This window comes from Pinus tabuliformis, chromosome 7 (assembly GCF_031772625.1).
Source record: "Pinus tabuliformis cultivar Carrire ecotype Pingquan chromosome 7, CPIR1, whole genome shotgun sequence".
NCBI classification, from domain to species: domain Eukaryota; kingdom Viridiplantae; phylum Streptophyta; class Pinopsida; order Pinales; family Pinaceae; genus Pinus; species Pinus tabuliformis.
In genome coordinates this window covers 1,934,393,077-1,934,465,165 of record NC_142293.1, presented here as the reverse complement: position 1 = coordinate 1,934,465,165, position 72,089 = coordinate 1,934,393,077, and positions in this window count along the sequence as shown.

Below are 72,089 nucleotides of genomic sequence, written 5' to 3'. Positions count from 1 at the left end.
TCTTAAAGACCCATTTACATCTAATGGCTTTTGCACCATTAGGCAACTCAATAAGATCCCAGACTTCGTTACTCTTTATGGAATTCATCTCTTCCTTCATGGCATTGTACCATACTTCTGATTCTTTGCAACTCATGGCTTGTGAAAATGACTCGGGATCATTTTCGGCTCCAATGTTGTAGTCAGATTCTTGTAGATACACAACATAATCATTAGGAATTGCTGATCTCTTTGGTCTAGTATATCTTCTTAATGTTGTACCATCATCTTCCTGAGAAGTATGTGGTTCAACTTGTTGTTCAAAAATTCTTGGCAACTCTTGAACTCCTTGATCTGCTGGAATATCGTCAGCAGCTTGTGGAACTTCAACAATTGGTTGTTCAACACCAGTTTGTACTTGAGGGGTGCTATGAACAATAACCAATCTATCACTTGAAGTGGAAGGTTGAGATTCTGAATGATCCTTCTCAGAAACTATGTTTCTGGTTTGATCGCTCCCACTGATCAAGTCATTTTCAATCTTCATTCCACAATCCTAGTGCTGTGAGATGGACAATAAAATATGTAACCTTTAGACCTTTCAACATATACAATGAAATACCCACTAATGGTCCTTGGTTCCAGCTTCTTCTCTTGTGGATTATATGTCGCAAACTCGGTTTCCAACCTTTCCATAATTCAAATGGCATTTTAGGAACCGCCTTGGTTGGAACTCGGTTTAATATATACACTGTCGTCTTAAGTGCTTTAGTCCACAAGGATTTAGGAAGATTGGAGCTGCTAAGCATACTCCGCACCATGTCCAATAATGTTCGATTTCTTCTTTCTGCTACACCATTCTGGTCGGGTGAACCAGGCATGCTGTATTTGGCAACAATCCCATGCTCTTGAAGAAATTTAGCAAATGGCCCAGGTGCTTGTCCATATTCTATGTATCTACCATAATATTCTCCACCTGTATCTGATCTCATGATCTTAATTTGCTTGCCGCATTGTTTCTCTACTTCAGCCTTAAAGATCTTAAAGGCATCTAATGCTTCGCTCTTTTTATGAAGCATGTAGAGATACATATATCGTGAGTAATCATCTATAAAGGAGATGAAGTATCTCTGACCATGTGAGTCCATGTCTGGACTACATATATTAGTATGTATGATCTCTAATATGTCCGAACTCCTATTGGCACCTTCCTTTGACTTGTTGGTCTGCTTTCCCTTTATGCAGTCCACACAAGTCTCAAAATTAGTAAAATCCAGAGTATTAAGTACCCCTTCATTTACCAATCTTTTAATTCTTTCTATGGAGATATGACCTAGTCTCCGGTGCCATAATTTAGAGGAATCTTCATTAATAACACATCTTTTAGTGCCAGTGTGAACATGCATTGAATCATAAGTGACATTGTTTTGTAAATTAATGTAGTAAAGACCATTAGACAAAATACCATTCCCAACATAATCAGATTTATAGAATAGACTGAAATATTTTTTCTGAAAAGTTTAAGGAATATATAAAAGGTACAAGCCTTGAAACTGAAATCAAGTTTCTAGAAAAACTTGGAACATAAAAGGTCTTTTCTAATTCTAAAGCAAAGCCACTACTTAAAGTTAAATAACATGTTCCTATAGCTTCCACATGCGAGCCCATCTTGTTTCCTGATAAGATGCTTTGCTCACTTCCCATTGGCTTCCTTAGGTTTTGCAAACCCTGCAAGGAATTCGAAATGTGAATTGTTGATCCAGAATCAATCCACCATGTGTTAATATTAACGTTAACCATATTAGATTCATAACAAACAAATGAGATTAAATTACCTTTGTCCGCAAGCCATTTCTGAAACTTGGCGCATTCCTTCTTCATGTGTCCCTTCTTTTTACAGAATAAACACTTGGAATCCTTCTTGATATCGGCTTGGGGAGGTACTTTACCTTTCCCTTTCCCATTGGCTTGAGATTTGCCCTTTCCACGCGTTGCCAGCATTGCACTCTCTCCCAGTTCCATCACCAGTCTCTCTTCCTCTTGAACACACATGGTCATGAGTTCATTAATTGACCATTTATCCTTATGTGTGTTGTATGAGATTTTGAAAGGTCCATATTGGTGCGAAAGGGTGTTCAGGATGTAGTGCACTAGGAAGGACTTCGATATATCAACCTCGAGTTTCTTCAATTGAGCCACAGTGTCCCTCATCTGCATGATGTGCTCGCGCACACCTTTCACACTGGTGAGCCTTAGGGATGAGAACTTCATGATTAGGGTGCTTGCTAGTGCCTTGTCTGAAGTGACGAATTGATCACCAATGGCCTTCAACAAGTCTCGGACCTTTTCATGCTGATCAACGGAACCACGAATACCAACTGATATTTTAGTCTTAATGAACATCATGCTTAGATGATTGGATCGCTCCCATCGTTCATAAAGCGTGATGTCCACTGCAGTGCTGGTATTAGTGAGTGTCGGTGGTTCATCTTTCCTAATAGCATAATCTATGTCCATCCACCCCAAATGAAGGAGAATCCTCTCCTTCCAAATCTTATAGTTATCTCCCTTAAGTTCGGGAATGTCACAACGAATTTCAAAGAAATTTGCAGGTTGTACAACTGCATCAAAATAAAAATCACATGCTTATGTTAAAATTGAGGCTTAGATAAAATTTCATGTTTTACCAATGTAAATCATGCTCAAAATTGAATCTAATGACATAAAAATTGCCTGTGGGCTAATTTTTCAATTCAAACAGATTCAATCAAACTTTATGATAAAACTTATTAATTCATAACTCCTGTGGGTAGGTTATGAAATTTTATCCTAATTAATTACATAAATATAATAAAATTCCTGTGGGATAAAATTTATTATATTTAGTCTAATTAATTACAATTTAATGTCTAAATAATCTTTATGTGATCTAACCAATCATAATATATAATTTTATTTAATTAAAGATGCTGTGGCTATTCTCTAATTAATTAAAATTATATGGATCACTAGACATTATCCATTATAAATTGGATAAACAAAAAATATATAAATATGGAAAACGGAAACAATTACCGCACCAATCAAACTCTTAAAAAGAAATTTCTTATAAAATTATAAACATTTCTTTAACCAGAGTAAAACTCATTAAAAATATATATTTAAAAAAAAAATACAATCTAACCATTCAAAATTATAATAGAAAAAAGAAAAAAAATTATCCCAACTTGGAAAGTGGGACGCAGCTTTAAACCTTTTTTATTAATACTGACCAGCCTGAACGTTAACATTGATTAGGAATTATAATTATAATTTCATTTTACAAAATTACACCTTTTATAAAATTAAACGGAGTTTTTGCAAACGCACACTAATTATGGCAGCTCTGAAAATCACAGTTGTAACATCAAATGCAGGTGAGAGGTGGTTTCATTACATACAATGCATTTCTCCAAGTGGACAAACAACGGAGCGAGTTGCATTTAATACAGTGTTTACCTTAAATAATAATAAACAGTGTCATTGTATGTGTCATTAGAACCTTTCAGAATCAGATATAACTGTAGGGTTACGGTTTGGCAGACTTTGATGCCTGGACGCAACAATACCGTGGTTTGTGTGTTTACTATTCTTCTTTAAATAGTGCTGGTGCAATGCTTGGGGATAAGAATCAATGAACCTCACAAATTCCAGCCCATTCACAGTACACATATTGTTCAAACTTCAACCCCAACACGAAAAACAGATGTAAGGAATGAAGCAATCTAAAAACGTAGCATGCGCAACATTTATATATATATATATATATATATATATATATATATATATATATATATATATATATATATATATATATATATATATATATATATATATATATATATATATATATATATATATTTTCGTTCAAAATACGCGTAGATCGGGGAGTTTCCGGAGCTTACCGAATGTAAGAACACGGTAAGACGCAAACTATGACAAATACGATATTTTCTAACAAGAAAAAGAAAGCCAGAATCATTCTCCATTCGGCTAAATGCAACTAAATTCAAATTTTCCACGGCTGAGAAAGCGAAACTATTCGGGCATGGAGAGCTTGCAATTTTGCAAGAGGGAAAAAAAATGATACAGGTCGAAAAATGCACGTTTCCAAGCGATTCCATTAATCCACAAAAATTGCTTTAAATATCATAAAAGACAGGAACTATGAGAAATACGACAGGTATTAACCAGGAAAAGAAAGTAAGATCATTCTCCTTTCGTTTAAAAGCGACTGAATTCGAATTTTCGAGGGGCGAGAAAACAAATTTCTCGGGGCATGGACTGTGATTTTCGTTATCATAACAACATAATTTTGGTAAGCAGAACACACCAAGGCAGAGATAAATGTTACGCTCTGATACCAATGTTAGTATTTAACAGCGATTCTATATGCGGAATAAAAACTTAAAGAATCGTAAAACTGGAATGAAGGTTTAATGCCCAGTAAAAATAAATTACCTCCAGCCATTGATAACGCTCTTGCTGCAAACCAAAACTTTTCTATTACGCTTCCACAGTCCACTTGCTTTCTTGACTGAAAACAACGCTCCAGCTTCAATCCAAGCAAAAAGAAAAGAATACAGAAAGTTTGAAGGCACTTCCAAGCTCTGTTCTCTCAGCTAGATGGTGTAAAAACTGAAGGGAATTGAGATACAAGCTTGGGGACCAAACAGATAAATTTATAGCCAAGCTTCCATCAAGCTTCTGATGGCTATGTGTCAGGTGTTCCATAGATCAAGGTAGAGAACTCCAGATGGAGTAATGGACCACTTTAGAAGCTCCCAACAAGAAAATTAATTAACTGCAGTTGATTTCCTTAATTTAAGGAAATTACTGCAGTTGGTTTCCAGAAATTAAGGAAAAACTGCAGTTGGCTTCCATAATTGTAGGCAGCAGTTGGTAAAAAAATTAATGGAGCTTAACAAATATAGCAGTTTTTATTACAAGTCTGATAAGGGGAAGGTTGGATCTAGAGATGGGTGCCAGGGATGCCTTGGACATTTTAGTAAGTGCCAAACTCAAGACCATAAATGGGATCAAAGATGGAAATGGACTGATTACATGTACAAAAGGTCGACAGACTGCTTCCACACAAGAAGTTCGTCTCCGGAAGATGGTCGAGTTATTCAGACGGCTTCGACATCGACTGGGCATCGAGAAGATGGTCGAGTTATTCAGACGGCTTCGACATCGACTGGGCATCGAGAAGATGGTCGAGTTCTTCAGACGGCTAGGACATCGACTGAGCATCAGCATACCTTGTTTTAGAGGAGAAGATGATCTTCACACTCCTATAGAAGAAGGTCGTCCACCCACCGCTTCTAATGAAATTGGAAGTGTATAGACTGATTCTGTCATATTGTTGTGTAACAGCAAACCCAATTCGTACATCAGAGAGTTCATGAAAACCAATGCCCCTATTGTGGACTCCATTTTAGTGTGATTCCTTCCATTACAAATTGCAATCAATGATGGTGGGGTAGTCACTGTTAACACCCAGGTTGTTCCCTTTGACTCCTGAGGGAATACGGCCGGGGTAACCACTAACCAAGCTTTGGATTACAGGTTCTAGCCAACCTGTAATCAGAGAGGGCTCTCTCTTTTAATTTTTAACTTTGTTCTTGAGGATCTTAGGCTAGTTATGAGGTGAGGGTTTGGTTTTAAATTTTGTTTTGAGTGATGTCTTTCAGTACCTAAGATGAGATCTTCAGACAGTTTTAGTCCATTGGGCAATGGAGTCTGTGGTTATAGGTTGTTTGAAATGTTTGAGTGGGATTGTTTAAACTGCAGGGCCATTTAGATATTTCATGAAACAAACTTGAAATTGTGATGATGAAATATGATTAACCAGTGGAAGGCAATTAAGAGTTTTCCACTAAGCTGGTGGTGTGAGAATGAGATGTATTGCCCTGGAGCAGGTCTGAATTCCTGAACAATGGTCACAGTGAAAATTTTAGTCTGAAGGTGCAGCAATTAAGAATTACACTCTCATAACTATAACTGAGGAAAACATTCATAACAACATAGATTGAGTTCAGGGTATTCGATGAATAAATCCTGAAACTATTCTTTTTCTGTGCTATTAAACTGTAAAACATAGAACATGAACGGATTATAAAGGGATGAAATACATAACAAAGAAGTTAAAGAAACTTATTGTGCCATGAAATATGCAAGAATCCTGTAGCTTTCAGCAAACACACCACAACGCCTCAAACAACACAGAACTTTGGAAATTCCATCAGCTCTCTGTATTAAAACTCTGAAAATTTACAGCATAGGTTCTCTTGAAGAGAAAATCAACAACCCCTGCAAGCTTATGCGAGGGGAAATATATACAATCGGTTTTACAAAAATATCTGAATCGCTGAGTCATTTGATTAATAAATAGGTTCACCAACTTTCAGAATAGCAGATAAGGAAGTTATTGCTACTCTAAATACATACTGAATACTCTTTAGTTCTGACAGAAAACTTTTTACTTTTGGAGGCCACTGAGTCGGTTGAGCGTTCTGCATTAATTATGAATGATGTGTCTTTATGGCTCTGTCGTGCGGTAGCTTTCTCGGCCCTGTCATATGTACCTATCAGCGTTGCTTTAGTGGCCGAATTGATTTTCTGAGTTGGCTCAGTCCACTCTTCCCCAATGATAGTAAATATGTCAACTATCTAGACCTGCTGCTCTGTATTTTTATGTGAAAATTTGATGAAGACCTGTGTGTTTATAGCAATAATTGTATCATGCTGGTCCACCATTCCTGTGTAGGAAACTGATGCCTCAAAATTGTGCCTAATGTTTCATCTGCCTATTTATATTTGAAGTAAGTAGGAGGCACTTCAAACAAATGTCTGATTTCATTCATAATAAAAAACAAATTTTCCACTTTCTCATAGAGGCCCTGCCCAGATGCAGGCCCTGCTTCCTCTGGGGTGCTTGATCCTGCAGTGATCTGATTGGTGGCAAATGTATTCACCCTTTTTGCATAGTTCTCATGTGATAGTAGCCTCCCTGCGCTGTTCAGTAAGCTAGGAAGGCCTCTGCTGTGTAGTGCTGTGAATTTATCAGTGAATTTGTTTACCTCTATTTGCATCTCCTGGCACCTTCTATCTAATGTCTGCACCAGATTTCTCAATGTGAGGACCCTCTTTATCAGCAAGATGGTGTTCGTTCTATTGGTGATTCCTATTGCTGCTAGCTGAGGACCTGTGCGGTTATTGAGAACATTGATCATTCTATTGGCTATCTCAGGCATAGTGCCTAGAGGTGCCCTTGCTCTTTGGCTTTCCTTGTGTGCCCTGCCTATGAGCTCCATGTGCTCATGAATAGTCTCTATGTACTGCCATTGATCTGTTATTGATTGGCCAATATTGGCCCATAAAACTTTCTTGATCTCAGCCACCACTTTGTCAAGGGTGAGCTCTTTCTCTAGCTCCTTTATCTTCTCCTTAAGAGCCTTCACTTCCCTGGTTTTCTCAGCCACAGTTTGTTTTTATTTGTCATATTTTTCATTAAGTGTGGCCAATTTTTCCTTGGCTTCATTCAGCTCTGCCATCTGGGCTTCTAGGACTTGAATCTCATTCATCAACTTCTGCATGTCAAGGCTTGGAGCGTGCCCTGATGTTGTTGCTGGTGCTGATGTTGATGGAGCTGTCTCAGCTGTCTGTACTGTGGGAGGAGTGAAAATTTGAGGGGGTTCCTCAAGGTTGATCACTTGCTGAGGGGGCTGAGATGTTTGGCCTCCTTCTTTCTGCTGTAGGGCTGCCTGTAATGCAGCCTCTGTCTCTACCAGTTCTCCCTCTGTCTGTACCAGCTGTTTATGCAATGTTAGCAGCATAGCTGCTACATCCTGGTCCTTCCTTTGCTGGGCAACCTCTTTTGTTTGAGGGTGAAGGGTTGCTGGGATCTTCACCATCTTTCTCAAAGCTGCAATATCTGCATCTCTTTCCTTTAGCAGCGCTTGTACAGCTTTGGGATCTTTTGGGTCATGCCCAAGCTCTATAATAATATCCTCCAAAGACCTGATCCTGTTGTCTTTGGCCTGAGAGGATGCCTTCTCCAACTCAAGTTGGGCAGTTGTATTGTGCAGGCTATTTTCCAACTTATGCGCTAGGTAGGTCTTGTCTGCAAGTGTTGAATAGACCATCTCACCCGTTTGCTTGTGAAGCTCTATCTGGTCCATAGGGTGGATGTCTTTTGCAAGAACCTCAAGGTTGGTCCTTATATAGTCTGCAGCTGACTGTGGCTGCAGCATGGTTGGCATGAAATGACTCATGGCCATTTTCCCCTCTGTTATGTCATATGCTGACACAAGCCTCTGTTGGTTTGTAGGGGCCATCTTAAGCAGGTGATTATAGAGTTGGAGCCTGACTGGCTCATTTCTCTTCTTGATATCAATGAATTGTTGCTTAATGCCTGATTCAGCTCTCCTTTGCTGACTTGAGGAGCTGACCTCTCCTCCAAGGGTTCTTTCTTGTTCCTGCTGAAAGGAACTGGCAGATGCCTCCATGCTTGGTGGGCCCATACCCAGTGATTGCCCAATAGGCATTTCTTCTTTGGAGAGGGGATTTAATCTCTACCTTTTCTCACCTTGATTTGTGGATGTGGTGAAGGGAGTTTCCTGCTCTCTATCCCTTTTCTTGTTTCTTTCTTCATTTTGTGGAGTTTGGAGCACCGAGGCCTCCACTATTGTTTCTTGCCTAGGAGGCATATTCTCTTGAGCCTGTTGCTCTATATTTATTGGGGGTTCAGTTGTTTCCTCTTGCTGTTTGGGCTGCTCTTTTTGCTGCTCTGCTGTAAGGGGTGGTTGCTCTTGTTCCATCTCCTTTTCTTTTCCCTTGCTGGATGCCTGATGAGTAGTTTTAGCTGCTTGCTGGTGGGCTGTAGAGGATGAGGCAGCTGCTCCAAGTTGCCTTTGATAAGAAGAGGAAACCTGCCCACAAGTTTCCAAGTCAGCTTCTTTCTCAAGATTCTTTGCTTCTCTTTGTAGTAATTCCTCTCTAGGACATGTCTCTTCTAGAGTGCCTTCTTTCCATCCTAATAGATTTTCATATTTCTCAATATGAGGCAACCTGATGTGATCATAGCTAGCCATTTTATATTTGACCCTTTTAAGACTAATGAAATGATTAGGGTCATAGGGTGACCAGAGGAAACTGGTTTGCAATCGGAGGCTCTCCAGGATCCTATCTGCTTCCTTCCATCCCTCCTCCCTTTTGTTGTAAAGAAATGGGCCTAGCTGGTTCCTGATTTTTAGTTGCACCTTCTTGTTTTTGCTGTGGAAATGGACCATGTCTGCATTTCCAAACTGTCTGAAATACTCTAAGGCAAAGAGTCTCATAGGGACATATCTTGGCAGCCTATAAGGGTTCAACTCACAGCCATATATTCTGATTACTGTATGGTGTTGGTAAAAATACCAATCACCAATGCTGTAGGCCTTTGAGAGCTGGAGTATCCTTTGCATCTCATCTGTCAATCTTGGAGGAGGGGCACCCAAAAACAAGGTCATAGCTGGATGGATAAATAGGTCTATGAATTCATAGTAGTTGTATGGTGAAAAGGAGATGTGATGAAAGACTGAAGTCCAAAATACCACAAACCTTGGGTTTCCCTGAGCATCAAACTTCTTGAGAGGAATAGGGAAGCCATCAGGTTGATAAAATAAGAACAAGTGATAGATGTATGAAGTGTATCTAAACACCTTTTCCCTTTCTAGATTCATCAATTGTTCATGAATCTTATTGGCAATGTATGCAGCATAATCATAGTGCACAGCAGGAGGCATTCCAGGGGAGAATATAGACAGCATGGCCAGAATGGTTTCATCAACATCCTCACATGACCTGTAACCCAGGACATAACTGATCAAATCCACAAGAATTTTGCCCAACTCATTGAGATATTGATTTCCTATAGGAGGGGTTCTCACAGCTTCAGAGCTTGGTTGAAAAAATAACTGATTAATCTTGATGATTTGGGCACTGGACAGCTTGCCCCCTTTCTTTAGCAAGTCCATCATGGAGAGAGGAGTTAGTGGCTTTGCAGTATGAAAGTGTAGCATCTCATTTATGGCCTCAGGGGTGATATGGAACAAAACTGAACCTGAGGGACTGAGAACAGCTCTTTGACATGGATCATAGTTGGCACAGCATCGATGGATCAAGTCTGGGAGGACATTGACTTGAGGAAGATCGAAAATGGGCAAATTGGAGTCCCAAATCCCTAGAATATCAGCTCTACTGAGGTGCTTGGCCTTCAACTCATTAAGTACATGAATGTTAAATTTGGTATTCATTGAGAATGACTCCGTCATCTGGTAGTCTCTATCACCCAGGGCTTTCCATTCTAGCTCTCTGTGTGGGGCATTCAAGGGTGGAATGTTTAGTGCTACTGGCGTTTCCATGGTTAATTAGTACTCTGAATTGTACTAGAACTTGTTTTACTGGGCAGAGCAACACAGAGCGGTATTTTTGCAGAAGTGAGGCAATTTGCAGGGGAAGCAGGGTAAATTGTGGTGAGAACAATTGAAATGCTCCCAAGAAAGTCGAATGAGCAAATGCTGGGACTAACAAAGTTGTTTTCCCGGTGAATTAGTGCAGCAAAGGTTTTAAGTTCACGAATGCGCAAACTGACTGTAAATTTATGGAAACTTGGCTCAATGCGGACTTCTGTAGGTGAATTTCGACCTTACAACTGAAGATAAATGCTGGTCACCGGGGATTTGCTGGAGGTTACAGTGTTTTTCACTCTTTTTAAGCTTGCTTTGGTAAATTATGCACAAAACCAGGTGCGGAGGGGAAATTTTGGAGAAATACCTGGTGAATTCTGGCAATAGTGACAAATGCAGGTGAATTGCAGGCACCCACGGTCTTTAAATCGAATTCTGCAGGTTGGCGGCGAAATGGTCGTAATTTGCATGCAGAGAGCAGAAACAGTTCTTTTGGCAAAAGTGTCAAAAAACGCGAATTTTGGTGAAAATATGGATATTTTGGGTTATTGGCGCTTTTTTTGGATGACGTCAGCTTGACGTCATCAGGTGGGGTCAGGTACGAAAGGGTGACGTGGCGGCGTGTGAGTGGTCCACGGGGATTGGTGAGGTGGCGGACAGGTCGGAGCGATGGCGGGCCGGGCGCTGACGCGACGCTGAGTTGGCATGACGTAGGCATGACGTGGGCGGGCGGTAAACCAAAGTGGTAAGCGGTAATTTCATACTGCTATTTGTACGGGGGTGGTATTAGCAGGCGTCCTCCCGATATAACCTGGGAACGACGCGTGGCAGTGGCCTGACGTCACCCTCTAACACTTTTCGGGAGGTAACGTCCAGACATCGGGAGCCGCCCGATATGGATATGGGCCGTCGGATGGGAAAGCCCAGATCCGACGGTCGACGGGTTATAAATCTGAAAGGATGATACGGGAGCGGGGCAGGGAATAATTTATTGTATTTCTTGAAATGCACACCCGGGCGGTACTTTGGGAACCAAAGGAATATGGGTTTTTTCAATGTTTTTGCGTTGAAACGCGCATTACAACAAAACTTTGGATAAGGGGTAAAGGTGGGTTTTTTGGTGTATATTGCAAATAGCGCGGGTTAGCGAAAATGGTGGGTTTTTACAAGGTTTCTTTACAAATAATGCGGGTAAAACAGTTCAAAGGGGTTGTAAAGGAAAAAAGGGGTAGGGTTTAGGTTATTAAACCAACGTGGGGTTAGTTTAATCCCTGATTTTGAACAAAGCATCTTGAACCAGACTTGATTCTGCACGGTTGTCCAATATTTGGACATATGGCTATAATGCCAAAGGGGAGGGAATATATATATTTTTTGGGGTTTTATACACCATGGTGTTATAGTAATAGGGAGGGGGAAACATAGGGAATTAAGTGTAGATAGAGTTAGTAGTTAGTACTGGAGGGGAATAGGAAAGGGAAGTGATATATACTAAGTTTTTAGGAAACAAACTTAGTTAGGGAGTAGATCAAAATGAAAAGAATTTTACACAAGAAATGTGGCTCTCTATGCAATATGGATCAATCCATGAATTTGATTTATCTCATGAGTAAAGGTGGTATTGGGATGTTAGCAAGGAATGTGATGGGGGATAATTAGGAAGTTAGACATGCTTCATTGTACTACTGCAAAACTGCTGAATAAGAGATCTGCAATGGCACCATGTATTTCCTTTGCTTAGGCCAGTGAAATGTCCTAAATCATGTTTCTGCAACCCCATCTACCTACCCACTCTATTGCCTAGCATTTTTTGTTACTCCAAGGAGGGTGCACTTAGACTTGCAACCCTCATGTGCCTTTTTCTTTCCCTTTGGCTTTTTCATTTGATTTTCTATCTAAGGCTAGCCTTATCACTTCCAAGGCCCCAGATTAAACAGTTGGGAACCTTCATTCTCTACCTAGCTACTTATCTGCCAAGATTGAACAGTTTGGACAGATTTCTTTCTCTAGTCTACAACAATCAATTGAAATATGGCATGACCCAGCTTAGACTGTTGGATCACCCATTCAGAAGTAGGACATCATCAACCAACTGTAGATATGTGTCTTCCACAAGAATATGAGATCTTTGCATCACCAAAGCAGATCATATTGGCCCTTCCCCTGCCAATCATGAAAAATGAAACCTATTGGTATAGGTAGCTAACAGTGGCTCCACTTGGGGATGGTTTTTCTTCTTGAAAGACCAAGAACAGTAGGTCAGACTGCCTTGGCTTTTGATTTCTTCTCAAAACTTGAAAACTTCCTCTTTGGACTTCAAAACTGGAATCTGCCACCATTGTGGAATTTGCTTGGAATAAAAGCCTTTTCCTGCTTATGTACAGAACTTCTTAAACTGAACTATTTATATGCTGAAAGAAAATAGTATATACAACTGATTATGTACAAGGGAAAAGCCATGCTATATACATGGAAAGTAATCAAAGTAGTGCTTTAACATCCGGCCATTTACAGGGCCCTCTTCAGCTTCAGTGCCATCCAGATTTTCCAAGAAATAAGTGTTATTTCCTTGTACTGCTTGAATAACAAAAGGCCCCCTCCAAAGGGAGTCAAATTTGCCATGCTTACCCTTGTCTTCTCTTCTTGAATCCCATTTAAGCACTTTATCACCAATAAAGAAATCTTCAGCCTTGGTTCTTCTATCAAAGGCTTTCTTCAGCTTCTCTTGTAGGATTTGAACTCTGTTATACACTTGATCTCTGGTTTGCTGCAAACATATAATTTGGTTTACTCTTCTTTGCATGTCATTTGGTTCAGCTTGACTTTCTTGAAGTAGCTTCATGACAGGGACCCCCAATGATGAAGGAAATTTGGCTTCCATTCCATAAACCAATTCATATGGGCTGACCCCTATAGATCTCTTGGTTGTCAGCCTGTCTGCCCACAAGGCATTAACAAGCTTCTTGTGCCAATTTTTCTTATTCTCTTCTAGTACCTTCTTGATGATGTTGATAAGACTTTTGTTAGATGATTCAGCCAACCCATTGCCTTGAGGATAGTATGCAGTAGAATGGCCCAAAGTAATGTGGAATTTGTGGCAAAAGTTCACCATCTTCTTGGATCTAAAAGCAGCAGCATTGTCTGTTATAATCTTGTCAGGACAACCAAATCTAGAAAGGATATTAATCTCAAGGAACTGAATGATAGTAGAATCATTTGCTTGTCTACATGGAACAGCTTCAATCCATTTAGTAAAGTAATCGGTGGCTATTAGAATCCATCTATGTTGGCCTGAAGATGAAGGATGAATTTCCCCAATGAAGTCCAAGCCCCATTGCTGAAAGGGTCTTTCTGTTGCAATAGGCTTTAAGGGAAGTGGTAGTAACTTTCTTTTTCCCTCAAAAACTTGACATTTGTGACATGAAGTGGTAAATTTTTTGACATCAGAGAAAACAGTGGGCCAATAGTAACCTGCCCTTAATATCTTATCCACAGTGGAATTCCAATACAAATGTCCACCACAATCACCTGCATGGAATTCTTTCATAACGTTGTTAGTTTCATCCATATTCAAACAGTTCAGCAGTATACCTTCATGATTTATCCATAGTAAATTACCATCTATAACACAGAATTTTGAAGCTTTCTTTTTAGAAATCTAGATTTGGTTCTGGACAATCCTGGGGGAGCACACATGTTTTGCAATATATAACATATATCAGAATACCACAGGGATTGTTCAAAGGCTACATTGATCTTAGGAGTCGCCAGCTCCAATTCATTGTCCAGTTGCTTAATGTCCAAGGCTTGAAAGTTTGCTTCAGACATCAATTTAGCCAAACCTTGCCCTTTTATCAGTTTTGTAGGTCTTATCTCAATGTCAAATTCTAAAATGTTGGCAATCCATTTTCCTCTTCTGCCCTCTAAGTCTTCTTGAGTGAGTATGTCTTTCACAATGGGACTTGGTACATAAGCTATAACATGGGAGTATAGGATGTAGATCCTAAAGTCTTTGATAGCTTTGACCAAGGCATAGGCTTGCTTTTCCATGATCTGATATTTCAGAGGTGCATCTCTAAGAGCTCTACTAAAGAAAGCAATAGGTTTTTCATTTCCTTGATCATCTTTCTGTAATAAGACAACAACAATGGTATGCTGGGAGGCAAAAGAAAAAATGATAAATTCTCTGTCAAATTGAGGATTTGTTAAGACTGGAGTTTGGGTAAGGGCCAATTTAATACCTTCAAAAGCTTGATTTGCTTCTACTGTCCATTTTACTTTTGAATCCTTCTTTAGCGTGTTGTTTAGTAATCTGATCAATTATGCTAAGTTTGGGATAAACCTCCTTAAAAAGTTGATCTTTCCCAAGAAGGCTTGTAATTCTTTGATGTTTCTTGGATGGGGCATTTGCAAGATGGCCTGTATTCTGTCTGGGTCAATTCTAATGCCATCCTTTGAAATGATATGACCCAACAGCTTACCTTCTTCCAATCCAAATAGAGACTTCTTAGGATTTAAGGAAATTCCATACTTCCTACATGTTATGAATATCTGTCTCAAGTGTTTCAGATGTTCTTGGTCCGATTTTGAGAAAGGTGTGAGGTCATCTAAGTAAATAACAAGGAACTCATGAATCTCTTTAGCAAAAGCAATATCCATTTCTCTCTGAAATGTAGCTCCTGCATTTTTCAATCCAAAAGGCATTTTAACATATTTGAAAGTCCCCCATGGGGTTGTAAATGCTGTTTTATCTTGATCATCAAGGTGGACTAGGATCTGATTAAAGCCTGAGAATCCATCAAGTAATGAGATTCTTGAAGCCCCTACCACTCTTTGGAGAATGTGATCCATCTTAGGTAAGGGATAATTGTCTTTGAGGGATACTTGGTTCAAATTCCTTAGATCAACACAAAGCCTAATCTCACCGGTTTTCTTTCCTTTGGGGACTAAATTTGCAATCCAGTCTGAAAACCTGATTGGTGCTATTATACCAGCTTTAAACATTTTTTGTACCTCTTTCTCAATTGAAGGGAGAAGCATTGGATTGATTCTTCTCAATTTCTGCTTGAATGGCTTTTGATTAGGCTTAAGAGGGATAGTGTGTTGGATAACAGAGGTGTCATAGGATTTTAAATCCTCATAACTCCATGCAAACACATCTTGGAACTCTTTAAAGAGGTCAATGTATTTAGGCTTCTGGTCAGGAGGTAAAGATGCAGACAATTTTATTATTTTGGGTTTTTCAGTAGTTCCAATGTTGCATTCTTCAATGGCAGCATTTTTGGTTTTCTAGGAACATCATTTGATTCAAAAATGTCCTCCAATGGAGTTAGGCCTGTTGGTAGAAAGTTCTCTTTTAGCTCTATAATTTCAGCCTCTGTACCAGCTACTTGATCAAAATGCAATTGTTCAAGTTCTTGTACTTTTTCCTTGTCAAAGTTTGTTGGACAAAGTATTTGATTTGCTGTTTTGGGTGATATTGCTGTTTGGTCCCATTCACTCAATGGTTGTGTGTCTTTCACAGAATCAACATCAATGTTCAAACCTGAAAATTCATGCTGCAAGGTTAAGAAATTATTTATCTGTGTGTCATCCTCAAATACTTGCCAGTCTTTAACATTGTTTGGGACAGAAGGTCTGTGTTTTATCTCAGCTGTGAAACAATGGTTAGGTTCAAAAGGCAGTTTTCATGTACTAGCAAATGTAGCTAAACTGTGTGCATGAAGGTTGTGGGTTCTAGCTATTTTGGTTATTTGAAATTCAGTAAAAGTTTTGAGCATTTCAATAGCAGCAGACCTGTATGACCTTAGTCTTTTGTCATTGGTGACAAAATTGCCTTTCACTTGTTGGATAATAAGGTCTGAATCTCCCATGATTGAAACTTTTGTGGCCTGCAATGATTTTACCAGTTTGAGGCCTAGCAGAAGAGCCTCATACTCTGCCATATTGTTAGTGCATCTGAAATTAAGCCTAAAAGCTCGACCTTCTGCATGATTGCTTTGTTTGTTATGAATCCACACTCCAGCTCCTGCCCCTAATTTGTTGACTGATCCATCAAACTCAAGGAACCATAGGATCTCTTGATTTAAGGGATTTTCAACATTTTCTCTATGACTTGGGATTATAAGTTGTAGTTCTTGTCTTTCGCCTGGTTTGCTTTCTAGAGTAGTTTCATCACTTGATTGCACAACCTTGATTTCTTGGGGGCTTGATTGCTCACTCATGTGTAGATCTTGTTCAAGTATGACAGATTTGTTATCACTCATTGGACTTATATCATCATTGAACAGAATGAAGGAGTCCATGTCAGAATGGACGGCATAAATAGGGAAATTTTGAGGTTTTTCTTCACTGCTCACCATGTATTTCATGAGTGACTCTTTGTATAGCCTCTTGGGTTGCCCAAAGACAGAGATGGTGGCATATGACATGTCTAATTGCATGGAACCTTGGAGTTTAGCCCCCCATGATCTTGATAACAACATTCCATATTTGGGTGGGATATCAGCAACTACAACATCCATCAAGATTGTCTTATTTGGGTATTGGACAAGGGACACACATAGATCCTTTATCAGGCCTAAACACTTAACTTGGCTGGAGTAAAATGAAAATAGGTCCTTGTATGGTCTTGTAATATCTAGATTCAACCTCTCCATGACTGATTTGGGCATCAGGTTGTGAGAGGCGCCTGATTCAAACATTGCATTGTGTAATATCTTATCATGAACATGCAAGCTGACATAAAAAGGTAAGATTCCTGTAACTGCTGTCTTTCCATCAACCTCTGGACCGAAAAGTAGTTCTGGGGTGTCATCCAATACATTGACATCATCTTTGTGGTGGGTCAGTTGAAGGGACTTCTTGATTTGTTGTTTGTAAATGTCATGCTTGGCTAGCTCTGAAAGAGGAATGGCTATCTTCAATTTTCCAATTTCAGCTTCTAAGTCAAAAGGTATTTTAGATTGGGTCTTGGTATTCTGGTTAACAACCCTTTCCTTCTCAATTGAATTCTTAGAGCTTTCTTCTTGATTTTCATTTTGATCTTGAGGTTTGTCCTTTTTACTCATCTTTTGAGAAGTATTGCTTGGATTAGGTTGCAAAGATGATGTAGCCATTGGTTGTTGATTTGAGGGAGATGCTTCAGTTATTTCTTCAACTGTTACTTCATTTGTAATTGAATCAGTTTTGTCAATTGGCTCTGTGACAACAGCCTTCTTAGGCAGTGGAGTGTCCTTTGTTTTCTCAGGCTGTGTTACATTTATTGTTCTTCTTCTCAATTTGTATTGCCTATGGACTTCAAAGATAGCTGTGTCATATCCTTGCTTGAAATCAAATGACTCACCTGATTTAGTTTGGAACTGCTTAATGTCATCATCCTTATGATCTTCTTGACTCAGAAAAACTTGCTGATCATCATTCAGGCCCATCAAATTAATATGGGTGTCATCTATCTGCTCATTTGAAGTGGATGCTTCAGTATAGTTTTCTTGGAACGGAGGTCTTATCTCTGGTTCAGAACTGGCCTTGCCAACATTAGGGTTTTGATTTCTCCTAAAATTGGGATTCCTGATAGGGTTATTTAGTGGTGCTTCCCATGATGACTTCCTCTCAACTGATTCTATTCTGTCTCCTAATCTCTGCATACCAGTGATTATTGCATCCAGTTTCTAATCCCAGCCTAAAGGCTCTTCTTTGAAGGTAGTTTTTCTCTCAGTTCTTGTCCTATTTCTCTTAGGTATCAAGTTGGCTTCTACACTGACTGCTATATCCTACATCTCAGCTAAAGTTCGGGTAGCCCTTTCTCTTAATTGGTATGCCATATCTGAATCAAACCCATTAGGAAAGGTATATAGGGCCAGATCCGGTGGGGGTCTCAAGTTTTGGGGAATAGCGTTGTAGACATTGTTAAACCGAGCACAGTAATCCAAGATAGTTTCTTGTGGACCTCTTTTGATTGTATTGTGTTCAGATAAAATATGAAGTGGGTCCTTTTTCTTCTCCCATCCATTGATAAATGTTTGATACAGGGCTTCAGGGTCAGCTATAGAGTTTACTGGAAGTGACCTAAACCATGTTCTTACATCTCCTGTTAGGCTTTGCACAAAAATTTTCATTCTAACCCCATCATCATCTATCTCATAATTTTCAAAGTAGTCCTGCATTTTCTTAGTATGTTGAAGGGCTGGATAAGAGCCAGTACCATCAAAGTATGAAATCTTGCTTTGGTAATCTTGGGGCATAGGGGCTGGATTGGCCGGTAACTGTAGTGGAGCATATCTATTAGCCATGTTTGGAAGGACAACAGGGATAATAGGGATAAATGGCACAAGTGGAGGAAAGGGGATGACAGGGGTATGTGTAGTTGATGGAGGGGTTGGAAGAATACCTTGTGAAGTGGATGAAGAACTAGTAGATTGTGGACCAGTGGTATGAGGATGTAGAGAAGCCTTAGCAGGGGTTGGAATGTCAGTTTGGAGACCTGCTTCTGAACTAGAATCTGATAAAGTCCCTTCTGATTTGTGTCTCTTAAGGATTCTTGAAATCAAGTTTGGGTTTTGAAACTCAGGTGATGGGTCAGGATCTGGGTTAGATCTTGTATAGCGAGTTTTCTTCTTAGGAGCCAGTTTCTGTGACTTCTTTTTAGGAGGACTTTCTAGGAAAATAATGATATTTGACAAGGACTGATCCGGTATACCACAAATGTATGGAAATTAAGACCAGACAAAGATTGACTGAGGTAGCTTTTATATACTTCTGCAAATGCAAAGTAGAGGTTTTTCTAAGGCTGTGTAGCTGTCATTCAAGCTTTATGTATAGTATTAAGGATCAGACAGGGGGTTATAAAGTTTATTCAGGTCCCCAGCGGAGTCGCCATTTATGTTAACACCCAGGTTGTTCCCTTTGACTCCTGAGGGAATACGGCCGGGGTAACCACTAACCAAGCTTTGGATTACAGGTTCTAGCCAACCTATAATCAGAGAGGGCTCTCTCTTTTAATTTTTAACTTTGTTCTTGAGGATCTTAGGCTAGTTATGAGGTGAGGGTTTGGTTTTAAATTTTGTTTGAGTGATGTCTTTCAGTACCTAAGATGAGATCTTCAGACAGTTTTAGTCCATTGGGCAATGGAGTCTGTGGTTATAGGTTGTTTGAAATGTTTGAGTGGGATTTTAAACTGTAGGGCCATTTAGATATTTCATGAAACAAACTTGAAATTGTGATGATGAAATATGATTAACCAGTGGAAGGCAATTAAGAGTTTTCCACTAAGCTGGTGGTGTAAGAATGAGATGTATTGCCCAGGAGCAGGTCTGAATTCCTGAACAATAGTCACAGTGAAAATTTTAGTCTGAAGGTGCAGCAATTAAGAATTACACTTTCATAACTATAACTGAGGAAAACATTCATAACAGCATAGATTGATTTCAGGGTATTCAATGAATGAATCCTGAAACTATTCTTTTTCTGTGCTATTAAACTGTAAAACATAGAACATGAACGGATTATAAAGGGATGAAATGCATAACAAAGAAGTTAAAGAAACTTATTGTGCCATGAAATATGCAAGAATCTTGTAGCTTTCAGAAAACACACCACAACGCCTCAAACAACATAGAACTTTGGAAATTCCATCAGCTCTCTGTATTAAAACTCTGAAAATTTACAGCATAGGTTCTCTTGAAGAGAAAATCAACAACCCCTGCAAGCTTATGCAAGGGGAAATATATACAATCGGTTTTACAAAAATATCTGAATCGCTGAGTCATTTGATTAATAAATAGGTTCACCAACTTTCAGAATAGCAGATAAGGAAGTTATTGCTGCTCTAAATACATACTGAATACTCTTTAGTTCTGACAGAAAACTTTTTACTTTTGGAGGCCACTGAGTCGGTTGAGCATTCTGCATTAATTCTGAATGATGTGTCTTTATGGCTCTGTCGTGCTGTAGCTTTCTCGGCCCTGTCATCTGTACCTGTCAGCGTTGCTTTAGTGGCCGAATTGATTTGCTGAGTTGGCTCAGTCCACTCTTCTCCAGTGATAGTAAATATGTCAACTATCTAAACCTGCTGCTCTGTATTTTGATGTGAAAATTTGATGAAGACCTGTGTGTTTATAGCAATAACTGTATCATGCTGGTCCACCATTCCTGTGTAGGCAACTGATGCCTCAAAATTGTGCCTAATGTTTCATCTGCCTCAGTATATTTGAAGTAAGTAGGAGGCACTTCAAACAAATGTTTGATTTCATTCATAATAAAAAACAAATTTTCCACTTTCTCATAGAGGCCCTGCCCAGATGCAGGCCCTGCTTCCTCTGGGGTGCTTGATCCTGCAGTGATCTGATTGGTGGCAAATGTATTCACCCTTTTTGCATATTTCTCAAGTGATAGTAGCCTCCCTGCGCTGTTCAGTAAGCTGGGAAGGCCTCTGCTGTGTAGTGCTGTGAATTTATCAATGAATTTGTTTACCTCTGTTTGCATCTCCTGGCACCTTCTATCTAATGTCTGCACCAGATTTCTCAATGTGAGGACCCTCTTTATCAGCAAGATGGTGTCAGTTCTATTGGTGATTCCTATTGCTGCTAGCTGAGGACCTGTGCGGTTATTGAGAACATTGATCATTCTATTGGCTATCTCAGGCATAGTGCCTAGAGATGCCCTTGCTCTTTGGCTTTCCTTGTGTGCCCTGCCTATGAGCTCCATGTGCTCATGAATAGTCTCTATGTACTGCCATTGATCTGTTATTGATTGGCCAATATTGGCCCATAAAACTTTCTTGATCTCAGCCACCACTTTGTCAAGGGTGAGCTCTTTCTCCAGCTCCTTTATCTTCTCCTTAAGAGCCTTCACTTCCCTGGTTTTCTCAGCCACAGTTTGTTTTGATTTGTCATATTTTTCATTAAGTGTGGCCAATTTTTCCTTGGCTTCATTCAGCTCTGCCATCTGGGCTTCTAGGACTTGAATCTCATTCATCAACTTCTACATGTCAAGGCTTGGAGCCTGCCCTGATGTTGTTGCTGGTGCTGATGTTGATGGAGCTATCTCAGCTGTCTGTACTGTGGGAGGAGTGACAATTTGAGGGGGTTCCTCAAGGTTGATCACTTGCTGAGGGGGATGAGATGTTTGGCCTCCTTCTTTCTGCTGTAGGGCTGCCTGTAATGCAGCCTCTGTCTCTACCAGTTTTCCCTCTGTCTGTACCAGCTGTTTATGCAATGTTAGCAGCATAGCTGCTACATCCTGGTCCTTCCTTTGCTGGGCAACCTCTTCTGTTTGAGGGTGAAGGGTTGCTGGGATCTTCACCATCTTTCTCAAAGCTGCAATATCTGCATCTCTTTCCTTTAGCAGCGCTTGTACAGCTTTGGGATCCTTTGGGTCATGCCCAAGCTCTATAATAATATCCTCCAAAGACCTGATCCTGTTGTCTTTGGCCTGAGAGGATGCCTTCTCCAACTCAAGTTGGGCAGTTGTATTGTGCAGGCTATTTTCCAACTTATGCGCCAGGAAGGTCTTGTCTGCAAGTGTTGAATAGACCATCTCACCCGTTTGCTTGTGAAGCTCTATCTGGTCCATAGGGTGGATGTCTTTTGCAAGAACCTCAAGGTTGGTCCTTATATAGTCTGCAGCTGACTGTGGCTGCAGCATGGTAGGCATGAAATGACTCATGGTCATTTTCCCCTCTGTTATGTCATATGCTGACATAAGCCTCTGCTGGTTTGTAGGGGCCATCTTAAGCAGGTGATTATAGAGTTGGAGCCCGACTGGCTCATTTCTCTTCTTGATATCAATGAATTGTTTCTTAATGCCTGATTTAGCTCTCCTTTGCTGACTTGAGGAGCTGACCTCTCCTCCAAGGGTTCTTTCTTGTTCCTGCTGAAAGGAACTGGCAGATGCCTCCATGCTTGGTGGGCCCATACCCAGTGATTGCCCAATAGGCATTTCTTCTTCAGAGAGGGGATTTAATCTCTGCCTTTTCTCACCTTGATTTGTGGATGTGGTGAAGGGAGTTTCCTGATCTCTATCCCTTTTCTTGCTTCTTTCTTCATTTTGTGGAGTTTGGAGCACCGAGGCCTCCACTATCGTTTCTTGCCTAGGAGGCATATTCTCTTGAGCCTGTTGCTCTATATTTATTGGGGGTTCAGTTGTTTCCTCTTGCTGTTTGGGCTGCTCTTTTTGCTGCTTTGCTGTAAGGGGTGGTTGCTCTTGTTCCATCTCCTTTTCTTTTCCCTTGCTGGACGCCTGATGAGTAGTTTTAGCTACTTGCTGGTGGGCTGTAGAGGATGAGGCAGCTGCTCCAAGTTTCCTTTGATAGGAAGAGGAAACCTGCCCACAAGTTTCCAAGTCAGCTTCTTTCTCAAGATTCTTTGCTTCTCTTTGTAGTAATTCCTCTCTAGGACTTGCCTCTTCTAGAGTGCCTTCTTTCCATCCTAATAGATTTGCATATTTCTCAATATGAGGCAATCTGATGTGATCATAGCTAGCCATTTTATATTTGACCCTTCTAAGACTAATGAAATGATTAGGGTCATAGGGTGACCAGAGGAAACTGGTTTGCAATCGGAGGCTCTCCAGGATCCTATCTGCTTCCTTCCATCCCTCCTCCCTTTTGTTGTAAAGAAATGGGCCTAGCTGGTTCCTGATTTTTAGTTGCACCTTCTTGTTTTTGCTGTGGAAATGGACCATGTCTGCATTTCCAAACTGCCTGAAATACTCTAAGGCAAAGAGTCTCATAGGGACATATCTTGGCAGCCTATAAGGGTTCAACTCATAGCCATATATTTTGATTACTGTATGGTGTTGGTAAAAATACCAATCACCAATGTTGTAGGCCTTTGAGAGCTGGAGTATCCTTTGCATCTCATCTGTCAATCTTGGAGGAGGGGCACCCAACAACAAGGTCATAGCTGGATGGATAAATAGGTCCATGAATTCACAGTAGCTGTATGGTGAAAAGGAGATGTGATGAAAGACTGAAGTCCAAAATACCACAGACCTTGGGTTTCCCTGAGCATCAAAATTCCTGAGAGGAATAGGGAAGCCATCAGGTTGATAAAATAAGAACAAGTGATAGATGTATGAAGTGTATCTAAACACCTTTTCCCTTTCTAGATTCATCAATTGTTCATGAATCTTATTGGCAATGTATGCAACATAATCATAGTGCACAGCAGGAGGCATTCCAGGGGAGAATATAGATAGCATGGCCATAATGGTATCATCAACATCCTCACATGACCTGTAACCCAGGACATAACTGATCAAATCCACAAGCATTTTGCCCAACTCATTGAGATATTGATTTCCTATAGGAGGGGTTCTCACAGCTTCAGAGCTTGGTTGAACGAATAACTGATTAATCTTGATGATTTGGGCACTGGACAGCTTGCCCCCTTTCTTTAGCAAGTCCATCATGGAGAGAGGAGTTAGTGGCTTTGCAGTATGAAAGTGTAGCATCTCATTTATGGCCTCAGGGGTGATATGGAACAAAACTGAACCTGAGGGACTGAGAACAGCTCTTTGACATGGATCATAGTTGGCACAACATCGATGGATCAAGTCTGGGAGGACATTGACTTGAGGAAGATTGAAAATGGGCAAATTGGAGTCCCAAATCCCTAGAATATCAGCTCCACTGAGGTGCTTGGCCTTCAACTCATTGAGTACATGAATGTTAAATTTGGTATCCATTGAGAATGACTGTGTCATCTGGTAGTCTCTATCACCGAGGGCTTTCCATTCTAGCTCTCTGTGTGGGGCATTCAAGGGTGGAATGTTTAGTGCTACTGGCGTTTCCATGGTTGATTAGTACTCTGAATTATACTAGAACTTGTTTTACTGGGCAGAGCAACACAGAGAGGTATTTTTGCAGAAGTGAGGCAATTTGCAGGGGAAGCAGGGTAAATTGTGGTGAGAACAATTGAAATGCTCCCAAGAAAGTCGAATTAGCAAATGTCGGGACTAACAATGCTGTTTTCCCGGTGAATTAGTGCAGCAAAGGTTTTAAGTTCACGAATGCGCAAACTGACTGTAAATTTATTGAAACTTGGCTCAATGCGGACTGCTGTAGGTGAATTTCGACCTTACAACTGAAGATAAATGCTGGTCACCGGGGATTTGCTGGAGGTTATAGTGTTTTTCACTCTTTTTAAGCTTGCTTTGGTAAATTATGCACAAAACCAGGTGCGGAGGGGAAATTTTGCAGAAATACCTGGTGAATTCTGGCAATAGTGACAAATGCAGGTGAATTGCAGGCACCCACGGTCTTTAAATCGAATTCTGTAGGTTGGCGGCGAAATGGTTGTAATTTGCATGTAGAGAGAAGAAACAGTTCTTTTGGCAAAAGTGTCAAAAAACGCGAATTTTGGTGAAAATATGCATATTTTGGGCTATTGGCGCTTTTTTTGGATGACGTCAGCATGACGTCATCGGGTGGGGTCGGGTACGGAAGGGTGACGTGGGGGCTTGTGAGTGGTCCACGGGGACTGGTGAGGTGGCGGACAGGTCGGAGCGATGGTGGGCCGGGCGCTGACGCGACACTGAGTTGGCATGACGTAGGCATGATGTGGGCGGGCGGTAAACCAAAGTGGTAAGCGGTAATTTCAGACCGCTATTTGTACGGGGGTACTTTGGGAACCAAAGAAATATGGGGTTTTTCAATGTTTTTGCATTGAAACGCGCATTACAACAAAACTTTGGATAAGGGGTAAAGGTGGGTTTTTTGGTGTATATTGCAAATAGCGCGGGTTAGCGAAAATGGCGGGTTTTTACAAGGTTTCTTTACAAATAATGCGGGTAAAATAGTTCAAAGGGGTTGTAAAGGAAAAAAGGGGTAGGGTTTAGGTTATTAAACCAATGTGGGGTTAGTTTAATCCCTGATTTTGAACAAAGCATCTTGAACCAGACTTGGATTCTGCATGGTTGTCCAATATTTGGACATATGGCTATAATGCCAAAGGGGAGGGAATATACATATTTTTTGGGGTTTTATACACCGTGGTGTTATAGTAATAGGGAGGGGGAAACATAGGGAATTAAGTGTAGATAGAGTTAGTAGTTAGTACTGGAGGGGAATAGGAAAGGGAAGTGATATATACTAAGTTTTTAGGAAACAAACTTAGTTAAGGAGTAGATCAAAATGAAAAGAATTTTACACAAGAAATGTGGCTCTCTATGCAATATGGATCAATCCATGAATTTGATTTATCTCATGAGTAAAGGTGGTATTGGGATGTTAGCAAGGAATGTGATGGGGGATAATTAGGAAGTTAGACATGCTTCATTGTACTGCTGCAAAACTGCTGAATAAGAGATCTGCACTGGCACCATGTATTTCCTTTGCTTAGGCCAGTGAAATGTCCTAAATCATGTTTCTGCAACCCCATCTACCTACCCACTCTATTGCCTAGCATTTTTTGTTACTCCAAGGAGGGTGCACTTAGACTTGCAACCCTCATGTGCCTTTTTCTTTCCCTTTGGCTTTTTCTTTTGATTTTCTATCTAAGGCTAGCCTTATCACTTCCAAGGCCCCAGATTAAACAGTTGGGAACCTTCATTCTCTACCTAGATACTTATCTGCCAAGATTGAACAGTTTGGACAGATTTCTTTCTCTAGTCTACAACAATCAATTGAAATATGGCATGACCCAGCTTAGACTATTGGATCACCCATTCAGAAGTAGGACAGCATCAACCAACTGTAGATATGTGTCTTCCACAAGAATATGAGATCTTTGCATCACCAAAGCAGATCATATTGGCCCTTCCCTGCCAATCATGAAAAATGAAACCTATTGGTATAGGTAGCTAACAGTCACTCCAGAAGTCACTATAGAGACCTGTCCATGCAATTCCTGCCACTGCATTGTATTCTGGACACTGGAAGAGCTTACCATCATGCTTGCTCTTCGGATGCCTGGAACATTGAAACCACTCTCTAATTCCCTCTGTCTTCTCCCCTGTCTTACCTGCCTCAGAAATCACTGCCATGGCTGCAACTTGGACAGTCTGTTGTGTGTTGAGGGCCCGTTGCCCTTGGAGCAGGCTGATGAAGGGCATAGAGTGAGACTGAGTGAGTCCAAGGTGGTGTCTGAAATCCTTGATGATATCGGTGCCGGGTCTATCAACGGAAAAGGGCATATTTGCATATGCATTCCAATGCATGGTGCCAGCTCTGATGTGTGGACAGAGCTACTGGTAAGATCTCTGAGGTCTAAAGATGCGGAAGGCAGAGGAGTCAGAGTTATGGCTTCGGAAGCTCTTGAAGGCTACCTGGGTGGACGTAGAGGAGGCTCAAGCGAATGTGTAGAATACAACATTGTGTCATTTATAATGCCAAGGTTTACTGAAGTATTAATAAACCTTTTATTAACTTTATGGTTCGGAGTGGATGGTTTCTCCAGCGCTCTGGTAGCGAGAAGGACGATTAGGGATTACGTTGCAGACAGTAAAGGGAGTGGATTCGCTGCCAATGCCTTTCTAACCAAAGCTGTGGTCAAGTCTGATTTCAATAACACTCAGGTTTGCCAAGTGCTGAGCTTTAGGGGTGATCTTCTGGGCATCAAAACCTTATCATTTATAGCGTGTTGCGTTAACTTGATTTGCTCTATTGTTTGGGCTTTTGTTGTTTCTACCACTGTATTTCCTTCTACCATTGCCATTACCCTCTCACCAGGTGGACCACTAGTCATAACCCCAGCCATTACCCCCGACTCACAGCGTGGACATGTAGCAATAACGACAGACTCACAACGTGGACATTTAGCAATAATGGCAGCCATTGGTATTGCCTTGTTCATGGAGTCTGCCATCATTTTAACTCGGCTTACTTCTATTGGTCATCGTTTAATCTATATCTGTTCCATTATTTCGATACCCCTTACTATGGTCGTCAAGCATCCTACAAATATCTATCTTCGATTAGCCCTCTTCGGTTTGGCCATTGTGTGGGGATCTTCTAACCTGGAGGATAAAATATTCCTCCTCACGTTATTTTTATTTCCATGTTCCTGGATCCTGCTTAGAATATTACCGATTACCAGTACTCCAGCAATCTTTATCTTGATTGTTCTAGCCTTGTTGTGTTCGGATATTTCTTTTCGTTATAGCCTTGGAGATAGCATACCTTGAAGAACTCTTCCCTCTGATGCGGGTAATGGGAGATGCAGATTTCGCGTGGACATATATGAGATGGGTATACGGAGCTGTTCAAACACTGGCATGGGTGAAATGAGCAGCTGGCAGTTATATTCTGAGTAAGAAGAATTCGCTAGAATTTTTCGGGAAAAGCCCTCACGGCTGGGGACTTCTACTGTACTCTTCTGCATTCTTTCTCAACACTGTCATGGCTGGAGTTCGGGGCAAGTGGGGAGAGCCATGGATATTTTCAACATGATTAAAATATCACCGAAGGCTGCTTATCCGCCTTAGTGAATTTGAAGAGTAATACTGTAAGTCTGTACCTGATAAAATATACAATTCAACTGATGCTTATTGTTTTGTCATTTTATCATTTGTTTTGTTACATTTTATGATAATTAAGTTTATAAAATAATATTGAGTTATTTAGAGAAATTCATTTAACCTTTACCCTAATTTCTTATCGTTATATTTAACATATTTTACTTATAATGTGTAACGGGATTTTTATATTAAATAATTTTAAATAATATTTTATTTTTATTTATAAAATATTAATAAAAATATGTATTTTATTTTATTTTTATAAATAAAGATCAAAATTATATAATCATAAACGATTAAAAAAAACCTAATTTTAAAAAGTTCAATATAATTAATCTGTACATTGCTTTCATTTAGATATTTTATGTACATTGTTTTTACTGAGATATTTTATTTATGTATATTGAAATATTATAACATTTCAACTCTTTATATATATATTAATTATTTAATTTATTTTTATAATTATTTTTTATAAAAGAAATTTAAATTATATTTTATTTAAAATTGAATTTACAATATGTATTTTAATTAGGTATTATCAAAATCATACAATAAAACTATTTCAAAAGTCTATCACAAACATAACATTAAAGAAATAAGAGCGTTGTAAAAAGATCACTTCAATTTTATTTTTATTTCTATATTTACATTTTTTTAATTTCATATAATTTAAATGTTTTCAAATAACGTTCTTTATCTTTTTTTTTGTGTTTTATAATTTAGCTCAATTTCTAAAGAAAAAGAACAACAATATTTCAGAAAAAGATAAGCATTGTTATGAGGTTTGTTTGCCCCCTATATGAATTTAGCAAAAAAATTAATAATAACATACAATAAAAACATACCTATCCTCATTTAAGCCTAAATGATTTACAACAATTAATATCATTACATTCATGTAGAATGAAAATATAACCCAATGTTGAAACCTACGATGACTAAGGCCAATCGTTATAGTATGAGTCAACATTGATGAAGATTATAGATAGGTCCTCTTCAAGATTGCATTGCTAGTGTTGGACATTGGATAAACCAATGCTCCCCGTGTGTTTTGTGATATGGACTAACCGCCTCTTGTGGATCCTTATCTTTGGCGATGCGATCATTGAATAACACCTGCGGGTTTGGTCTAATGGAAATCGTGATTCCCAACAGCTAGCTTCTTCATATTGAATTGCTTCCTCACTAGCCTATCCTCCTCCCTCATACTTCAAGTTACTAATTCTCATCCAAACCTTTACTCTTTGCCTCTAACCCCCAAATTGCATTAAGTTGTCATATTTATGGTCTAGATGGTCCATTTTCTCATCTAATTGGCTCAATTTAATAAGAATTTTGTTCTAATATGAACAATTTACTTCTAGAGCCATGACAATGAATGCCTTCATATGCCAATACAAATCCACAAGTTTCAAGGATTTCATCCTTTTTGATAGAAAATCCAATGTGTGAAATCCACAAGAATATTTGCTCATCTACTTTAACATTTGAAGTCACACCCCTCTATCCCTTGACTTTGCTTTCAATTCTCTTAGTTTCTCTCTTTACCTCCTCAAGAATCCATTATTCTAAGTTGTTAATGCCTCAAGTGCCAAGTGTTTTTTCCTATTCTTTCAGTGAATTTGAGGAGCTACAAAGTTCTCCTACATTTCCTCAATGTTCCTTTGTGAATTCCATGACTATTGTCGCCTTACTCAAACTATCATTTGCTCACCATCCTCTTGAAATAGTGAGTCTTATTTGAATGCTAGTAAAACAAATGGTGTCTACTGATCCAAGAGGATACCTTAGGCTAGTAGGCTCAGTGCCAAATTCAAATGATGGAGGGTCAAATTCCCATGATGAAAAGCAGGGATATTGACCAACCTTTGAACATATAAACCCACATCCTTCAAAGCATGAAACCTCTCCTTGCATAGTTTGATATACTTGATTCATATCATCAATTCCAAATTTCCTATCATAAGACATCATAAATATAATCTACATTGATTCTCACTCTTACCATAATTCTATTCGTTAATGCTTATCATGGATAGAGGAAGACAATAGTAGGATTACACATGGAGGGTGAGTCATGATGACTCTACACCTATATCTACCTCACTCTTGTCTCCTTATATCCCACAGTCATACTAAACATCCTCTCCCCTTGTACCTCCTCTACATGCACATTAACATCATTTTCTTGCTTCCTTAACACCCCATCTAAGGGAAACTCTTGAAATAATATCAAACATTAATACATTGAATCATAATATAATATTCTTACATATGCAATGACCAATAAAGGTGTTCACCGCAATGGAATGGTTTGCATGCAAGATCAAATTCATTGTTTTTTATTTCATACTTGTCATTACTATGAAGGGCTTCATTTTGTGTAGTTAATATAGTTGTTTAGATTTGAAGTTATCTTTATAAGTTATTCTTGGGCTAGTTTAAAACATCATATTAAAAATAACATTTTGGAGTTAAGAGATTTATTTGCAACTTCTAATGCATTCCCATGTTACTGACATGGGCTATCATTATAATGTGATTTTTGACCGAGTAAGAAAAATATTACTTTTGCAAGAGATTTTCTCTTAGGCCATAAGGTTTTTCTCCATGACTTAGTGAAATTAATATATATATATATATATATATATATATATATATATATATATATATATATATATATATATATATATATATATATATATATATATATATATATATATATATCTATATATATATATAGATAGTAACTGATGCAATATTGAGGAACACCATCTACTAGGCATTAAGCATAAGGTTACAATTAAAGACCGTTGCATAAAATAGGATTCAATCATTTTTTAATATTATACACTCTCTAACTGTAAACTTCATATTTTTTCAAATTTTATTTTTATAAAAAAATCACAAAATTTAATTTCAACCTATCTTGTCGGCATGGTATCATATTAGCACAACCACATTAATAAATCTCACTATATTACAGTTCTAAATAATAGTTGAACCTTGATTATTTCAACTATTATTTAATGCATTTCATAAGATATATTACATAATTATTATATAATTATCTTATATAAAATAAATATATTACATAAACATAAACATAATAAAACCTAATATGTAATAACCTAATCAATATCACGTTGACTATGAATTAATTTAATTTTGACCAAAAAATAAACTAGCTATTTGCAAACTATATTTTATGAAACAAAAATAATTTATCTTTAAAAAAAATTTAATTCTATTTATTTAGAGCCTAGTTGGTTCACCAAACTTGAGTCTTATTGTGCCATCATAGCTGAAGTACAACCATCTTCAATTCATTTATGTTGTTGTCATCCATTATTGAATACGATGTTTTACAACACTAATTTCATCAATCACTTGCAAGTGGATTCGACTCATTCTACATGATGCCTCCCGTGCAGGTTTCGTCAAAAGCTATTGTACACCCTCCCCTGAACCTGTACGTTGAATTTTGGCTCCAAGACATCTACAGTAGAGTTTCCAAATGAAACTCTCTGAACTGCAAAAACTATTCCAGTCCCAATCGATCCATGATGTATGCTCGCCAAGCTGCCATTGAAAATCAGGGCACATGTATTTCAATGGTAAAGATTAGTAAAGTCCACCACCAATGCCACTAAGGGATTAAGGAAGATCTTTGTGCAGGAAGATCATCATTCTCCCATAACTTATAGTTCATAAAGCGAGACCAACCCATCAATTATCATATTTTTGAGTAAATTTTTGTCAATTAATTTTTGTTTATAAATACATTTGTCAATCAAATATTTTAACTTTTAACTCATCATGCATAATAACAATATTAAAGTTTCCTCTAGAAACTCCAAACCTAATTTTTCCAATTACCATCCAAAAATATGATCAAACCCGAAAGACTACCTATTCATAGCTAACACAAAATCATGATTTGGTGATAACAAGATGGATCTAGTGCATCACGTGACAAAAACCATATGGATCCAGTTCAATATAGTTGACATGTCACATACATGTGATGAATTTTGTACCAACGTCTAATCTATTTTACTCCTTAAATTTTGTGCAAACCTCTTATGTATTTGGTCCATATTGTTGTAAAATGTTACTAGGTTTAGTCTTCATAATGACATGTAATTGTGACTATTGTAAATGATGTAATGAAGAAAATAAAATTATTATTGTAAGCCTTGCTTCATGGGTTTCATGAGCAAGTGATTTTATTTCTTAGTGGCTCACATTGAGAGCCTTATGATTTATTAATGAGTCAAAGAGTCAATGTCATGTATGAAGAGCTATTCTTGAGCATATATAAAATGTATATGAGTCAACCTAGTGTCTAGAAAAGCCCTCCAAAAATACAAGCACAATCCTCTCTTGAAGTCGACCTGCAAATTGTATGAAACATTCATGTCAGCTCACCTCAAATAGACACAACTATTCGGTTGGAAATGTCAGCTCATTTATGGAGGAAAAACTACTATAAATACCTAGCTAAGATTTTTGCATAAAGATAACTTTAGGATTCGACATCTCTGAAATTTTGGATGGGTAATTATAGTGAATAAACTTCGTAGATCTGGGTCTTTCGGTGGAGAAGACAGATCTGGGTCTTTTGGTGGAGAAGACAGGTTCAAATTTTCTTCTGAAGTTTCAATGATGAGATATAGAGAACAATTCGGTCATATCTATATGCTTTTGTATGGGTATATCAGAGATAAAAGTCGGATCTATGACACAATAAGATAGCTCGGATTACTTAATGATTTTTGAAGGATGATCACTGTCAACTACTCAGATATCTTTTCAAATGAAGAACAGTGATGGGCTCACACCTTTAGCACAGTCATCAAGCAATTCGGATCTATAGCTTTTGTATCATTGTAGTAAGTAATTCAGAAGCCTCTCTGTGATTTCATAAGAACAATAGCTGTGGAGATTTTGTGGTTTGATATCTATTAGAGTCATCAAGGAAAATTTGTCTCGACACAGTAAAGTCTCATTGATTTGTTGTGACTACAATTTGTATTATAATTGTGGTGAAGATCTCAGTATCAAGGCAGTAGTGAAGATCTCAGTGTCAAGGTAGCAATGAAGATATCTGTATCAAGAATGAAGGATCTCAGTGTCAAGTCAGATCTCAATATCCAAACAATGATGAAGATCTCGAAGAGGATTGTCAAGAAAACGTGTGTCTTGATCTTGGAGTGTCTACTAGGTCAAGGGTCTTGGTTTTGGTAACTATTTGATGAAGCAAGAAAACACACTCTAATAATAATAACAGAAGATTGCATTAATAAGAAAAAGTGAAAAAGTACATAAAAAATAGGTATCATCGTGAGAAGAATCTTATTAACCTAATTGCGCTAGATTCTTCAAAATGGAATTAGAGCTAAGGTGCTGAATTCAAAGGAAGGGCAGCAAAGAAACATTCAATGATCAAGTTCCAAGAAGGGCACCAAAGCAAGTTGAAGGTTATCAAAGAAAAGGATCAAGATCTACATTGAAGAACCAAACCCTAGATTGAAGAAGCAATCTACAAAGCAAGGTAGCTCGAAGGACCTTAAAAACAAAGATCACATCATCTTGGAGAAAATTGAAACCCTAGAAGTAGTTCTGATCTACACTACAAAAGAAGGCGAGAAGGCATTATCATCAACTTCAAGGTTATAAAACAAGCAAGGATCATCTCCTTGCCCTAGAACAAGATCATCCGAGGAAGCAGAAAATCATCCTCATCAAAAGGAGCAACCTTTTCTATTGGAGAAAGGATTTTTCATTTGAAAGAATATCATCCAAGAGGAATCTCTAATACATCTTCTTCAACCATCATTAAAGTGATCAAGTAGAAGAGTTCATCTTCACTTGTCAAGTAAGTATCTTTCATTCATTAATTTATTTAGTAAAATTACTTTGTGGTTGCAAGGAGATCTATAAGTTGGATAGGTCATCAAAGGTCCTTGCATGAAATAAGGAGGATTGTCATAGTCCTCGTAGATGAGTGAAGTCATTAAACATATCAATGAAAAAGGTCTCCTTAGAATTCATGGGAAGGAACTCTTAAGGTCCTCTCACATAAACAATATTGGAGACATCAAAGAAGTTGGAAAAAGAATTATGAACATTATAAGAAAAGAAAGTTCATATCACTGGAAAGGATAGGAGGAGCTGGGGAAAGGAATTCCATGGTAAGAGAGAGTAAGAAATCATTAAAATAGTCTCTCTCAATATAGGTCTCTTTATGGCTCCTACATCCTGCATTGGTTATGTCTACAATAAGATGCGGTGTGACATCATGAAAACATTAGAAACATGAACTCATGACATCATCATGAGGATAACGAAATTCATGGGATAAGTAAGTTACTTCATTATACTTGTGATTTCTATGCAAGATAGAAGAAGACAAGTTGAAGGGAAAAAGTGTTGAGGACTCAAACATTTGATGGAAGTAATATATTATGTACTTTACAGGAAATATTGTTCTTATCTTCAGAAGGACAATAACAAGAAGAATATAGAAGAAGTCCATTTCAACGAAGAAATGGAGGAAGATGAAAGAAGGAAGTACAAGGAAGTAGAATCATTAAAAGTAAGAGCTCGTGAGACCACCATAGGGAAACATGAACGATCGCTGGAACACAACCTATGGTAGGCAATATAACTCTTGGTGACCTCATTGAAAGATCAAAGGAAAGAGTCATCCAGGACAAGTCTCATCATACATCAGTCAAAAGGGAAACATCTGTTGAATAAGAATATGCGAGATCCTCAAGATTCTCTAATGGAATCCTTTTCGGAGGATTCATAGATCTAGAGTGGAATCAAGTGTTTGATCAAGAACTCCAACTTATGGAATTCATGGAATGATGGTATGATGACATGAGGAATGAATCAGATCAAGGGGTTGAGGATATTTTCAATCAAGGAAGCTGTTGGAAGAAACCTAGATGACCTAAAGGTAAAATGAGGTATGTATGTTTCTATTTAATATTATAAATTCATGTCATATGGTTGCAGGTAACGTGGATCACTAATTTTATCTTGAGAAGAATGATCAAGGGAAAATGATCTCCTCTTATGAAAGGATGCAGGAAGGCATAAGTCACACTAGATGCAATCAACATAATATGTCCTCATATGAAGTATCAGGTGGTTGACTACAATTAAGGAACTCTGATTGGAAGATCCCAGGAATGGAATATTTAAGAGGAAGAGATTGTGAGATATACAACCATGATAAATGTGATCAAAATCGAAAAGACCAAGACGATTTGACTAGGAAATCTCCCAGAAAGATATGAAGACTCTGATGAGAGTCTGAAAAATATGGAGACCCTTAACAATGGATATCTTTGGGAGATGTGTCAACATGTATGAAGGATGTTGATACCTACAGGAAGATGTCATGATGAAGAGTCATCTTGTAAGGTACTATTTGATTTAATGTTATGTTTTGATTTCTTGAAAAATATCTGGATGAGTTCATACAAGGCTATTGGAACAAGAATTGTAAGTGCAAGTAAAACTAGCATTCATGTGGTGGATGGAAATTCCTGAAAGAAACATGATGAGGAAGACATGGCCATATGACTAAGGTTCTAGATATGTATCAAGAATGCCACATTCCATGAAGAAAGGAATGACATGAAAATCTAAGAAGGAAATTGATGGATGTTTAATGCCTTACAAAGAAGAAGCTTTACTGAATTCCATGACATCAAGAAAGGAAATTGATCAAGCAGCTGAAGGACCCTCAAAGAAGAAGTTGTTGATGAAAAGAGAGTCTGCAGTTGAGAGGGAGCTTTGACAAGTCCCTAATTAAGAGGGAGATTTGGCATGTCCCTTATCAAAGGGAGCTTAGGTACATTCCTTTACAGGAATGGGCATATCTTCTCTACTTGAGAGGGAGAGATAGAAACAACATTCTTGTCTTCGCTTGGGAAGAAAGAATGGAGGATTGGGTAATCATATGGAATCTGATGCTCTTTGAGGATGTGTAGGGCATCCAAGATAAGATTAGGGAAGAAGAAATATATTCTTTGAGGATTGGGAACCCAAGATAAGAATAGTCCTAGAAGGTCATACTTAGTGAACACCTAGGTGGGTATGTACCTTGAGAGAGAATGATGAAGGTGTCTATAGTCATTGGTCTCGCCAACATCATGCTCTGATCTAATGAGAGATAGAGCTGTTAGTCAAGGCCTTTATGTGGAAACAATGTTGGTTACTATGATGTTATACAGATGGGTTACCAATCCAATTCTTCTTATGAGAAATTATTCAGATTGAGAATGACCAAGTACCATTATGAATACCTCCCTAGCTAAGAGGGAGCGTTGTAAAGTGTAACTAGGTTCGGTCTTCATAATGACATGTAATTGTGACTATTGTAAATGATGTAATGAAGAAAATATAATTATTATTGTAAACCTTGCTTCATGGGTTTCATGAGCAAGATATTTTATTTGTTAGTGGCTCACATTGAGAGCCTTAATATTTATAATTGAGTTGTTGTAGCGGCTACAACCACCCTCCAAATTTGTTCCTTAGCTTCATTTTGGAGCCTCCCTGCCAACCATCCTTAGAAGAATGTCTTGCACTGTAAAGTACATAGGCTTCAGCTAAGTTTCAAAGGCTTTCCACCCTGTGCATGTCAACTTGTTTGTTTCCCATCACAAGCTTCCTTTCCAGACTTAGGTTATTTTGTGGCTGAGAGGTTCACTTAGAAAATTGTGCAATTCTGGAGGGGAACCAACCTTCCCTCTAGAAATTGCACAATCCTGTTGGGTTGCCTACTGAGCTCTAGAATTGCGCAATCCAACCAGGCAACCCTCCCTCAGAAAACTACGCAATCCAGCCAGTCACTGGGCTTCAACCCAGAAATTGCGCAATTCTGGGAGGCAGTGACCTACTAACCCCAGAAATTGCGCAATGCCTGAGGGATAACCAACCTTGCTCAACCCAGAAGCTGTGCAAATCCCTTTCCCAGACTTGCAGACTACTACATGTTCCTTTAGGTTGATCGGTTCCCTTCGGGACTGAGCAATCCTGATTTGCATGCATGGACTGCTTTTCCCGAAATAGAAAAAATCAACATGCAAAAAGCATCCCTAAATTTTAGGGATCTGTTTTTAGTGGCTGGAGGTTACATGCAAATATTGTTTTAGAAACTTCCCTCCAAGTGTCGCTTTTTCCCAGATTTTTGGCATGTGTGTCATAAGCCTCAAACTTATTTATTCGATGCTACAGAGATCATTCCTCACACCGATCTTGGAGCTCTGACATCTCACAACACATCTAGGAGTCTTCAGCATATTTAGCTTAGTTATTTCAGGGTAAGTTTGCTTTTCATGTCATTTGTTGCTTTTTTGTCGCTTTTCATATTTCGCTTTGTACGAATGTTGGTTTCTTGGTATTTTTGAACGCCTACTATATTTTTAATGTATATTAGCTTGTAGAAGCATCGTTTCAATTTTTATTTGCATCTCACTGATGTACCATGCATGACATTGTTTTGCACTGATAGTCGTCATTGCAGCGACTTGTTTCATACACATGCATGCATTCCTATTTTCAGAATCCTGCATTCATTATTTGCATGCATGATCATTCACTCTTTCTTACCCTCAGTCTTGCCATGCATTCAAACCTCTTCATGTTTTTAGTCGCCTGTCGGCGGGTCTGGGCTGCCTTGGCCCAGACCTTACCTTGCTCAGACAAAAATGTGCATTTCGGGAAGTGAAGGCTTTGCCCTCCCTCCAGAAATTGTGCAAATCTAGCTAGCACTGAACTCCAGGCTTACATTGTGCAATTCTGGGAGGTAGTGCCCTACTGACCCAGAAAATTGTGCAATGCAGTTTCTGGGCTTGCATGCCCTTGTCAACTGAAACTACACATTGTGCAGTTTAAACCCTTAATAGGCAAGATGGAATGCGAATTGGTAAGTCCAGTAGTCAGTCAGCCTCCTGACAGTGTGGACTGTGCCTTATGAACTTTTTGCAGTTAGTCTCCCAGCCTCCCAGTGAAAATTGTACAATGGCCTCCAAGAGAGCAGGGTCAAAGGACACCGTTGGAAGTGAAACTGGAGATGCTGTTGAACAAGTGTCTATGGGCCTGCCCGTTTACGAAGACACCAAGTTGGTCATAGGTAGAGACATCAAGATGAAATGGCAGGACATCAACGATACATTCTTAGGCATGTTTGAGGAAGATCTGGAAGACCGCAGGGTCTATGTCAACATCCACAAATCTGGCTTGTATCAGATTGCATGCAGGTATCCCACATTTCCATGCACGGACATGATACATTGGATTGTCTCGCACACTAATCCTGAGACAATGATGTTGAGAAGTGTCAGTGGGATAGAGCTTGCTACCTTCAGGTTGAAGGACTATCAGGAGATGTATCACTTGCCACAGCCAGTGATCGCAATGGAGAAACCCTTCAGCATACGCAGCAACACAAACTCCAGAGATATCTTGAAGAGTTGGGTGAAAGAGCCAGCCAAGTTCAGAACAACACCCAATATGGTTTACAAGAAAAATATACTATGGAAGGCATATCAGTGCTTGGTCATCTTTGCATGCCGCTTATATGGCCAAGAGAGCACAGAGACCTTCCTGCAGAGTTGGGTGATTGCATTGGACCAACTGGCCAATGAAAGAAGGCCATGCAATTGGTCCGACATGTTGGCTCTCAGGTTGAAGGAACAAGTGATAGAAGCCCGACATCTGCCCAAAGGTCAGCAAGCAGAGATATACATGTCCGCTTATATTCTAGATGTGATCTGTGCCTGTTAGCAGTTCCTAGGTTTGAAGTGGGCATGGACACCTTCGAAAACCTCTGCACACACTTATTGTAGATTGTTCTTTGAATGCATCTGCATGGTGTAATCACATAGTTGTCAGACCACTTTGTCACCCCGGTGTACAAAATGATATTTGAGTAGGATCCACCTTGCATTTCGCAAGAAGCAATGGAGGAATTGATCGACATAGCAGATTGGTATGCCTCACCGCTTGGCACCTTGATACGGATGTACAGTGCAGAGAATCCCCCGCATGTTTTACCGAAGTTTTCCATGGACAAGCTCGTCATGCAAGAAGTGTCATATCACATCTCGATAGGGTTTTCATCTAGACTGCATAGGAAGAAGAAGGCACCTTGGCCTGCTCTTACTTTGCGGATCGAGTTATACGAGATACAGAATCTCAAGCATGTTGATGCTGAGACGGAGGAATTCAAAAGAATCACTTTCAGCACAAGAAGTTTCAACCTGTATGACCCACATTGCTTTGTAAAAGACCACTATGCGAGAGTGCAATTTCCGTGGATCCACCAGGTGTGTCATTGGCCTGAGGAAGACCCATGGAGATATTGTCGCAAATTCTCCAGGCTCAATGAGCCGGTTGACATAGCTGTGGAATGGTTTGCAAAGCGACACAAAGCAACATCTCAGAGGGCACCATCATTAATAGTAGCAGAGGGTAACAAACCTGCGCATGATAAAGGCAAGAGAAAGGTTGATGACAGTGTGACAATCTGAACGTGCAAAGGCAAAGAGATAAACAGATAATGGAGGAAACAGAGAAGGAGTTGCAAGAGATGAAGCAGAAACTCTAGGAAGAACAGGAGCTGTATAGAAGAGAGAAGGAATCGCAGCAGGGATGGACACAATAGGAGGTGCAGCATGCATAGATTCCAGAAACTGTGCCCATATAGGTTATAGACTCATTTGAGCAGCTAGTAGAGAGTATACAGGGTGAACAGTCATAGGAGCAAGACTTAGCTGAAGAGATTAAATAGATGCTAGAGAAAATGGATACAGACATGGTGCAGCCAGAGCTAGATCATGATACAGACCTCATGCCTCATAACCAAGAGGTCACCCCACCAGCTTCACCAGATACAGAAGCAGAGCTAGTCCCAAGCAATCAAGGAGACACAAATATCCTTGAAGACAATCTGAAAGCAGAGTTGCACAACATATCTTTCGACGATTCGCAACACAGAGTTGTGCAATCGTGCATAGTGTCTACTTCGGATGTCCACACATTTCCTGTGTAGTTTGCAGAACGACTAATCATATATGATGTGCGCAAGCATCCAACAGCATTAGCCGATGCTGCCAGAGCATATGCTGAGGCGACTAGGTCGAGTGTTCGATTCTTGATAGCAGAGAATGAGCGCATGGCCAAGGATTTACAAGCGGCCAAGCAGGGAGGAGAGTAGGTTATGTCATATGCTAGAGGAAAGTTGAAGAGAGCGATACTGGATGAAGTATCGTCCCTCGAAACAGTCATGCAGATGTTGTATTCCAGATTCGGAACAATGCATAAGGCAGTTGTCCATCTCAACAGTTGGCATCTGCTTTGTACTAGGAGAGCACACATCTTGTCAAATCTGCACACTGCTGTTGACCGCATGCAAACATGGATAATGAGATACAAAGGATCCCCATTGAATTTTCCAAAGATGATGAAGCCGAGGGTGGTAGAGTTGAAGGCATGCATCCAGAGTCAGATCCGAAACTATGAGGAACTCCCACAGCTTATCACCAGTTTGCAGGCTTCGCATTCATGGGTATTCAGAAGCATGGATGTCATTGTGCACCCGCACGCGATCCCATCTATTGGCACAATCACCAAGGAAAATTCAAAGAACCAAGTTCGAATAGATCTGGACATGTACTTTGACGAGTTGATGCGTGTAGCCACCAGTGTAGACTTAGAGATTAGTGCACACACTATGCATCAGTATGTTGTTGGTCCAACTACACTTAAGACTATGATGCACATCTTAGCAGACGAGTTCGATAGAGGTGCCAGATCAGTGTACTCGGATGCAACGAAGGCGAGATTTTGCTTTCAGCAGGATGTCACCATTGAGCACACGAACACTATCACAGACTACCAAGCTTGGCATCAGTTCACCACCGTCGATCATTGCGAAGATGCCGAAGAGTTGGTCTTCCCATAGTTGTCAGAGTCTTAGTGATAGCTTGCATGGCTTGCTCAAGCCTATTTTTTCTCACATGGGTACATGTGCAGATTGTAATGTAACATCTTGTAAAAGTTAAAGACCAAGTGTTGATGGTCGAATGTAACAGTCATGTAGTAGTTGAAGAGTCATGAGGGTAGGTAATGAGTCACAAAGGGGAATGTTAAGGTTCAACCCACCCTTTGCTATTTATAGAACCTCATAACTCATTGTACATGCTTTTGGGGAGCCAAGCTTCCTATAGGTGTATCGTAGAGAGAGCTTGGACTGTATTGTAACGAGCCTTGGCTTCTCCACAGTGCAGAGCTAGTATATCTCTTTGGAGGAGCAGGCGGCAGTGATTGTAACGTTCCACTGTTGGAACTAGTGGTTGGTCATGGTTGCATGTATGATTGAAACATTAAATTTCTTAATATAACAGAGCCAACACATTTCATGCATATGTTGTTATTGTATTTCAGCTGTCTTGGTTACACTAATGATATATGTATCTGTTTTCTTACGCAAGTATGTGTTGACTTTTCTATATATGTATGTATGAATCTTATTGAGATGTTCTATTTGTTTAACTATCACTATGGATCGTTGGTTTCCCTGCCTTCCAGCTGGTGATGTATCTTTTCTCATGTGTTCCCTTCCAATCTGCATGTTTCCATAGGTTTCCAAGGGGTGCACTTATTCCACCTTCCACGTGTTAGAACCCTTCATGCACCTTCCTTGGCTTGCCACGCCGGTCACACCCTTGCTACCAACAAGGAAATCCTGCTTGCCTCTGCACACAACTGCGATCAAGGCGATACCGTACAACCCACTGCTAGGACTCCTACACCAAACGGTCCGATGTCTAGTTGGGACTTCTTACCAAGGAGATCCCCTGACATGTTGGCAGGGCTAGCACCATCAAAATTTTTGGCACTAGAATGAGGGCCAGATGACAAGCTGAGCCCTTAAATCATATTTTAAATCTTCACATATCTGTCATGGATACTGTTAGACTCATCCCTCTGCAATGTTTCTCTTATGCCAAACATCTCGACATCATGAGAGAGTGCAATATTCCTAACCCAGAATATTCCTCAAACCCTAGCAAAAACTCCAACCAAATATGTGCAAATGATATAATAACCCAGAAGTGATAAAATAACAGTGGAACAACATATAATAATGTAAACCGAGAATATAAGCAGATACACAAGAAATGCAGCGAGAAATGCTAAGCCATTTTATTATACTGAGTAATAAATGAGTACAAGAGGTGATTAGACAGATGACACCTCGACTTGCACAAGGCAAGTGAAGAAATACTCTCAGAATGACAAGAATAGCCTCTCTACGTGGATGCTGTTGTTGTGCTATTGTTGCTGCTAGAAAACAAATGGTGATTTGGGGCTACTCCCCTCCTCGGAAAAAACTAAAACTCTGGATTCGGGCTCTACTCAAGAAACCCTGAAAACCCAGAAAGCTTTCCTGGAATGGCCTCACACTGATCTGCATCCTAGCTGCTCGAAAACTGTCATGCTATTGCTGCTGCTGGAAATCGAATGAGGATTTGGGGCTGCTCCCCTCCTCAGAAAAGGCTAAAACTCTAGAATCAGACTCTACTAAAAAAACCCAAAAAAACTCAGAAAGATTTTCTGAAATGGCCGACCCCTGAGAATCACCCCCTTAGGGTTCTGCACAGTTCCTCAAAGACGCTAATGAAACGACTGCTGAAATGCTGATGAAACTACTACTGGAATGCCAATGGAAATACCTTGCTTGAGCAGGCACTCGAAGTCCCCCGGGGCTAAGGGTGAGATCTCCGAACGGAGACACTCAATTCACTAAATAGTGCTGTAGACTAGCTAAACAACCAGCGTGCTCTAAGTTGAAATGACTATCACAAATTCTCATAACCGGAATGATCCCAAATGAGGGGTTTCCTCTCTATTTTATAGCCTCTGCCTCTCACAATCCCTAGGCTCACTTTCTCCTGCGTGATCCCCTTCTTGCCATGTGTTCCTTCCCTCCTACGCAATGCCTCCATGTGTCTGCATGGGCCCCATTTATGCGTCCCCCTTTAGCCCCCTTGGTTCCCCTTAAGTCACAATGTTGTGCTACCTAGGAAGTGACTTTTTATTCTAAAGTGAGTTATGTTCCCCCTTCCTCACTTTTTATTTACAAATAACTATATAAGGCAAAAATCTAACAAAATCGAATATTCCAATTAGCCATAGCTAATTAGGAATATTACAGTCTCCCCCGGAAAAATGTTGCTTGTCCTCAAGCAACTGAAGTGATGGATGTTGTAAGATCTCCTCACTCTCCCAAGTGGCATCCTCATCCGGCAAATTCTTCCACCTCACCAAGAATTCCCAGACTGTCCTGCTCCGCAACCGTCTCTCCCTAGAGTCAATGATAGCCTCCGGCTGCAATACCAAATGCCCCTCATCATTCGTGGGTGGTAGCTCATCCGTCACGATCACCTGCTGCCCCAATGCCTTCTTCAGGAATGATAAATGAAAAATGTTATGAATCTTGCTACGTTGGGGTAGCTCCAACTCATGTCCAACCTGTCCAATCCTGCGTATCACCCTGCATGGCCCATAAAAGCAGGGCTTGAGCTTCTCAGCCCCCTTCTGCTTCAGCAATGACTGTCGTATGGCTGTAATCGTAGGTAGACCATGTCCCCTACCTCAAATTGCCTCTCCACCTGACCCCTGTTGGCATACAGCTTTTGTTGGTTCTACGTTGTAGCCATGTTATCCTTGAGAGCTCGGAGGATACCCTGACTCTCTTGGGTCCAAATCTTGGCTCTAGGAGCCCTGCTATCACCAAACATCACGTCGACAAAGGATAAATGATGATACCCATATAAGGCATAGAATGGTGACATACCAATGGACATGTGATGCGAAGTATTGTAGCAGTACTCCCCCAGATGCAGCCACTTCAGCCATGCTCGCTGCTGCCCACTAACATAGTTATGCAAGTAGCCCTCCAGCCATTTGTTAACTATCTCTGTCTATACATCCGTCTATGGGTGATAGCTGGTACTTGGTGTCAACTCCATCCCCACCAATCAGAAAAGCTCCTGCCAAAACCCGCCCATGAAACAGCTGTCCCCATCACTGATGATGGTCTTTGGAAGACCATGTAGGCTGAAGATCTCCCTGAAGAACAGCTCGGCCACTTGTGCTACTATATAATGTGCGGATATGGCAAAGAAATGTGTGTACTTCATCAGTCGATCAACGACGACAAAGATACAATCCTTGCCCTGTACCATGGGCAAACCTGTGATGAAATCCATCGAAATACTCTCCCATTTCCCCTTCGGAATGGGAAGAGGCTGCAATAATCCTGTGGGACGGATCATCTCTCCCTTGTTCCTCTGGAAAACGTCACACTCCCGAATGTGTTGGAGTACATCCTCCTTGAGGCCCTTCCATGAGAACCTCTCCCTAATGGCCCTGTAGGTTTTGGTAAAACCCTGATGTCTTGCCAATGGGGAATCATGTGATGCCTGGAGTATCTTCTTCTTGAGCTGAGACCCCTCAGTCAAGAAGATCCGGTCCCTGTAATAGATGATCTCATCAACCACCCTGTACCTATCATCTGCCACCTGCCCATCCAGGACCTCACATGCAAACCTGTCCTTGGAGTACTCTACTAAGAGTCGAGCCCTCCAATCCATATCCAAGCTCATAAGAGACAACGTGGCTGGTCTACGTGAAAGGGCATCTATTACCATGTTGTTCTTACCCTTGACATACTCAATGTCAAAGTCATATGCTTGGATCTTACTGATCCACTTCTGCTGCCTCTCCTGTAGCTGCTTCTGCTCCAAAAAGAACTTGAGGCTGTTGTGATCAGTCCTCACCCTGTAGTCGATGCACATCCTCAATGTACCGTCCTTCTTCTTCACCAACACCACAGAAGAAGCAAAAGGACTCGTGCTCAGTCGAATGTGCCCAAGAGCCAGCAACTCCTAGATAGGCCACTCAATCTCATCATAGGGGGTGCTGATCATTGCCTAGATGCCCTGCTCAAGCTCGATAGTGTGCTCAAACCCCCGGTCCGGTGGCTTTCCTGGTGGAATCTCCCCAAACACTATGGCATATCGGTCAAGGATGGATTGTATCTCCGGATGTACCGTCTGCCTTGTAATCCCTTCCTCTGATGCACACAGCTCTACTACCCACTCTATGTCTCCCTTTCGGAAGACTGCCTCCATCCGATGAGCCAAAACAGTCTGAGGCGGATATGTGTGCTATCCTCATATCTTTTCATGCCTCCCTGTCTTCTCATCATACCTCTCCATCTCTAGGGTCTTCCAATTTGTCGTGACCTTCCCTAGAGTGATAAGCCACTGAGCACCCAGTATCATGTTGGTTTCCGGAATATCGACCACGAAAAAGTGGTTAGTCAATGTGTAGGTGCCCATTGTCACTGATAACTCTGGAACATAACGAGCACACATCATAGTCTGATCTCCTGGGACCAAAACTGAAAAACCCATCGAAGCTCTCTGTCTGTATACCTCTCCGCTTAACCATCTATGCATCGATGAAGTTGTGGGTGGCCCCACTGTCAACCAAAACTGATACGTGCTGGCCACGTACTATCCCTCGTACGCGTAGCGTCAGATACTTGGGAACTCCTCGCAATGCTGCAAGGGCCCCTCCGGTGGGTGAAAAAGATGCACCACCTGCTACTGGTGGTGGAGGTGGCATAGTTCCCTGTATGGCATGGTTATCTCCTACCTCCAAATCCTCCTTGTCATCCTCTTCTCCACTACTCTCGGAGAAGACCTCAATAAAATGTGCTCTACCAGCAGCACATCTATGTCCTGGTGCCCATGGCTCCTGATAGGTGAAGCACAACCGCTTCTTCTTCATCTCCCTCCTGGCATCATTGTCAAGCTGTACTCATCCTGGATTCCCCTTTGGAGGAGGAATCCTCACATCCTTCCCCTTATACTGGAAAGTCTGTCTCTGGGGGTAAGGTGTCTGGGTCTTGGGTAAGACATCCTGTAAGTCCCGGGTCTTGCTGATAGCATCCTGGAGTGTGGCTGGTTTAGTGGATCGGACTAAACCCCGAAGTGGCTCTGCTAACCCCTCAACATACATATAGACCCTTCGTGCCGTGGATAAGTCTGGCACCACCACAAAGACCCTCAAGAAATCTACAATGTAGGTCTCTGGGCTCCCTGTCTGTTTGAGCCTTGTTAGCTCAACAAACGCTGCTCTGGATCCCTCCGATCAAATCGCTCCATCAGTCTCCTGGTAAACTCGGCATATGTCGTAACCATCCCATGAAAACACCAACCCTAGGCCTCACCATCCAAATGCAATGTTTCCACCTTGATGGCCTGTGTCTTGGACATCTGGTTAAGCTAGAAATAAATGTCTAGCTTCTCCACCCAAGACTTTGCCGAACTGTTTGATGAACAATCAAACGTAGGCAAGTGGAATATACTCGCTGCACGATGGGTGTCACCATCATGGTAATGTCGGTACCCTCTATGATGGTCGCGGGGTCTACTATCCCGCTAGAGCTAAACAAAATCTCTGAATGAGAGGGCTTCCTTGAACTCCTGCCCATAGGCTTGGTACTCTGCAAAATAATATCCCACATGCTCGGGCTCCGCCTCCTGCTGGGTTGCGGCCCTCGTGTCTGCTCCTAAGAAGGTGGACATGGTAGAGCGTGTAGGGGCATGTGAGACCCCCTGCTGCGCAGTATCACGCTGCTCTGGCAAGTGATGGGATGCACCTGATCCCTCACCGATCTGAAAAACTCGTGGGCTCTCCCACTGTCTAGCCTCTACTGCCATGAATCTCTGCCCCATCACCTCAATCTGCCTCGATAGATCCTGTACTGATTTGAGGAGCATATCCACAAATCTCTTCCCGTCCTCGTCTGCCATCTGCTCTGCATCCACTACTGGCTCTCTCTGTTCCGCGTCTACCACAGTTTCCTCTTGTTCTGCGTCTAGCATAGGAACACAATCTCCCTCTCCATAGGTATTCTCCAACCTACGCCTAGTGTCTCTGTATCTCTGACCTCTGTAACAGATATAAGGTTTTCCCCCCATGTCATAGATTGCTAGCTCCACAGGCTGAGCCAGATCTATGCTCTGATACCACTATAATATTCCTAACCCAGAATATTCCTCAAACCCCAACAAAAACTCCAACCAAATATGTGCAAATGATATAATAGCCCAGAAGTGATAAAATAACAGTGGAATAACATATAATAATGTAAATTGGGAATATAAGCAGATACACAAGAAATGCAGCGAGAAATGCTAAGCCATTTTATTATACTGAGAAATAAATGAGTACAAGAGGTGATTAGACAGATGGAACCTTGACTTGCACAAGGAAAGTGAAGAAATACTCTCAAAATGACAAGAATGGCCTCTGTTCATGGATGCTGCTGTTGTGTTGTTATTGCAGCTAGAAAACAAATGATGATTTGAGGCTGCTCCCCTCCTTGGAAAAAGATGAAACTTTGGATTCGGGCTCTACTCAAGAAACCTAGAAAAACCCAGAAAGATTTCCTGAAATGGCCTCACACTGATCTGCATCCTAGCTGTTGGAAAACTGTCGTGCTGCTATTGCTTCTGGAAATCAAATGAGGATTTGGGGCTGCTCTCATCCTCATAAAAGGCTAAAACTCTAGAATTGGACTCTACTAAAAAAACCCAGAAAAACCCATAAAGCTTTTCTGAAATGACTGACCCCCGAAAATCACCCCCTTGGGGTTCTGCGCAGTTCCTCAAAGACGCTGATGAAACGGCTGCTGAAATGCTGATGAAACTACTGCTAGAATGCCAATGGAAATACCTTGCCCGAGCAGGCACTCGAAGTCCCCCGGGGCGAAGGGTGAGATCTCCGAACGGAGACACTCAATGCACTAAACAGTGCTGCAGACTAGCTAAATAGCCAGCGTGCTCTAAGTCGAAATGACTATCACAAATTCTCATAACCAGAATGATCCCTAATGAGGGGGTTCCTCTCCATTTTATATCCTTTGCCTCTCACAATCCCTAGGCTCACTTTCTCCTGCGTGATCCCCTTCTTTCCATGTGTTCCTTCCCTCCTGCGCAGTCCCTCCACGTGTCTAGGTGGGCCCCATTTCTACGTCCCCCTTTGGCCCCCTTGGTTCCCCTTAAGTCACAACGTTGTGCTACCTAGGAAGTGACTTTTTATTCTAAAGTGAGTTATGTTCCCCCTTCCTCACTTTTTATTTACAAATAACTATAGAAGGCAAAAATCAAACAAAATTGAATATTCCAATTAGCCATAGCTAATTAGGAATATTACAGAGAGTGTTTTGATCTGTTGTCGGAATTCATGTATGATGGTGAAGGTGAAGTGGAATGCCTGAGTACTTACAAGACTTCTATGAATTTATTGATAATGTAGATAACTTCTCTGATAAGGAGGTCAGTTTCTTGCTTTCACACACACTTCACGAATCCCCACAACAATGCTGCAACAACCTGCCACCCGACAACATGCACTCACTTGACCAGTTTTGTGATCTCATTGAATCTAGTTTCCATAATTTTGATTTAGAACCTCTTGACAAAAAATTGTTAAAAAAATGTGAGACTCTACAAGAATCGCCTATGGATTTTTGGCAATGCTTCTGTGAATTGCAGTTTCAAGCTTCGAAAATCTAGATGAAGTTTCAATATCTTTGGGACAGATTCGAATATTGTCTTAATAAATCATTCAATCCCAAGATGAAGTTGAAGTTCCAACCTTGCTTAGCATACTTTGGTGATGGAGTTGCACAATCACAGGCGTACACAGTCGCTATCACAAGAGACTGTTTGTTGCCCCTCATCAAACAGCTTCACCACTGTAGAGTGATGTGGGAGAGAATGCACACACATTTGTTCAACTGTCATATCCTCCCAACATCACTTCTTTGATTTTTTGCATAGATTTGGTTGTGAAGCCCATGGGTTGTCACGTGCCTTTGTTACCTCAGCCTCCGTCTTCATGTTTTGATGGATTGCACTGTCTTGTGTTCTTTCATTTCAGACTCTACACCTGTTATGAATGAGGAACAAGTCATTGACGGAGTTGGTGTTGCACAACAAACCTTCACTGTCATTTATGATGAGTATGTTTGGGAGCCTGAACATCAATCCACGCCAAAGGATGATCTCCTTCTGTTCGTGCCTCCTCTGCTTTTCCCTGACATCTTTGGTGATTCCGCCATCTTTGATTTTCCTTGTGTAAATCCACCAATGGATGCACCTATTTTTGATCATTTTCAGAATGCACTGGATGTCAAACCATCATTTGACAGTGGAGAGGACAAGTGCTTCATTGAAAATCCACTTGATTTTTCATCTATTTTTTTTTGGAAACACAGAGGATAAACATTCTTGATTCTCATCTACCCCTCTGTTTGATTTATCTGATCATGAGGATGCGACGAAATCTTTGATTTTTCTAATCATAGCTGTCGTGATCCATTTACTCTCGTATTCGATCACGATGATGATTCTATCGCTGCTGATTTTTCAAAGCCACCTGTTTATGATGATCTATCATTCGACAAAGTTGAAACCCTGTAGACTGCCGAGGCACTTCAGCTTGAGCTGATGGTTATGTCAGGCCCTTGCTGTCCTGAGGTTGGTTTCACTTCCGATTAGAAAATTGTTGAAACACCCAACGCTCCTCATCACTCTTCTATATGAATTGAAGATCAATCCCACACACAGATTTTGCTTCCTCCACTCGAACTACATGATCCGATCGCTCATGCATTGGAGGAATCTTACATTGCAAGCACATGTGCATGACGCAAGTTGTCTTTGTTTCTCTCGTTTACTTGCATGTCATAGTCAAGAGAATGTATATGCTTAAAATTTGCACACAATGTCCCACAACACCATGGTAAGTCCACGAATTTCATGTCATGTGCTTACACTCATCTATGTTTTGTGGACGCATTTAAACTCAGATTGTGTTTGTATTCATTGTTATATCTTTCAGGTTTGTAGGTTCGCGCAACTATGATGTTCGCAAACCATACCTTAACCAACATGGGTCGACCAATGCGCTAGTGGCTGCATTGGAAATATCACTTCACGTGATCAGGTCCATGCACCGTTAGCTTAAGAGTAGGAGTAGAGTTTGCTTCTTTTCTTGTTTTCTTGCATGCATGTTTGTTTTCTTGCTTGCTTGTTTGCTTACATGCTTTTCTTTTGCATTTTTTCTTATGCTTTTTGCTCTTTAGTTGTTTGTTTTCTTGTTTACGTTTGCAGGTTAGTTTTGCATGAAACTGTGTATGACTTTTGAAACAAGTGACGGCAAAGTGAAAGAGGACTTGTGCAATTATCAATACTTGGTTATCTGTTGTCCTACCTCTGTATGTAGAAATTGTTATATTCAGTCCATGATACGCTAATGGAAAATATGTTCTATTCGAAGGAAAACTTGATGAAAACACAACGCTTGCACACTAACTAGTATCACCTACTCTAGTCGGTTGTTTTAGGTTAACCCTTGTCAGATCAGTCGAGTAGAGTAAGGTGAGGGGGAAAATCTTAACAAGTATGTCAGAGGTATATATAAAATACTTCTTTGAAGGAACAACCTCTTCTGCTCTCAATAAGTCGAGATCCCTCTTTCGCCTCTAAATGAATAAGTGCTATGCAAAGTTTTGAAAAATGAAAAAGTGAAAAAAATGAAAATGTGAAAAATTTTGAAAAATGAAAATGAATAAGGTAAAAAAAGAGAAAGGCTTCTTGCGCAGAGAGGTGATGCAAGAAACTCCATTGGGGTACTGACCAGGCTCGCTGGCAGCGAAGTGATGCTTGTGTTCTTGCGTGATTCCTTCGGGGTACTATCCAAGCCTGCTCACAGTGGAGCAACAGAAGAGGTGAAACTTAAACTCTGGCTATCATATTGGTTGTGCAACAATATACCCGTCATCCCCATTCAAAATAGCTGTGTTGACTTGGCTTGGAATGTGTGCTGAGATCCAGAGCATGGAAGGTGCTACATCTTTCAATCAAGCTAGTGTGGGAATCAATATGATCAGAGAACTGAACAATACTTCTGGAGGTGTTAGAATTGCTTTTCTCGAAACAAAGTTTCGTTCAGAGAGCAGGAGTTCTACTAGTATGTCGCCAAGCATTGTAGTGGCTACAACCACCCTCCAAAATTTTTCTTTAGCTTCGTTTTGGAGCCTCCCTACCAACCATCCTTAGAAGCATGTCTTGCATTGTCAAGTACATAGGCTTCATTTGAGTTTCAAAGGCTTTCCAACCTGTGCATGTCAACTTGCTTGTTTCCCATCATAGGATGCCTTTCCAGACTTAGGTTATTTTCTAGCTCAGAGGTTCACTCAGAAAATTGCACAATTCTGGAGGGGAACCAACCTTCCCTCCAGAAATTACGTAATCCTGCTGGGCTGCTTGCTGAGCTCTAGAATTGCACAATCCAGCCAGGCAACCCTCCCTTAGAAAACTATGCAATCTAGCCATTCACTAGGCTTCAACCTAGAAATTGCGCAATTATGGGAGGCAGTGACTTGTTGACCCTAGAAATTGCGCAATGCCTGAGGGACAACAAACCCTGCTCAGCCCAGAAACTTCATAAATCCCTTTCCTAGACTTGTAGACTACTGCATCTGCCTTCAGGTTGACCAATTCCCTCCAAGACTGAGCAATCCTGATTTGCATGCATGGGTTGATTTTCCCAAAATAGAAAAAAGTAACATGCAAAAAGCATCCCTAAATTTTAGGGATCTATTTTTAGTAGTTGGAGATTACATGTAAATATCATTTTAGAAACTTCCTTCCAAGTGTCGCTTTTTCCTAGATTTGTGGCAAGGGTAGTATAAGCCTCAAACTTATTTATTCGACGCTACAAAGCTCATTCCTCACACCGATCTTGGAGATCTGACATCTCACAACACATCTAGGAGTCTTCAACACATTCGACTTAGCTATTTCCAAGTAAGTTTGCTTTTCATGTCATTTGTTGCTTTTCTGTCGCTTTTTGTATTTCACTTTGTACGAATGCTATTTGCTTGGTTTTGTTGAACTCTTGTTGTCATTTTAATGTATATTAGCTTGTAGAAGCACAATTTCAGTTTTTATTTGTATCTCACTGTTGTCGCATGCATGACACTGTTTTGCATTGATAGTCACCATTGCGGCGACTCATTTCACACACATGCATGCATTCCTATTTTCTGAATCCTGCATTCACTATTTACATGCATGATCATTCACTCTTGCTTACACTCAGTCTCGCCATGCATTCAAACCTTTTCATGTTTTCAATCGCCCGTCGGCAGGTCTAGGCTGCCTTGGCCCAGACCTTGCCTTGCCTGGACAAAAATGCGCATTTCGGGAAGTGAAGGCTCTTCCTTCCCTCCAGAAATTGTGAAAACCTAGCCAGCACTAACATCCAAGATTGCATTGCGCAATTCTAGGAGGCAGTGCCCTGCTGACCCAACAAAATTGCGCAATGCCATTTCTGGGCTTGCATGCCCTTGCCAACTGAAATTGTGTATTGTGCAGTTTAAACCCTCAACAGGCAGGCTTGACTATGCATTGTGCAAGTCTTGCAATCAGTCAGTCTCCTGACAGCTTAGATTGTTCCTTGCGTAGTTTTTGCTGTCAGTATCCCAACCTCCCAGTGAAAGTTACACAATCTTTACTACCAGTCACCCAAGGATTTTGCATTTCAGTCCTCAGATTTGTTTTTGTTTTCAACTAAGAGATTTCTTGCCATGAGTGTCGTTATGTCTCCAAGTATAGTAGGTGTTCGTCCATCTCTTAGCATTACAAGTACAATGGCCTCTAAGAGAGTAGGGTAAAAGGATATCGTTGGAAGTGAAACTAGAGATGCAGTTGAACAAGTGTCTATGGGCCTACCCATTTATGAAGAAACCAAGCTAGTCATAGACAGAGAGATCAAGATGAAATGGCAGGAAATCAACGATACATTCTCAGGCACATTTAAGGAAGATCTGGAAGACCACAGGATCTATGTCAACATCCACAAATCTGGCTTGTACCAGATTGCATGCAGGTATCTCGCATTTCCATGTGCGAACATGATACATTGGATTGTCTCACACACTGATCCTAAGACAATGATGTTGGGTAGTGTCAGCGGGTCAGAGCTTGCTACCTTCAAGGCAAAGGACTATCAGGAGATATATCACTTGCCACAGTCGGTGATCGTAATGGAGAAACCCTTGAACATACGCAGTAATGCAAACTCCAAAGATATCTTGAAGAGTTGGGTGAAAGATCCAGCCAAGTTCAGAAAAACACCCAGTATGGTTTACAAGATGAAGATATTGCGGAAGACATATCAGTACTTGGTCATCTTTGCATGCTGCCTATATGACTAAGAGAGCACAGAGACCTTCCCGAAAAGTTGGGTGATTGCGTTGGACCAACTGGCCAACGAAGGAAGGCCATGCAACTGGTTCGACATGTTGGCTCTCAGGTTGAAGGAATAGGTGACAAAAGCCCGACATCCACCGAAAGGTCAGCAAGAAAAGATATACATGCCTGCTTATATCTTGGATGTGATTTGTGCCCATCAGCAGTTCCAAGGTTTGAAGTGGGAATGGACACCTTCGAAAAACTCTATGCACACTTATTATAGATTGTTCTTTGAATGCAGCTTTTATGGAGTCATCACATAGTTGTCAGACCACTTTGTCACCCCAGTGTACAAAATGATATTTGAACAGGATCCACCTTGCATGTCGCCGGTAGCAATGGAGGCATTGATCAACATAACAGATTGGTATGCCTCACTCCTTGGCACCTTCATACATATGTACAATGCAAAGAAGCCCCCGCATGTTTTACAGAAGTTTTCCATGGACAACCTCGTCATGCAAGAAGTGTCGTATCACATCTCGACAGGGTTGTCAGCTAGACTGCATAGGAAGAAGAAGGCACCTTGGCCTGCTCTTCCTTTGCGGATCAGGTTATACGAGATACAAAATCTCAAGCATACTGACACCGAGATGGAGGAATTCAAAAGATTCACTTTCAGCACCATAAGTTTCAACCCGTATGACCCACATTGCTTTGTAAAATACCACTGTGCGAGAGTGCAATTTCCGTGGATCCACGGGGCATGTCATTGGCTTGAGGAAGACTCGTGGAGATATTGTCACAGCTTCTCCAGGCTTAATGAACTAGTCATAATAGCTGTGGAATGGTTGGCAAAGCGGCCTGAAGCAACATCTCAGAGGGCACCATCATTAGCAGGAGCAGAGGGTAACAAACCTGCGCATGACAAAGGAAAGAGAAATGTTGATGACAATGCAGAGATAGAAAAAAGCCACAAGTTTAAAGCAAATCCACTCCTAATGAAACATCCTTGGAGATTGAGGCTAAGAGGCGACAGCACAACAAGTGAGATGTGCAAAGACAAAGAGATAAATAGAAAATGGAGGAAACAGAGAAGGAGTTGCAAGAGTTGAAGCAATGACTCTCGGAAGAACATGAGTTGTGTAGAAGAGAGAAGGAAGAGCAACAGGGACAGACATAGCAGGAGGCACAACATGCAAAGATTGTAGAAACTACACCCATATAGGTTATAGACTCATCCTGGCATAGAGTATACAGGGTGAGAAGTCGCAGGAGAAGGACTTAGCTCAAGAGATTGAACATATGCTAGATAAAATGGATACATACATGGTGCAACCAGAGTTAGATTAGGATACAGACCTCATGCCTCATAACCAAGAGGTCACCCCACCGGCTTCACTAGATCTAGAAGCAAAGGTAGTCCCAAGTGACCAAGGAGACACAAATATCCTTGAAGACAATCCAGAAGTAGAGATGCACAACATATATGTCGACAAGTTGCAACACATCTTCGGATGTTCACACATCTCCTGCGTAGTTTGTAGAACGAGTGATTATATCTGATCTGCGCAAGCATCCAACAACATTGGCCAATGCTACCAGAGCATATGCCAAGGCCACCAGCTCGAGTGTTCGATTCTTGATAACAGAGAATGAGTGCATGGCTAAGGAGTTACAAGCAGCCAAGCAGGGAGGAGAGCAGGTTACGTCATCCGCTAGAGTAGAGTTGAAGAGAGTGGTATTGGATGAAGTATCTTCCCTCAAAACAGTCATGCAGATGTTGTATTCCAGATTCGACATCGTGCATAAGGTAGTTGTCCATCTCAATGGTTGGTAGCAACATTGTGCTAGGAGAGCACACATCTTGTCAAATCTGCACACTGCTGTTGATCGCATGCAGACATGGACAATGAGATACAAAAGAGCCCCATTGCATTTTACAAAGATGATGAAGCCGAGGGTGGTAGAGTTGAAGGCATGCATCCAGAGTCAGATCCGGAACTATGAGGAACTCCCATAGCGCATCACCAGTTTGTAGGCTTCGCATGTAAGGGTATTCAGAAGCATGGATGTCATTGTGCGTGTGCACACGATCCCATCTATTGGCACACTCACGATGTCATTGTGCATGTGCACACGATCCCATCTATTGGCACACTCACCGAGGCAAAGTCGAAGAACCAAGTTCAAACAGAGTTGGACATGTACTTTGATGGGTTGATGTGTGTAGCCTCCAACGAAGACTTGGAGATCAATGCAAACGCTATACATCATTATGTTGTTTGTATGGCTACACTCAATACTATGAAGCACATGTTAGCAGATGAGTTGGAAAGAGGTTCCAGATCAGTGTACTCGGATGCAACAGAGGCGAGAGTTCTCTTTCAGTAGGATGTCACCATTGAGCACACAGACACCATCACGGACTACCAAGCTTGGCATCAGTTTTCCACCATCAATCATTGTGAAGATGCCGAAGACTTGGTCTTCCCATAGTCGTCTGAGTCTTTGTGATAGCTTGCATGGATTGTTCAATTCTATTTTGTCTCACATGGGTACATGTGCAGATTGTAATGTAACATCTTATAAAAGTGAAAGACTAAATGTCGATGGTCGAATGTAACAGTCCTGTAGTAGTTGAAGTGTCATAAGGGTAGGTGAAGAGTCACAAAGGGGAATGTCAAGGGTCACCCCACACTTTTCTATTTATAGAACCTCATACCTCATTGTACAAGGTTTTGGGGAGCCAAGCTTCCTATAGGTGTATCTTAGAGAAAGCTTGGACTGTATTGTAATGAGCCTTGGCTTCTCCACAGTGCAGAGCTAGTATATATCTTTGGAGGAGCAGGCGGCAGTGACTGTAACATTCTGTTGTTCGAACCAGTGGTTCGTCATGGTTTCATGTATGATTCAAACTTTCACTTTCTTAATATAACAGATCCAGCACATTTCATGCATATGTTTTTATTGTATTTCAATTGTCTTGGTTACACTAACAATATATGTATTTGTTTGGCTAGGCATGTATGTGTGCACTTTTCTATATATGTATGTATTAATCTTATTGAGATGTGTTGTTGGTTTAACCATCACTTTGGATCATTGGTTTCCCTGCCTTCCAGCTGGTGATGTTTCTTTGCTTGTGTGTTCCCTTCCAATCTGCGTGTTTTCATAGGTTTCCAAGGGGCGCACTTATTCCACCTTCCGTGTGTTAGAACCCTTCATGCACCTTCCTTGGCTTGTCGCGCCAGTCACACCCTTGCTACCAACAAGGACATCCTTCTTTCCTCTGCGTGCAACCACTGTCAAGGCGATACCATACGACCCACTGTTGGGACTCCTACACCAAACTGTCTGAGGTCTAGTTGGGACTTCTTACCGGGGAGATCCCCTGACATGTTGGTGGGTCCAGCACCGTCAACATGAGTGAAAGAGTCAATTTTATGTATGAAGAGCTCTTCTTGAGCATATATAAAATGTATATGAGTCAACCTAGTGTCTAGAAAAGCCCTCTAAAAAGACAAGCACAGTCCTCTCTTGAAGTCGGTCTGCAAATTGTATGAACTATTCATGTCGGCTCACCTCAAATAGGCAACTATTCGGTTGGACACATCGGATCATTTAAGGAGGAAAAACTAATATAAATACCCATATAATATTTTCACATAAAGATAGGTATAGGATTCGATATCTCTGAAATTTCGGATGGGTAATTAGAGTGACTAAACTTCACAAATCTCGGTCTTTCGGTGGAGAAGATAGGCTTAGATTTTCTTCTGAAGTTTCGATGATTAGATATAGAGAACAATTTGGTGATATCTATGTGCTTTTGTATGGGTATATCAGAGATAAAAGTCAGATTTGTGACACAATAAGATAACTCAGATTACTCTATGATTTTCTAAGGATGATCACTGTCAACTACTCAGATATCTTTTCGAATGAAGAACAGTGATGGGCTCATACCTTTAGCACAACCATCAAGAAATTCAAATCTCTAGCTCTGGTATCATTGCAGTAAGTAATTTGGAAGCCTGTAGGTGATTTTGTAAGAACAACAACTGTGGAGATTCTGTGGTTCGATCTTTATTATAGTAATCAAAGAAAAGACACTTGGTGATGGAACTGTGAAGTATACCTCTGTCTTGACGCAATAAGGTCTCATTGATTTTTTGTAACTACAATTTGTATTATCTTTGTGGTGAAGGTCTCAGTTTCAAGGCAGTAGTGAAGATCTTATTATCAAGGAAATAATGAAGATCTCGATATCAAGAATGAAGAATCTCAGCACTGTCAAGGCAGATCTCAGTATCCAGACAATGATGAAGATCTCGAAGAGGACTATCAATAGAACATGTGTCTTGATCTTGGAGTGTCTACTATGTCAAGGGTCTTGGTATTGGTATTCATCAATTAGAATCTATATAAGAAGAACTTGTGCGGGTTTTCCTCTCAAAGAGTGAGAGGTTTTGACCCTGGCAGAGAGCCAACATCTTGTGTTCTTGTCTCTTTTGTTTTGGTAATTATTTGATGAAGCAAGAAAACATGCTCTAATAATAATAAGAGAAGATTGTGCTAATAAGAAAAAGTGAAAAAGTACCTCACAAATAGTTATCCTCGTGAGAAGAATCTTATTAACCTAATTAGCCTAGATTCTTCAACACATATATTTAAAGGTAACGCTCCACAAAATATATTTTTTGCATTGGATTTATTGGTATTTATAACTTGACTATTTTACAAATAGTATTTGTTGCTCATAGAGGTATGCTAAGTGATATATATATATGAAAATGGTAACCATGATAAGGCCATGCACATGCATTATTATTATTATTCTACTTACCATCCAAAAAGACGATCAAACCCTAAAATCAACCTATTCACAACTGACACAAAATCATGATGTGGCCATAACAAAAGGGATCTAACGCATAATATAACAAAAGGGATCTAATGCATAATATAACGAGAACCATATAGATTGAGTTCAAGTAAAATTAGCATGTCACATGTATGTGATAAACTTTGTACCAACCTCTAATTTCTTTCACTTCCTAAACTTTGCTCAAACCTCTTATGTATTTGGGTCCATATATTCAAATGTATTTCTCCATGAAAAATATTTTTTGAATTAGGATTTATTAGTATTTATAACTTGACTTTTTTACATGTCTGTATTTGCTACTCATGGAGGTATGCTACATGATATTATTTTTTTAGAAGAATATATGCCCATGAAAACGGTAATCATGATAAGGCCATGCACAGGCATGATATTTGTAATATGTTATTATTATTTTAATAATAATAATGATAACGAGTCTTCATTTGCAAGACGGAGTCAACTAAAAAGGGGTGACTTTCCGTATAAATAAAAGATAAATTATTTGAAATAATATAATTTTTTTCTTTATTTATGAATAATGATAATAAATTTAAATTTAAGTATTAAGGGGTTTTGCCAGTGTATTATATTAAATTTATTTACGCATAATATTTAATAATAATTATTTATTTTATTATTAATTAACAATTGAAATGTAATAAGTTTTATTATTTCAAAAAAAAAAACTAATAACATATTAATCTATACCAATTTAATTAATTTTAATTGTAACATATTTTAATAATATACTAATCTACACTAATTTTATTAATTTTAATTATAATATATTTCAACTAAATATATATTTGAGAAAAAAATAAATTGAAACACAAAAGCAATACACACTCGCAAATGAAATGTGCAATTATGTTAGAGAGCATTTTTGATATGGATTCACTTCCATGTATATTTGAGAAAAAAATAATAATTTGAAACACAAAAGAAATACACACTGACAAATGAAAAGCAACTATGTTAGAGAGTTTATTTGATATGGATTCACATCCATGACACACACACATATATAGCAATGTGAGAATTCATTATTAGTCTTTCTTTTTTTAAGTGAATAAACTATGGTGATTGGCGAATAGTTGATTGCGTATACATACATCTAAGAGATGACCATAAAAAATATACATTAGAAAATCCCTCTAAACGAATCAAAGCGTAAATAAATAGAATTAAAAAAAATAAAAATAAAGTGTTTTTGGTTTCTAATGTCCACTTTAAATTTTGGTAAAAAATGGAATATCCAAGTGTCAATACATATAGTTCAAACTAAAATCTTTTTGTTTATTTCTTCAAATGTGATAACTCCATTCCCCACACAAATGATATAGTTATAGTTGAATTATTTCTAGTTTATAATATATATAGTTATGGTTTTATTATTTCTATAGTTGTGTTATTTCTACTTTGTCATTGATATAGTTATAGTTGTATTATTTCTAATTTGTCGTTGTCAGTCTTTGATATATTATAATAAAATTGTGTTCTAGTTAACTAAAACCAATTTAAAGCGAGTGGAATGGAGGTCAAGGCAGAGAGAGAGCCCAAGCTAGATACAATGAATCAGTAGGATATGGAATTGCTGCAAGGAGGTTTTTATCTATTTCTTTTTGTCTTTTGTAATATTAGATGGTAATGCTTCAAAGGAAAAACAGTGTGATTGTAGCAAGAATAGATGGGTTTTTTGCATGGTTAGATAGACTGGACATATTCCTTTTGTGGATGGCTGTTAAAAACCTTCGATGGTCACCCGGTTTCCCTTAAGGGCAGGTTGAGACCTGCCTATGTATGTAGTATCTCTTATTTTCAGTAATAGAATACCGCCTCAGTTTACAAAAAAAGAAAACTCAGTTTACAAAAAAAAAAAAAAAAATTACAAAAGGGAATGCTTTTGGCAAGAGTTCACGGTAATATATTATATCACATCAATTTATTTAAAAAGAATTTACAAATCATCACCAACAAAAAGGATATTAATTTTTATATAAATAATTTCTTCAATTTTCAAAGATTAAAAGGTTCAACTATAACTTCTAAAAATATAAGCCCAAATTATTCTTGATATTTTACCAAAAATATTGATTTTTTTCACGAAGTAGAAGGATTACTCAACCATTATCCATGGCACTTAGTTCCTGGCTTGTGCATTCTTGCATTCTTAATTAATTTAAATATTTGATGAATTTGATTATGTAATTAATTTTAAAGTTTGAAAAAAAATTATTTATTTATTTATTTGCACTTTATAAATTATCTCTTCATACAAGATAGATTTTAAAATTAATATGGATTTTCCATAGTAATTAACACAAACATATTATTTTACACAATTTTTATTCATTATTCTTAAAATATAATAAGAATATTAACAACTTCAATTATTTCTACCAAAATGCTATATATGAGAACGGTTATATACAAAAACATTCACTATATAATAGTTTTTTTAATATTATATCCATTTTAGCTCCAAATATATTAAATGTCTAGAAAGACAATATCCCGTGTAAAGCTTTCCTCAAGTGTGGCTAGAGAGTTCGCTTGAGGTGCAAACATTATATTAATTATAATAGCAACTTTATAATAATTATATACAATGTTATGTTCTAGCAATCACATTTTATAACAACGATGGGGACGCCAACAATTGTTTCTCTCAACAAACTAACCAACCAAAGACCAAGTACCTCAATACCGACAACCTTTTTAATTCAATGACAGTACAACACTTTCTTAGCCGGTAGGTTTACTGCATAAGTAATTATCTGCAGAAGTATTTTATTCTTCCATGATTTGGCAAACCATTGATATGACGGTATAGGTTCCTGTGACGTACAAGCAGTGAAACAATGAAATGATTTTCTTCTATAATGTTAATATTATAAAATTGTAGTTTAACTTTTGGTCAAGGATAATTAATCGAGATTCAAACATTTTAATAATTATAATAGCAACTTTATAATAAATATATACAATAACAAACAAGTGTCATAAAAGTACACATATCAAATCTAAATATCTATGATGCTTAATATTTATAAATTATGTAATTCTCTATTTGTCATTTCAAAATTTTATTATGAAAACCATTTTAAATCCATTTTTCCTTCTTTTATCGTTTATTCATTTAATTTTTTAGACATAAACATAGGTGTTTGAAAAGTTTAAAACACAATGATAACTTATCTTTTCAAAAGAATGAATTGTCCTTCCAAAATATATTTGTTGGTAGTGGTAGCTCATGATGGATAAATCATGTTCCTCATGTGTGCATTCTTGCATTCTTAATTAATTCAAACATTTGATCGGATTTGATTATGTAGTTAATTTAAAGTTTGAAAAAAATAAATTTATTTATTAATTTTCACTTTAAAAAAATATCTCTTCATGCAAGATAGATTTTGAAATTAGTATGGATTTGCCATAGTAATTAACACAAACATATTATTTTACACAAATTTTAAACATTATTCTTGAAATTTAATAAGAATATTAACAACTTGAATTATTTCCACCAAAATGTTGCATATGAGAATGATTATATACAAAAACATTCACTATATGATAATTTTGTTAATATTATATCCATTTTAGCTCACAATGTATAGAGAGACAATATATTAAATGTCTAGAGAGACAAAATCCCTTTAGGTGAAAAGCTTTCCTCAAATGTGGCTAGAGGGATCGCTTGAAGTGAAAACATTATAATAATTATAATAGCAACATTATAATCATTATATACAATGTTATGTTCTTACAATCACATTTTATACTAGCAATGGGGATGCCAACAATTGTTTCTCAGCAAACCAACCAACTGGAGACCAAGTACCTAAATATTGGAAACCTTTTTAATGACAGTACAACGCTTTATCAGTTGGTAGATTTATTGCATATGTAATTATCCACGTAAGTCTTTAATTCTGCCATGATTTGGCAAACCATAGATATGACGGTACATGTTCCTATCGCATACAAGCAGTATGATGGTACAACAATACAAATGAGCTGAAATGGAAGAAGAAACAATCTTTTTGGAATAAGACTCAAGCTTTCTTAACCAATTAAACTCTAATAAAATAAAATAAAATAAATGAAATGATTTTATTCTATAATGTTAATATTATAAAACTATGGTTTATTAAAGAAGAAATGGCAATTTTGAATGCTGAAATGCATAGTATGTGATCTTTCCTTTGTTTGTTTCTCATATGTGTTCCTTTCCTATCAGAAGGTGTGTACTTGTAGTTTTTGGACATAATCTAAAATTTATAGATTCATTTATGTCATGTTATGATGCCTATGATGTATGAGGTCAAATGTCCTTAAAATGCAATCCATGATTTCTGAATCATTTGTTTCATTTTTTCTTTTGGAATTTGATGCAAAGGATTTTGATATCAGCCCTCTGTATTAATTTCCTTTTTCTGATGTTCTTCTTTTCATTCATACTACAATGACCAATATTTCTATGTGTTATGCAAATAGGCCACCAGATCTGAATGTTAAGTCAAATAAAAGAGAATTTTGTTAGAAAATTATATATTACGGAGCAATGGAACACATAAAATATTGCAGAAATATAAACATAGAAAACACATAAAACAAGAGAGACACGGATATATGTGGTTCACCCAGTTTGGGCTACGTCCACAAAGAAACAACCAATCCTTCCTTTTATATTATCCAGCAAATTGAAGAGATACAACCTACAACAGATTTGCTGTAACACCCTCTTCGCTCTCAATCTCCTCTCTCTTTCTCACTCAAGACACAGATCTACATAGACGCAATACAATTCCCTCATATATAGTGAGGGGTTGCCTTCTAGGGCAAAAAACCCTAAATTAAACATAACTTCGACCGTCAGATCTCCACCTAATGAACGGCCCAGATTGACTAGAAATTACTATACTTTTACAAGGCAATTTTACATCTATTCTTAGCTTCGGGGGTGTTGCCCTCGAAACCCCTCGCCAGGGGGGGCTTCCCAAAGGTCACAGCTGTTATGGGGAAAAATGCTTATGTAGGACGATCCTATCCACCTAAGGTGTGACAGTGCCTTAGCAACAAACAGAGATAGCTATTCTAGTATTCTTCCTTTATGAATTAAGAATGAAGAGAGATAGATGGACTAACCGGTGTCTTCTGTTTGTCCCTCGATCCGGTTTCTCTTCTCTTTGGGAGTTCCCAGCTACTTGCCTTCTCGCTTGCTCAGCTTCAACAGGTTCCTGCAAGATCACAAGAAGGGAATACTACACAACGACATAGATTCATATTCATAACTAGTTCAGGATTAGAAATAAACCAAATATGCTAATGCAATCATACATCAAAGACACATCAGCATATATGAGAAACCAAGATAGCTTTATTGATGAATAACAAGGTTCAGGAGGAGATACAACCAAGAGAGTTCCAATCCAGCATCTACCTCCCAGCGAATGAAATCCTTTCTTCACCTCCCTTCAAAGCATTAAGCACCCAATGATCTCAATCTCAAACCAACAGCAATTCTTTGCAATAACAAAATTCCAGCCTCTGGATCTCATGGAGGAGAGATCTATATATAGATGTTTGGAGAGAGGATGAGTCAGCTTGATATCTGACTAGTGTCCTCTCTCTCTGTCAGTTCTTGCTTCCACTTGGAGACTAAGAACCTCTTACTCATCACTTAGTCGAACTCAGCAAGGCAAGTGTCATGGAGGAAGATTCTGGAAGCTTCCACAGTCTTTACACCTCGCACAAAGGACTCTGCCATTTGTCATTTCACTCTCAGCGCACCCTGGTAGTGCTTCTACCTGCGTTGCAATGCAACTAGCCAGTGTAGCCTCTGCATTTCAACGCAGGCAGCTAGTGGAGCCTCTGAATTGATCCTGAATTGACTTGTTTTTGAGCCGTTTCTGGTGGAGAACTTCTGTGAATTGCTGTGGTTTGTTGGCCTTGTTCCTTTAGGGGTAGGAACAACATGTTTAGGGACTTTGGATCCCTTGGATTATGGACATTTCATGCTTATAGCTGTAAGGCACAAAAATGTCTATAACAGTTGCCCCCTAAAGTATGAGGCCGTTTATCAGGTGAAATGCTTTATTAGGAGGATCCGAAGTTCTTTCAATGCTGGGAGGAGACCTGTAATACAATACAATACAATACATTATTTTCATACTTTTTTCATGATCTAGCTGAGGCGGGCATTCCCATGCTCAGCTTTATAAATTCATTTTCATGTACATATAACAGACAATCGTCTAATGATAGACTGATGATTCTGATAGAGCCATCATCCTTTTGGTAGGATGATTATCTGTGCTGCAAAGCTGTACATTTCCATGTCTTTATTTTCTGAATATATATCGCAGCCCGGATGGATGAAACTAGATCTGGGGTCTTCAGTCTCGTCCGATCTTCACTAAGTACAAGTCGATCCATGTGAGAATTGCTCTGAAGTCGAACATGGAAAGACATCGCTTGATTACCAGTCAATGATGTAAACTGTTAACAAGCGCGAGAGGAATCACCGATAATGATGATGACCCTCAAGGTACTGCAGTACAATTCACGTGGTGTGAATAGAGGACTTGGCATCGAACACCACGCAAAATCTTTCGGTCGAAGGTCATTGATGTATACCTGTCGCCAGAAGTGAGAAACTTGCCATTGAGGCATGCAAGCTTCAAAGTACTGAAGGGGTTGTTCCTAGATCAACTTCTTGGATAATGAGCTGATGTCGACAAGAAGCGATCCATCAAAGGAGGGCCTTAATGAATCCCACATCGATGACACGGAATGGAGGAGGTGAAGACGATCTGATGACATATGATTCAGGGTGGTGGTCATGAAAGAGTATAATGTATGGTAGTGGATGGGACACAGGTGACTTCTCTGAACGACTTCTCTTGAACATATGGCGACACTGATGCGATGGATCGGTAGCATTACCCCAAATATGGATGGTATGGCGAGACCATGGTGATGTGACCGGTGAATGAAACAACCCAACCCGATTGTGGTACGGAGGAAAAGTGTCATGTTCAAGAGCGACTTGCTACCATCAAAGTTTTCTCGAGTTTCTCCCAATTTTTCCCCAGTCATTGCTGACCAGTAGCTCTTTATTTTTGTCAAGCTTGAGGAGGATAACATATGCTTGTTCTATAACTTGCCCTTCGGGCAAGCCCATCGCTATGTTTTAACGAGCCTAGCGATAGTGAAACTCGTTCTCGTCTAAAGACAAGTTTGTCGCTATTTCATGCATTTAACGAGTCTAACGACAAGGATAAATCGGTCCTTTTCATTTTTAGAGAGTCTGAAAAGATACATAAAGTTAACTCCAAAGATCATTTTTCGTCATCTAATCCCTTAAGCCCGAAAAAGTATAAAACAATACAGAAGGGATGAATTTTCGATCTTTTTAACGAGCCGAATAAAACAAGCGCTCGATCTTTTTGTGCAATAATCCCTTAGGTCCAAAAAGATTAAAATCTAGAGGAGGGATAGCTCTTCCGGTCACTTTAACGAGCTGGAAGGCCAAAACTCGGCAATCTTTTCATATTTTACGAGTCAGATGAAAAGAGCTTAAAGAAGACTCGTCTTTTGAGGAACGAGTGATAAAATGGGTAGCAGTTGATTCCAGGGAAGGATTGGAATTTCCAAATCACGGCAGTGTCACAAGGATGGCTAATGAAATCACTCTTCGCAGCTGTTCCTCAAAATGGGTAAACAATCATATGGAGGTGAATGATCGGCCAATGGAAAAGTGGAGGTGGTGGGCAAACACGACCAAGGCTTTAATGGCTGATGATGCTAAATTCACGGTGGTTATTTACCGGAATAGTTCATTTTTTAACGAGCTTAAATGCGGGTGGAAACATTTGCTCGGTCTTATATTTATTTTTTAACGAGCATGAACTATGTGCTAAAACTGCTCGGATCTTGCGTTTATTTTTTAACGAGCATGAACTGTGTGCTAAAACTGCTTGATGATGGTCTTGTTTTTGATTTTTTACCATAAATAGCTTTGTTCTTTCAACAGATAGTACTGTATCTTCGACTGCTTCATCAAACGAGTTAGAAATAAACAATATTTGCTTGAAAATGAGATTGAAACACTAATATTTTACTTTGAACTACGTGAACAGCAATTAAAAAGTGTTTTTACCTCTCATTTTACCATTTCATTTGCACTTGGTTTGTTGGAGCTTCGGAGGTGCCTCTTCCTCTTCGATTTTCATCAGCTGATTTCGGGAGATTCTGTGGACGATTCTCGGCGCCGTCTGGACTAGGTAGGAGCTAAACCCGAGCTCTTTCATTTCATGGTTTCCTTTTTGCATCCTGTGCCTCTTTTCCTGTTTTTCTGAGCCCCTGGGGTTTCATGGGTTCGTTTTTCAATCAACGCACCCTGTGCCTAGCGAAACCTACGCTGAATGTCAGTCAGCATGAAGGCAGTTTGACATTCAACACAGGTGAACCACTCCTGCAGGTGCGTTGGGCGAAAAAGAGGAACTTGTTGCACAGTTTTTGATGAAAATTTTTCCTGTTTTTTATCAAAATCAGGATCTTACTCCTTCTCTTGTGTGTTTTGCAGGGATATTTGAGCAAAATGACCCTTACATGGCGAGAACGAGAACATGAAGAAGAGGACATGATTGCCCTACATGATCCAGTTACAGTGAACGCGCTGAGGAACTGTGGCTTGCTGAAGTTCTTCCGCATCTCTAGCATGAGGCAACAGATCAACCTACTGCAATTTTTGCTCGATGCTTGGGATCCCGACCACCAAGTTTTTCAGATTAGGGGCAAGTCCATCCCCTTGACAGTGGTGGACATCTATTTCTTGACTGGTTTGTCGAGGCGAGGTGCCCCCATCTCTTTGTCAGGTTCGGTCCGGGGGAGCGATTCTGTGAGAGATTATGTCCGCCAGTATTGTAGGGATTATGTCCGCCAGTATTGTAGGGAAGGATCTCAGCCGAGTCATCGACAGGCCCCTCAGGGCTATCTTGTTTACTTTTGGTAGGATGGTCGGTAGCGCTTCGCTTCATGTAGCCAACAGGTCCTATATGTAGCATGCCTTGGAATGCCTCCAACCGAAATTGTTCAACTGGTGTGATGCAGTACTTCTGGTGATGAAAGAACAGCTGACCAAGGTAAAGACCGGAAGATTGAAGAACTTTGGGTTTGGTTCTATTTTGACCGCCTTTGCCTTGGAGAAGATACCACTGATGCAGCCTCAGTACATTGCACTTGACTTGCCTACTCCTACTGAACCACGTATGCAGAGATGGGTTGACCACATGTCTAGGCATGCCGGCCAGTCTCAGATTTCGTTTCTGTTACCTTCTTCAGGTGGTTCGATCGTCAGGAGATGGCTTATGCCGAGTATCCATATGCTGGCATGGATTTCCGGGGTGACCCAGATTTAGTACTTCCGGCTGGAGAGCAGTGGGGTGCTATTGGTAAAATCTCGGACCATATCATTGTTTATTGTTTTTGTTTATAATGTTCTTGTGCTTTATTCTATCAATACTTTAATCAAACTCATGTGTACATGCAGATGTTGGTCCTGTGGGCCCAGTAGCCCGTCCGTGAGTGCCAGCTGTCGCTCCAGCAGGAGAGGCTGCCGGGAGGGTTATTCTTCGCGATCTTGATGTGGCTGAGACTCTTTTGGTTGTGCAGGAGCAGGTCGAGAGCCTTACTCTCGGTATTCCAGATGTGAGGATTGACGAGTTTCCATTGCAGCTACAACGACATACTACTGGTGTGCCCAGACGATGGACTCGTCTCTTACGTATGATTGCACAGGCCGTGACTTGCTATCACGAGCATCATTAGACCAGGGTGCCCCCTAGCATTTTGAGTTTTTGGGTCATATGACCGATTTTGTCTTGGTTACAGAACATTATATGTAAACCATAAACAGCTATATATATTTTTGATTTTCGGAGTTTTATTTTGGTTTTATGTGATCCATATGTGAAACATTGATGATGCTTTTCTTTTTATAAATTTTGCAAATGTCTATCTAACACATAGTTTGCTAATGAGTCGGTTAATGTGTTTAAGTTTCTAGAAATGTGTTGATACTGAATAAGATCAAATTGTCTTTCCAAAATCTTAACCCTTAGGAACATGCGATAAATAGCTGGATTTCGGACAGAGTAGATACCAGTGAGTTGCAGTATTATGAGTTGTGAGTCTAGCCTGACGATTAGTCGGCGTATACCATGGGTGATGGCATCAGAGAGTAGTTCTATCAACGCGCTATACTCAGCGATGTTATTCGTTGATTGACCAATACATACACCTTTGAAACTTACTAACTCGCCACTTGGATCAAAAATGGCCTAGGCTGCGGAGGATAGGTTCCGCGAACTACGACTCGCTCCGTCGGCATATCCAACACACGGTTCCAATGGATTTGACATCTGCAATAAATGTAAAAAGTGGATTACTTAACCAAAATAAACACTTTAGCGAAAACAAAAATGTAACAAAAGCATATAGGTTACTATTAGGCATAGTAACACTTGAGGTACAACCCGTTACGAGGTTGCGCCAGTGGAATTCCATCATAATCCATTAACTCGTAGGCTCCTTTTGCTAATACCCTTTTAACAATATAGGGGCCCATCCATAAAGACTTAAATTTACCAGCTCCCAATTTATCGGATTCTTGGTCGTAAAGCAAGACCAAATCACCTTCTGAGAAGACACGGGGTTTGACATTCTTGTCGAACTGCGCCTTGACTCGTTTCTTATGGGCTTCGTTAGCCAATGCGGCATCACGACGGGTTTCATCCAATTGGATTAACTGCAAGAAACGAGCCTCTTCTTCTGAAGTTCTGGGGAGGAGATCAATTGCGAGTTTAAAAGACGAGATTTCACACTGGATTGGTAGGATTCCTTCCAGGCCATACACCAGTTGGAAAGGTGTGAATCCAGTTGCATCCTTACCGATGTTCGGTAGGCCCACAAAGCTGAGTACAGGATTAGGTGCCATCTTCTTTTGTGAACCCCAATCATCCTTCGCAGCATGCGCTTCAGGACTTTGTTGATTGCTTCAACTTGTCCGTTAGCTTGCGGATAATATGGGGTAGAGCTGTCGTGAGACAACCCTAGTTTGGCAGCTAATTCGACCATCATGTGATTGCGAAAATGCGATCCATGATCTGTGACTATAGCCTGTGGTACGCCGAATCTGGCGACTACATGATTGAAAAAGAAAAGGGCAGCTGTTTCACTAGTATTATCTGATGTAGGCATCGCCTCGGCCCATTTGGTAAAATAGTCAACCGCGACTATAATATACCCATGCCCCTCGGTCGAGGTGGGGTTACATGTCATGAAATCGATGCCCCATTTGGCGAGAGGCCCCACAGCTACTATTGGCTGTAGCGGAGCGGGTGGTCTTCTGGTTTTGCTATCAAAAATCTGACATGCATGGCAACTTCTGACTGCGGTTATGCAATCTTTGAACATGGTTGGCCAGAAGTATCCTGCTCGTAAGATTTTTTGTGCTGTAGCATATCCAGATTGATGCCCCCCACAGGTGCCTGAATGACACTCATTCAGGGCTTTTTCAGCTTCCTCATGAGTGAGGCACCTTCTCAGAACCGTATCGACACCACAACGGTAAAGTGTATCACCGACGATCATGTAGTCTTTTGCTTGGTATCGAATACGTTTTTGTTCTGAGTGTGAGGTGTTTGGCCGAAATCTTTGGGTTTGGAGATAAATGATTATATCTCCATACCACTCATCGCTTGTGGATATCAGAAACAAACTTTTGTCCACGATTGATTCTTGGGATGTTTCATCGTTGGACGACGATGGGAGATCGCATAATAATTCTGCGAAAACCAAAGCTTTCTTTGATTTGGATTTTACAAATTCCAGATCAAACTCTTGAAGGATCGCTATCCATTTTGAATATTTCCCCCCCAGCAACTGTCGCGACAATATATAAGTCATGGGGTTGCAATCTGATAGAATGGTAGTTTTCCGAAAGAGGACATAATGTCGAAATCTTTGTATCGCTTGAACAGCAGCAAGTGCTAGCTTTTCAACGTAAGAATATTTGCTTTCTGTATCATTTAAGTTTTTACTTAAATAATATATAGGATGTTCAATTCCATCGACTTCTTGAACTAAAACCATCGCAATGGTCGTATCCGCTGTAGCCAGATACAGGTTAAAGTCTCTTTGATAGTCCGGGACATACATTAATGATGCTTTTACTAGAGAATCTTTTAGAGCATCAAAGGAAGCTTGCGCCACTTGATCCCAGACAAAAGGTACATCCTTTTTCAAAAGACGAGTATAACCTTTAGCAAGTTCTGCATAATTTGGAATGAACCTCCTCAGAAAGTTTGCTTTCCCTTGGAGTTTCTGAATCTGAAGCAAATTTGAAGGTGGAGGCAATTTATGATTGCCTGAACCTTATAGGGGTCGAGACGAATCCCATCCTTGGAGACTACAAAGCCAAGTAAACGACCAGAACTGACGCAAAATACACATTTGTGTGGATTGAGTCGTATCTTGTAGTGTCGGCAACGTAGAAATATCGCTCTTAAATGCTGCGGATGATCAGTCCGCTTTCGCGAGTGAACCGGAAGGTCATCGAGGTATGGTTGAACGATGTTCTTGATGTCATGGAAGGCATAATTCATTGCCCTCTGAAACGTCGCCCCAACGTTCTTTAAACCAAAGGGTAATTTTCGATATGCAAATGTGCCCCACGGACAAATAAATGCAGTCTTTGACTGGTCCTGTGGGCGGATATTTATTTGATTATACCCGAAGAATCCATCCATAAATGAAAAGATTTCACATCCGGCGCATTCATCAATTATCTGGTCGATGAAGGGTGTAGGGTAGTTGTCTTTTGGACAAGCTTGATTTACATCCCTATAATCAACGCACACTCTAATTGTTCCTTGTTTTTTCATAATAGGGACAATATTCGATACCCAATCGGTTAGAGGAACCGGGTAGATGAACCAGCATGGAGAAGTTTTTCAACTTCTGCCTTAATGGTAGTGGCTTTCTTGGGGTGCACTTGCCTAAGCCGTTGTCTTACTGGTTTGACATCAGGATACATCTTAATTTCATGTTCAACGATACTCGAGTCGATACCTAGCATTTCATCATATGACCAAGCAAAGACATCTCTAAATTCGCGAAAAAGAGCGTTATATATTTCCAGTTCTGATGGAGAACAACATTTGCCAACATAAATATTCTCTACAACATCTGTTTTGGTTGAGATATTTATGGATATAGTCTCTTCAATATTGGATAGGTTCCACTCGGAATCCACCGTATTTACAGTATTTGATAGGAATTCAAAGACTGAAGGATGATAAAGGTCATCTTGAGTATTTTCTTCACAATCCAGAAGAAAGGAACGATGGTGGCTATCATTCCATGGTGCCCCCTCAATCAACATTGATTGTATGATTCCTTCGTCAGTTCCATGCACTCGCGACCAAGGATCTAATGGGGTACCATACTCTCTAGACCTATCTACCCAAATGCACGATGAGCGTTGATTTGGGTTCACCTCCCAAGCTAGGAACATTGATTGCTACAATATTCCCGTTGGGCTTGGGGGCAAAACCATTGCATGATCCATGTCAATATCGTCTTCTGAAACCTTTTGTGCGGAAGATATCATGTTGCAAGCTCCTACCAATGCTACTTCTCCTATATAGATTGGAGGTGGAAGCGCGAAAGTTCCCATTAATGTGGGGTCTTTCAGTAGGCCTACTCCGATATTTTGAAGCGGATGGTTGCTCCCATGGATCATTGGAATGCTTCCCGTAACTTGAGAACCATTGGGGAGGAAGTTTTGCTGGTCGATGATTGTAATCCCTCCTTGGAAAGGGA